This window comes from Rhea pennata, chromosome 26, assembly GCF_028389875.1.
Source record: "Rhea pennata isolate bPtePen1 chromosome 26, bPtePen1.pri, whole genome shotgun sequence".
Lineage (NCBI taxonomy): Eukaryota > Metazoa > Chordata > Aves > Rheiformes > Rheidae > Rhea > Rhea pennata.
Genome location: NC_084688.1, coordinates 949765 through 1017504, shown reverse-complemented (window position 1 = coordinate 1017504; position 67740 = coordinate 949765). Strand labels below are relative to the sequence as shown.

The 67740-nt window shown below is 50.4% G+C and overlaps 5 protein-coding genes across 9 annotated transcripts; 1 reads left to right on the top strand and 4 right to left on the bottom strand.

The window, feature by feature from the left end:
- Positions 1-2223: 2223 nt before the first annotated feature.
- Positions 2224-6942, bottom strand: LOC134151358 (keratin, type I cytoskeletal 13-like). The gene is made up of 8 exons (XM_062595827.1): positions 6448-6942; positions 5475-5557; positions 4778-4934; positions 4176-4337; positions 3612-3737; positions 3208-3434; positions 2589-2716; positions 2224-2249 (listed from the first exon to the last, which is right to left on the bottom strand). The coding sequence occupies exons 1-8, from the start codon at positions 6940-6942 to the stop codon at positions 2224-2226; spliced, it is 1404 nt and encodes a 467-aa protein (XP_062451811.1).
- A 5429-nt stretch (positions 6943-12371) lies between these two features.
- LOC134151339 (keratin, type I cytoskeletal 19-like) lies at positions 12372-17046 on the bottom strand. Its single transcript, XM_062595802.1, has 8 exons — positions 16477-17046; positions 15409-15491; positions 15111-15267; positions 14665-14826; positions 14100-14225; positions 13716-13942; positions 13243-13388; positions 12372-12417 (listed from the first exon to the last, which is right to left on the bottom strand). Exons 1-8 carry the CDS (start codon positions 17044-17046, stop codon positions 12392-12394), a joined length of 1497 nt encoding a protein of 498 aa, XP_062451786.1. The 3' UTR covers positions 12372-12391.
- Positions 17047-24938: 7892 nt separating this feature from the next.
- LOC134151056 (keratin, type I cytoskeletal 19-like) lies at positions 24939-28681 on the bottom strand. The gene is made up of 7 exons (XM_062595340.1): positions 28151-28681; positions 27682-27764; positions 27161-27317; positions 26906-27067; positions 26439-26564; positions 26012-26238; positions 24939-25026 (listed from the first exon to the last, which is right to left on the bottom strand). Exons 1-7 carry the CDS (start codon positions 28679-28681, stop codon positions 24939-24941), a joined length of 1374 nt encoding a protein of 457 aa, XP_062451324.1.
- Positions 28682-34607: 5926 nt separating this feature from the next.
- Positions 34608-49287, bottom strand: LOC134151213 (keratin, type I cytoskeletal 14). 5 transcript variants are annotated; one of them, XM_062595605.1, is made up of 9 exons: positions 48963-49287; positions 39690-39934; positions 37765-37847; positions 37292-37448; positions 36606-36767; positions 36385-36510; positions 36043-36263; positions 35410-35459; positions 34608-34899 (listed from the first exon to the last, which is right to left on the bottom strand). In XM_062595605.1, exons 1-9 carry the CDS (start codon positions 49285-49287, stop codon positions 34802-34804), a joined length of 1467 nt encoding a protein of 488 aa, XP_062451589.1. In that variant the 3' UTR covers positions 34608-34801. The 5 variants fall into 5 exon arrangements, with proteins under 5 accessions (XP_062451589.1, XP_062451586.1, XP_062451590.1 ...); XM_062595602.1 differs by lacking the exon at positions 48963-49287 and having other exon boundaries at positions 39690-40275; XM_062595603.1 differs by lacking the exon at positions 48963-49287 and having other exon boundaries at positions 34806-35331; positions 39690-40275.
- Positions 49288-65396: 16109 nt separating this feature from the next.
- EIF1 (eukaryotic translation initiation factor 1) lies at positions 65397-67368 on the top strand. The gene is made up of 4 exons (XM_062595636.1): positions 65397-65570; positions 65777-65940; positions 66106-66207; positions 66523-67368. Exons 1-4 carry the CDS (start codon positions 65540-65542, stop codon positions 66565-66567), a joined length of 342 nt encoding a protein of 113 aa, XP_062451620.1. The 5' UTR covers positions 65397-65539; the 3' UTR covers positions 66568-67368.
- The last annotated feature ends 372 nt before the right edge of the window (positions 67369-67740 follow it).

Here is a 67740-nt window from a genome sequence, read left to right as displayed (position 1 = left end):
ATTCCTCATGCCTCCCCAAATATCCGATGTGGTGAGATGTGAAATATGTCAGGATCGGACTCGGCACCTCCTGGCACCAGTAGGAGCAGGACTGGCAGCAAGAGGCGATGCTGCCTCCCTTCACCAGAACACAGGGACTACATCTTTTACATATTAAAAGTTGGTCTGGTGCAGGTGGCCCTGAAAAGCACTGAAGCAGCAGTATATAACTATGTAATGATACATAATATTACTTTAATTACACATTATTATATTTTGGGTTTATATAGCAAATTGTGTTCGGGCATAGATGATGTTAGCCAAACTTGTCTGTGTTTCTCGTAGTAAAATGTAAGTCCCACTTGAGTCGGAGTATCGCTGTCCGTCTCGCCTGCTGCAGTAATGCACCATGTACCCCCTTTGGATAGGCTAGAGCAAACAGGAGGCGGCGTGCCGAACCCAGCGCTGGGGAGCAGGAGGCTGGCGACTGCCTTCTCGTTCGGATCTCTCTGTTAAAGAGCAGCTGACACCTTATGGAGAGATCTGGAAAGTACCAAGATGTCTGGCCAGCTGGTGTTTATCAAGCACTTTCTCCATTTCCCTGCTCTTCAGCACAAGCAGTGTCTGCATGTAGTGATAATTCATTGATTCCAGTTCCTCTTAAGTTTTTATCTGAAATCAAATACTGTGGACATGGAAACCTTTGTGTGAGTCTTGGTACAAACTGGATAGAGTCCCAGATTTTCTTTTGTTCTCAAAGGCATGTACTTTTTCTTTGGAAAATTATTTCTCACAAATGCCTCATGTTAACTTTTCATGATTCCACTGCAAGAGGGAAGTACCAATGCCAGCCTGGTAGTGCCAGCCAGAAAGCGAAAACTCGGGTGTCAAATTCACAGAATTTTTGTTTCCATGAGATACTAGCTCCCACTTCAGGGTGGATTTGATTCGTGCTATTTAGCCAAAATCCTCAGCTGGAAGCTTGAGACATGCTCGCATCATGCCATATTCACTATAAAGTGGCCTTTCAAGTCGTCTCCCCTTTCCACCCTGTAGGTGCCTCTGCACAGCCGCTTTGGTCCTGCCATCCCTTTGGTGCCTCAGAGAAGAGGAAATTCACGTCCAGATCTGAATGCTGACATCTCAGGTCCTGCTCTCTGTACTCCTTGGGGTCCCTGAGAGAGCGGGCACTTGCATTGCTTAGTTCGCCCTCCCCAGGCAGCTGTCCGACAGAGAGAGATTACATTTACGTTGGGAAAAGACAGAGAGATGCCTCCATGAGAGATGTCCTAGGTGAGATCAGATGGCACCTCTCCCCCCCGCCGCGACTGCAGTGCAGATCGTTGAGTCACATAGACTGACATCCTGCTCCACAGCAGCTGACGCATCTCACGGAAGCGTCGGCACTTCCGGAGCTTGTCTGCTGCTCTGAAGAGCAGCTAGAGACGCGTGCTAGGGGAGGCTGCAAAGCCGGCAGCTGTACGTGCACCTACACCATCCTGAGCTTGCTTTTCTTGGAAATGCCTCACTGATCTCCCGGTTTTCTTTACACTGCTGACCTCCAGCTGCATTTATTCCCCGTTTTATTGTTCAACAGTGGATTTAAGCAAAACATTCTGTGGGAAACGCACCGGCGTCTGCCTGAATTGGCCGTCCAGGCACATCGTGGGGGAGGTCTAACAGGAAAGGGCAGTATGTGCTACCAGATTTGGCAGGGCGGAGCTGGAAAAGACTTGCCAGGTTAGCAAGGCCATTGCCTGGCTCCTGCTGGCACAGCAGCTTTCTTCTCGATTCACTGTGCTCTTGACCAGTCTAAGTGACCCTTGTGATGGGGTTTCTACCTTTTCCTTGTGGGGCCATTGCAGAGTCTTAACAGGCTTGGCTGAGGATGTGGTTTGCAGCTGGATCAGCCCTGGGTTTGCTAAAGGGAATCAGTTTCCAGACACAGATTTCTTGATTGCACCAGGCAGAAGCAAAGTTTTATTAGAAACATTTTTCACCACCAGGTACATTAATGATCCTGGCTAAATCAAATAATTTGTAGAGATTACAGCATTACAGAACAGAAGTAGCAGAACAGAGAGGAAGGTGGCCCAGGGCCTCTGTGGGCCCTTATAGATACACAGCAAAGCATTGCAGAGTTACGTCCACTTTCTTGCTGTAGAAGTGAGCAGTGAACATTGAGGGTTTGTTCTTGTTTTGTCTGTGGGTTCCTCTGTATGTTATCTTCTAGTCCTTTTCTCCTTAATCGCAAATTCTCCTGCAGGTCACTGGAGAGAAAACGTAGAAGCAATGTTTTGCTTAGAATAGAGATAATGTGCTCCATATAACAACAAAAATTGGGCTATTTAGTGACCTCATTTCAAGAATAGACTTTGTTAAACAGGAACAGTTGACAGACAATCCAGGAAACCCCAGAAATTCCCTAAATAATTGTGTTTTAATGGTAATTTGCAGTTGTAAATCTATAGATCTGCTCCTCTTTTCACTGCTTCCAGCCCCTTTTGCAAAGTCCTGTTTGCTGTGTCTTAGAGTATGTTGTCTCCTGGCCTTATTACAGAGAAACAGACTAAAAGAACAGGTTTCCTTTGTGTTATCCAACCTCTTACCTTGTATATCTCCGGTCTTGCAGGGTGGGACTTGGGGCTGGCAAAGGGAAGATGTGGTAGTATAGGTGTGGCTTGTCCTAATGACTCCTCCTCCTACTCCAGTTCCTACTCCGATTCCTCCTCCATGGCTAATAGGATAAATTTAATGGAAAAGTAGGTCACTAGGACAGCTCATGACAGTGCTAAAGGCACAAAGTCTCAGACTATATCATTTATAGAGCTAAGTGTCTTGGGGTATTTTGTGTTCTGTTCTCTTCCCATTTTTGGAGTGCTTTGCATTCCTGCTCCCATTTGGCATGGAAGTGGCAGAGCATTGCAATTAATTTTCTTTTTGTGCCAGTGCTCGCCCATCTTAGTATAGAAAAGAGATTTTTAAGACTGTTGACATGATCCTATTAGTTAGTGTTGGAAGATTTGATTTCTCTGCTCTGCAGAACCCAAAGGAGGGAATAACATTTATTTCAGACTTGAATATTCATCAGTCAAATAGCTCATGAGACAAAATAATAACAGGTCAGTGAAAGCAATAAGCTGGACTAAAGATTGTCAGATTCCCATGCCATTTTTAAGATCCTTGATATTTTCCATTATTCTGCAATGGGTTCACAGATATACGTACATAAGGTCCTGCTGTCCTCCTTCCAACAAGCAGCGGTAGGTCTGAATCTCCTGCTCCAAACGGCATTTGACATCCAATAGAGTCTTGTATTCCTGGTTCTGGCACTCTATTTCTGCTCTTATTTCCGCCAATTGCTGCTCTACACATGTGATCTGGTTCTGTAGCTCGCCAAGGAGGGTGTTATATTGACATTCAGTCTCAGCCAGAGAGGATTCCAGATTATTTCTCTGATAAATGAGACAGCCAAACAAAGAAACAGTATTCAGTTAAGTGTCACAATGGAGTTTCCAATGCAAAAATGAAAGAACTATTCACCACCATGATGCGGATTCAGAGGTCTGGCTCTTCATGCTAAGAAATCCAGCAATAACCATGCCGCAGCTCTACGTGAGCTCACCACCTACCTGGCTGAGCTGCGCCTGCAGGTCGATTTCCAGGGCTTGCAGTTGGCGTCTCAGCTCGGTGACCTGGTTGTTGCACGTCTCTACCTCCTGGCCGCTTGTAATGACCTCCCGGTTCACCTCCTCAATCTGAAAATCACCAATCCAGAATAAAGACTTCAGGGAATATCTGTGCAAATGTGGTTTGCTTTTACAGAAACAGAATACAAGGAGTAAGTAGCAAAAACAAAGGTGAGCAGGGCAAGTTCTCTGCTCTGTGTTATTGGCTATCTTCAGCTGGATTGTATTAAGCTTTTGGCTATTAGTCTCTTCAATCCGAAATGTTGAGTAGCTGAGTTTCAGTAACACAGCACAAGTCCTTGCAGCAAATGCTGCTGTTCCAGATGTGACATAGCAAACTGGTCAGAAAAGCCTGTGTCTCCTGCACCACACAGGGTGTAAATGAGTGCTGATCTCGGGCTATGCTGTAAAGGAGAAACAGCTTATTGTCTCCATTTCTGTTTTCTGAAATGCTCTGTACTGTCGTATGTACTAGGTAGTTTGTTTCTCAGTAGCTGTTTCACTTACCTTGCACTCATACCAGTCCTCAACTTCCTTGCGGTTGCGTGCTATCAGCGTTTCATACTGGCATCTCAGATCCTCCAAGATTTGCCTGAGATCTGGTCCAGGGCTGGCATTCACCTCCACGCTAACATCTCCAGTTGATTGTTTTCTCAGACAGTTCATTTCCTGGAAACATAACCAATATCAGACGTGTGTTGTTTTTAAGAGACAGCATAGAACAACAGAGTTGAGTTTGGTGGCTAGGAACAGTACGAGCACTGGGAGTTCCTCCAGCCATGGCCGTAAAGCACTGATAGATGGTGCAAGGGTCATCAGCTCCCAGCAAATCTGTTGGGTAGTTTCTTTTTTTTTTTCTCATCCACTGGAGCAACTCTCACCCTTTGCCTCTCCTGGTGCCAGTGTAGCCCAGAGAGGAGCAGCCACCTCCCCCCTACAGCACCTGTACCATGCACAAGGCAGAAGGTCTGAACCCCAAAAGTACTTGATGGGGGGGAAAACTGTGACATGAAAGTTGCTGATTTACTTTTAAAATTAGAGCACATTTTTGTAGGCAAGAAGTGTAATGTCAGGGCTATGGTGCTCCTAGGAGAAGGGTAGGAGCCTACCTCCTCATGGTTCTTCTTGAGGCAGCACAGCTCCTCACGCAGGGACTCCAGCTGTGCCTCCAGGTCAGACCTGCAGAGAGTCAGCTGGTCCAGGACCTGGCGCAAGCCGTTAATATCCGCCTCCACACTCTGGCGAAGGGCCAGCTCCGTCTCGTACCTGGTTTGTGCAAGAAAGCAGAAGTCAGAACAGTAACATCTCATATGCATTTAGATTATGCAAAGATCTACTTTTTCCATCTCCCTGTTCTAAACTTTATTTTGTTGTCTGGGCTGAATGCACTAGGCATTACATTTCTGCACGGCTTTTAATCTCTGCTCTGTGAATGCTTCTCTTCTTTCTTTTCCCATTCCTGACTACTTCATGTTTGTTACCTTTCACTCAGCTGCATTTCTACCCAACTGATACCAATCTGCATTGGTCTGTGATGGAAACGCATCAACTACACCCCTAAGAGCCCCTCCCTATGCTGCCGGTCTCCAGCCCTCCCCAGCAAACACTGTTGCCAGATGTTCTGCTCTGATAATACTAATTAAGAGAAGTTTGGTGACCAAGACCAAAATGCCTTTTGGCAGTCTGTGCTTCCTAATGTAGTGTCTTAGTGAGACTTGTCTGAAGCATTGCTTTGGGTCTCCACAAGCCCAATGTGAAGGAGCAGGGCACACGGGGTGGGGTTTGTCTAGGCGGGAGGACACTCACTTCACACGGAAGTCGTCAGCAGCCATCCTGCTGTTATCGATGTCCAGAATTATCTTGTTGTTATCGATGGTTGCGCAGACAATCTGGAAGAGAGCAGCGCATGAGAGATGCTGCATTTCTCCCTGTGGGTATGCTCTCTGCGTGCACCTAGGCAGCAGTCAAGTAGTAACGCTTTCTGATGTCATTTTTCCATCACCTTTTTACCTAAGTAGATTTGTTCCTTGAACAGAGCCATTCTAGGAGGTAGCTTTGCCTCCTTGGGTAACAGGCAGTAAAGAAAAGAAGTCAAGAGTGTAGTGGTTGGGAGTTAAAGAACTGCGAGATGGGACCTGGTTTCGAGGACTCAAGGCAAGTTCCAAACCTGCTTCAGAAAGAGGTGAACCTAAAAGACACTTTCTTGAGACATTAAAGCTCAGGTGGCATTCAAACTTGATTGTTCTTGACTTCAGGCTAAAGGATTTGGGGGGAAGATAGTTGAAAGGTATCCCTGAAACCCCAGATCAACCATAGCTTTCATTATAGGCATAGTAGTATCAGGCTCTTTGCACCACTGTTGCAATCAACAGACAATTTTAAATACTGGACTTTTTTTCACCTAGTATTTGTAATGTTTCATTTGATACAGCATTTAATATGTTTGGTTTGCTTGTGTTCTATACTTCTTTGCTTTGTTTTTCCTACTGGACAGACACTGCTACATTTCCTCAGAGCACACTTGGTAATTTTTAATCATATAGTCATAATGTAACAAAGTATCTTTTTTCTATTTAAGAGTATTTTCCCACCTCTATCATCTTGCAGCATGTGTCATTGATATGTACCCACACTCCAGAGTGTCACAGAAGTTGCCACAATTTATGTTTGCAAAGACATTTAGCAGCAGTAAAATTACTTCCAACAATGGCAATCGGTTCTAAATGCAAAATCAGAAATAAGCCTTAACAGGGAGGGAATAACTGAAAAATGGGATTACCTGGTTTTGAAGATCTTCGATTTCTTTATAATAGCAGCTGTAGTCCCGGGGCTCACAGGAGAGGCCCTGTGTAGCGTACCACTCTCTGATTCTGCATTCCAGTTCAGCATTTTCTTTCTCCAAGCACTTCACCTTGTCCAGGTAGGAAGCCAGGCGGTCATTGAGATTTTGCATGGTCACCTTCTCATCGCAGGATGAAAGCAAACAGTCGCCACCAAGACCACCAACCACCACACTGCCTCCAAGGCCGAAACCAAGGCCATTGCCATAGCAGCTGCCACCTCCATAGCTCCCACCAGCCAAGCTACCAACACTCAGTCCCCCTCCATAATTCACTCCACCGCAGTAACTCCTTCCAGAAAAACCTCTGGCACTGCCTATCCCATAGGAAGAAATCCGTGCACCACCACCACCACCACCACCAATGATACAGCTGCCACCACTGCTTCTGCCTTTGCTAGACACAGTAATCGTCTCCTTAATGTTGCAACTCATCGTGGCAGCAGTTGGAAATGCAAGCAGAAGCCCAAAGACAGATGCACAGCTTGATATTGAATCAGACTGCGAGTTGTCCATTGCCACAAAACTCTATTTATACCTTCCACAGTGGGTGTCACCGTTGTTTCTTCTTCCCAGAAGGCTGGCTACTCTAGCCAATGGTGCCAAGAATAATTTCTCAAAGGGAAGTTTCCTTTCAAGAATCCTGGTAGACAAGGAAGATGCTTTACATGTCTCTTGCTAATTTCAAAAATGCATTAGCAATAATGTTTTATGAATCATCAGCTTTTTGTTTATGATGCAAACTTTACAACATTAAGCCAGGAAAAACTCTCCTAAATTATATACCAGGAAGAAATCATTAAAGGTTATGGGATCAAAGAGCTCTTTATCTCTCATTAATTTGTTTTCATTTTATTTTGAGTTGATTAAGCAGTTTTCATGTAAGGTGCTGATGTTGGAATATGTAAGATGAAAAAGAAATAATAAATATGAAGTTGAGTCTGGAAAGATGTATGAGGAATGATGTAAGAACTTTGTGGAAAGATCAGAGACACTGAGATTAACCTTTAAATCTCTCCATTGGCAAAATGACAGCTCCAGAACGCTCTCCTATGAGACAGGTGAGGCTGTGGAGTGATCTCCTAATGGACACAGACCAAAGGCTCTTCATATGTGACCTGTGACTTTCCAGTAATTCACAATTTTTCTTACATAGAAAGCATAGAAACTACTTCAAGTATTTTCTTGTTGTTCAATGAAAGATATTTCTATAGTTTTTATCTTCATGGATGGTGATCAGTGCTGGAGAAAGGTGGGGTTTTGGAAAGTGTGACTGGCAGTTCAAACATCCTGTGGGCACTTTCTCTGTCAACGTGTGCTGTATTCTAAGAAGAGATCTTGGGACTACTGTGCTAGGAAATGTGAGGACAGGATTATTGGTAAAACTGGCAGAGCAATCATTGCTCAGTACAGTTCCACACTTGCTTGGAGAGGATGGGTTAAATCCGGCCTAAAGGTTCTATTCCATCACTTGTATCCAATTCTTACTTAGACAGAGAAATTTTAAAAAGTAGAAATCCTTTCATTCTTCTTGCATCAAAATTCAGACTAAACTCAATTTCATGAGATGTTTTGCTAAGATTCAAGCAGCATAATCTCAAAGATTCAAGAGCAGTGGCCTTCACTGCAAGGAGAACCTGTTTCTACTGGTTTCTGTCTCCTGGTTTTCTGTTCTACTAGTTGTTTCACTTGAGCAAGAGACAGATGTTCCACAGCTTCCTGAAACTGCTCATTTGCTGTAAGAAATTGCCAAACCCACTACACTGAAGAATAAGTGAGATCAAACTCTCCAAACATCCTCCCTCCATACCAAAATTATGGATGGGAATAGCTATTACTAGAGCAAGTAAATAATCCCATTTACTGAAGGACTGAAGTGCCTGAGTATTTGTGGATTTACCCATTAGTTTATGGGTAAATCTTACTCTCCTTATTTCTGTTGAAAAGATGCCTCCCCTTATCTCTGCATCCTTGGATGATATTTATCCAGTACAATGAAAGCCAGCAGCATTCCTGTGGTATCTCCAGCAGGCTGGAGACAGAGGTGTGGAGAGATTTACTCAAAGTGATTTACTCAGAGATGGAGAGTAAGCCTCTGCAGTTGAACCAGCGTCTCATGGATCCGACTGCAGTGCCTGAGTTTCAGCCTACCCTTCCTTCCAAGTTATACTCCACTCGGTCCCTAAAGGAACAAAGCTCAGAATAGGTAAAAACTTTAATGCAATGTTCTTGTGTATAGAAAGGAATATCTGGACTTCACTGCTAGGACTGGAGAGCATAATTGAAGTCAGGGTGTGGTATAAGAATGAACCGAAACTGATGTAATGTTTGCATTGCTTGAAGCTTTGCCTGTCCTGTGTATGATTCTCCAGAAGTTTCCCAATAGCTGTCTGCAGCAAGCATCTTTTCTGAGTGAGTGCACATTCCTTGCTCTCCTTCAGAGTTATCATTTTAGCACATCAGAAAAATGCAGGCAGAAACATAGGATGATTTACTCTTTTGTGGGAGTGGAGGATGTCCACGTTCTTATTGTAGTAATTATTGCAGAGGGCAGAGAGGATGGCTCTTACTTTTCTTACTTACTTTTTGGTCCCCTGTAGCCCTGTATCTTCATTTACTAGACCCACCTCTTTGTGCTGCTCAGGAATCTTGCATAGCACATATTTACCCAGTTTCTTGCTATTTCTCCTTTTTTTTTTTTTTTTTTTTTTTGGTCATCAGAAAAGGGTGCACTAAGATTTTAAGATTTAAAATAATAATAATAAATGTTCTGAAGGTCTAAAAAAATAGAATATACCTTCCCTCCTATTTTCACTCAGTTGTGTACACTCATAAGCTTCCTAGGCCTAGTCTGACTAGCATAAAGAACTGTGGGAATCTCGTGGAAATACAATTTCCAGCCCAAGGTTTGCAGTACCATAATTTGCAGCTGCCTAATATATGGGTTGTTTCTAGGGTGGTTTTTTTACTGGGGAACCGATTATCATAAGCTACCTGTTTATGAGCTGCTTTTCAGGCACATCCCTACTCATATGTCCACAAACAACATGACAGCATCTTAGGAGCTGGGTCTGAACATCCCTGGGGGCTTCCCAGAGGCATGTTCATAAACTCTCGATCATTAGAGTCCTTCTGGCCATGTCATTAGGTCTCTTTCACCTGTCAGGAATTTAGGGCAGCTCCTTTGTGAAAATGCATGCTTTGCACCTCTTGGGCCTGGTGGGAAGGGTGAGAAGGCCTTTGATATTAATACAGGGAATCTGGTGGAGCAGCTAGATGTCAGTAGCAGTTCACAAGAGAAGGAAACTAGCCCAGACCCAGTGAGAATCAGCAGGAGCTTCCAGAAGAAAGTGGCAAGCTTTGGTATATTGGGCATAGCCTAGAGTTTCCAGAAGAGTGGAACCTGGAAGCATGTCAGTCTTTGTATTTTTAGAAAAGAGTTTGTGAGGCTTGGGAAGCTGGAAAAGACTGAGGTTAAAAAGAGCAGCAGGGGATTATCTTACTGTCTTTCCTTGCATTGGACAAGGCAGGAGAAGACAATGAGACAGGAACAAAGAAAAGATTTGCTTTCCTATTTCTTCTCAGCCAGACACCTGAGAACAGCTAGACGTAGACAGAGGAGTCTAACCAGTGGAAGTTCACCATTATAACCGTTGTAAGTATCTCATTTGATCCTTTGTGAAGCATTGGCTATGCATTTCTACCCAGATATTCCTGCATCAAGGTCAAGACTTTCTGGAGAGCTAGGCCTGGAGAGAAGACTTTTTGGAGTTTTAGTTTAAAAACTTCTACCTATGACCACTCCAGTGCATCACTATTCTAGTTGTTCCTATGCTGTGTTTTCTTGTTTCACCTTTAGCCCCTCAAAACTATTAGTTTTATTGTCTGATAGATGAAATAAAAGAAGTATCCCTGAGAAATCTTCTCTCTATAGACTTCTACAACAGGAGAAAGCCACTTCTCCCCTGCTCTTTGATACATTAATGACTGAGCTTCTTCAGATGCTTGCCGTCTGTAGGCCTTGGAGATGTTACTTTCCTGGAAGGTTTCAGATCATGTTAAGTCTATTTCTGTCACAACAGAGAAATCTGTTTCTGTATGAAAAAGCTGATGCTAGAGAAGTATGTGCCATGTTAAACTTTATGTATGGTTCTGAAATGTTCCTATCTTTCTACCCTTTCTCGTCCTCCCCCTGAGGCTGCCTATTCTATAATCTCCAATTTGTGTCAGCCAAGGAATAACCAGGGGAGTTTTGCTTTGTCAAGTCACTTCCTAACATGACTCCTTGAGTAACAGCCACACTACAATATAGCAGGAAAGTTAAAGCAACAGTTGCCATAGCCAGTGCTGCTGTGTTGGCTGTAAATATGCAGGATGGAGACACAGAACCAGTCGCTGCTTGGCTTTCTGGTCCAACAAACAGTTCAATGCTCAACACACCTTCCAGCTCGTAGTGCTCTTCAGCTTTTAACTGAGAATACTCCAAACGCAGTATGTCTCTGCAAGTTCACCACGGACTGTTCCCGTGGCTGCACCCACCAGAGTTGCTGCAAAGGGTCCCACGTTACCAAGCTGCTGCCAGAGTGTCCCTGAGCGCGTAGGTGTCAGGACGTGTGCGTACTACCCAGCCAGTCCACGCTAACTCAGCGTCAGCTACATAGCTGCTGTTGGGGCCCAGAACCGGGAGCGCTCTTTGCCTTGCTTGAAAGGCTCTGTATATCAAAAGGCTCTAGCTAACTTTTTTCTCCATCACATTCTCAACTGAGCTGCACTCGTGTAGCTTCCATCCTGTCCTTCCCTGTTCTCCACAGAAGGTATGTTTAATAAAAAGATAATCTTTCAACAGTTCCTGATTTTCAGGTTGAACCTGCTGCTCAAAGCAGGATGACCAGCAGATGACTCAGTGACTTCGTGCGAAAAGATAGGAAATAATTTTGTTGCCTCAGGTCCCTTTCTTAACGGGAAGATAACCATAAAGTGAAAGGGGTAGGTCTGACTATAAGCCTTCTCAGCTGAAAATGCATCAGCTATAGAAACCAAGATTTCTTCTTTGGCCTATTCACAGTGCCCAGGCTGGATGACGGAGTGTGAGAGGGTGCAGTCCAGATGTGTCACAGGGCACTGGGCTGGGGCAGAGGCAGCCTGCTTCCATCACTGACTTGGGCCACACTAAGTTCTCCTTATTTTTCTATATATGTATTTTTTCTAAAATTGTGTTCTAGCAAAACATTCTGTGGGAAACGCACCGGCGTCTGCCTGAATTGGCCGTCCAGGCACATCGTGGGGGAGGTCTAACAGGAAAGGGCAGTATGTGCTACCAGATTTGGCAGGGCGGAGCTGGAAAAGACTTGCCAGGTTAGCAAGGCCATTGCCTGGCTCCTGCTGGCACAGCAGCTTTCTTCTCGATTCACTGTGCTCTTGACCAGTCTAAGTGACCCTTGTGATGGGGTTTCTACCTTTTCCTTGTGGGGCCATTGCAGAGTCTTAACAGGCTTGGCTGAGGATGTGGTTTGCACCTGGATCAGCCCTGGGTTTGCTGAAGGGAATCAGTTTCCAGACACAGATTTCTTGATTGCACCAGGCAGAAGCAAAGTTTTATTAGAAACATTTTTCACCACCAGGTACATTAATGATCATAGTACTGTTTAACTCAAGTAGTAATCATGGCGATTGGGCATAGGCAGCAATACAGACTGGAAAAAGCAAGTAGCAAAACAAAGCAGACGGTAGCCGAATGCTCTGCTTATCCCTCTGAGACATTGCTTAGCATCGCTGAGTAATAGGCATGCTCCTTGCTCTTGGCAGCGGCGTACAGAAAATATTTTCTCTCTTTATCCTTTACTCTGTTTCAGGGATCTTTTGTAGGACATTCTCATTTCTCTGCTTAGTCACAAATCCTTCTGCAAGGCACTGGAGAGATCAAAGGAAATATTAATTTTTTTAGAGCAAAAATAGATTCTTTCCTGCCCTGTCGTTCTATTCATGTGATCATTTCACAAGCCAAATCAGATAGGATTTGAATAAATCCTGGCCTTCTTGGGAAGGCCTCGCTATTCCCTGCCAGTCTGACAGATGAGGTTTGTAGCTGGTTTGAGCAAGCTCTGCCCTTCTGCATGACGCTGCCAAGTGGTGCAAGCTGCAGCATTGTACCAGGAGCAGTGCGGACAGGGGAGCGGCGTCCGGGTCCCTGCCTGAGCGGCTGAGAACGGTGCCCCTGCCCACACTCGTTCTGCTGGGCCAGCTGCCTCCGCATTTATTCATTTCTGTTTCTGTTAGACTGGAAGCTTCCCCCTGAAATAGTCCTAGCACTTTTTCTGTCAGTGCTCTCTTTATTGCTGCTTCTTTTTCTGTGATTTCAGGGCACTCTCCCTTCTGCTGCTCTTTCCTCTGCCCCACGTTTCATGGCACTCCTTTCTCCTTGCTCTCTCTCTCTGTGGCTTGCCTGCCTGCTGACTCTCTCTGTCCTTTTCCTTTCTTATCCCTCTTCCCCTTCCTCCCTTTCTTGCAGCTCTCATGCTTCATAGCAGTTACAGCTACTGCCCGCTTCCTGAAGGCACTCACGGTGGCACTCCTCTGTGTGGCCTCCCATCATGTATTTCCCAGTAACCTCAATAAAACTTTCAAATAGCACCTGCAAGCTCCTTAAAGAAGGAGCGTAGAAAAGATCCATGTTGCTGCTTGTCCTTGTTGCACTAGAAAAGAGAAGATTCTGGAAATCAGGGTTGCAGTTCTTACCTTGTATCTCTGCAGCTGCGCAAGATGGCATCTGGGAAGATGAAGTGTAAGTGTGGCTTGTTCTAATGATACTTCCTCCTCCTATTCCACCTGTTCTTGTAACACCTCCTCCTAGACCTGAAGACTGACCAATTCCTCCTTGCTGACTAAGGAGACAAAATAATAACATTTTAGTGAAGGAGATCACAGATAAGTTAGAACTATGTTTGTTCTTTGTCACTGCTGCTCTCAGTCTGTTTTCTTCTTGGGCATAAAATGGACAGAATCTTGCAGTGAGCTCTCTGCCTGGAGCAAGGCGTAGCACAGGGTGGGGAAGGAGGCTGTCACCGTCGGTTACCAGGCAGCCCAAATAGTTCAGTAAGGGCGAAAAAGCAATGCAGTGCCTACACGTGCTACTCGCTTTACTGATATGTTAAAATACCTAGAACACAAGTATTTTATTGTATCTGTTGGTGTGTCTAAAGTCTACTTACATCAGGTCTTGCTGTCCGCCCTCCAGCAGGCAGCGGTATGTATGGATCTCCTGCTCCAGGCGGCATTTGACATCCAGGAGGATCTTGTACTCTTGATTCTGGCACTCCATTTCTGCACGCAGATCAGCCAGTTGCTGCTCCACACATGTAATCTGGTTCTGGAGCTCAGCAAGGTGGTTGTTGTAGCGACATTCTGTCTCAGCCAGAGATGCTTCCAGGTTGTCCCTCTGAGAAAAGAATGCAGCACAATTACAGACACAGGCATGATAAGCATTGCATTTAACAACAAATCCTTATGTCAGCTCTCTAAAATGGACAGTGAGATTGGATTTACCCAAAGCAAAGCTGTAAGGCATCTGGGCTCTACGTGAGCTCACCACCTACCTGGCTGAGCTGCGCCTGCAGGTCGATTTCCAGGGCTTGCAGTTGGCGTCTCAGCTCGGTGACCTGGTTGTTGCACGTCTCTACCTCCTGGCCGCTTGTAATGACCTCCCGGTTCACCTCCTCAATCTGAAAATCACCAATCCAGAATAAAGACTTGAGGGAATGCTCTAATGTACGCCAGATCGAGTATAAAGGAAATAGCAGAGTAGCTAGCAAAAAACATGAAATGAGAAGAGTTTGGGTGAACTCAGCTTAATGGAACATAAATCCTGCTTGCAATTCCTCCTGCTCTTCTAGTAGTGCTGCAGTCAAATTCTTCTCACTCCTAATCTGCTATTCAAAGAGGTCCAGCCTCAAGTCTCACTAGTGTGCAGCAGTCCCTGTTCCTCCACGAAAGCGATGCAGCACTTTGAGAGTAGCAGTGTCTCCTCTGTTGTTTGGTCAATCTAAATCAAGGCTAAACATGACTACAGTATTTTGTGTGGTTTTAACTTAAAATAAAGCCATGCAGAGCAATTGCCTTTCTGTTACCTGGGAAAGTCAAAGTTGAGTAAATTCCACTCACCTTGCACTCGTACCAATCCTCAACTTCTTTGCGGTTGCGTTCAATTAGTGTTTCATACTGGCACCTCATCTCCTCCAGGATCTTTCTGAGGTCTGGGCCTGGACAGGCGTTGACCTCCACACTCACATCGCCAGTTGCTTGTTTCCTTAGACAGCTCATTTCCTGGAAACACAACACAAATCATGTCTTTTTTTTAAAAAAGGAAAAAAAAAAAAAAAAAGGAAAACAACGGAGGGATCCTAGTTCCCTGTGAGGGAGAGCATAGCCCCCAGCAGAGGCCCTCTTATTGAGAGCTCCTATTCCACATGTACCATCTCCATCAACCACTTGGGGCTGGAAAACCCTGCAGAGCCAGCAGTCCAGGGTGAGGGTCCACAAAGAGGGAGAATCCTGGATACTGAGTGACTTTATAACAACACTTTTTACATGACGGGGTGGGAGCCTACCTCCTCATGGTTCTTCTTGAGGCAGCACAGCTCCTCACGCAGGGACTCCAGCTGTGCCTCCAGGTCAGACCTGCAGAGAGTCAGCTGGTCCAGGACCTGGCGCAAGCCGTTAATATCCGCCTCCACACTCTGGCGAAGGGCCAGCTCCGTCTCGTACCTAAGGCAGGGGCAAGAAAGAGTGGTCAGTGTTTGACCCCACTAGTTTACTCTTTTTTGATGTGACCATCAACCTGATTCAGTCTTGCTTACTCTATTTTCCTAACCAGCCTCACAAGATGCTCAGGAAAGCAGTACTCACTTCACTCGGAAGTCGTCGGCTGTCATCCTGCTGTTATCAATGTTCAGGATGATCTTGTTGTTGTCTATGGTTGCGCAGACAATCTGGAAAAGAATGGGCTTAAGGAATAAGTCTCTTCCCCGTATCCTCAGGCTCCCAGGGTACGGGTTGGCCAGTGTTACAGATCCTAGCCTCCCCCCTTCTTTCTCTCTCTCTTTTTTTGTTTTTTGGATATTGGTTCGTAGGCTCTGGGGAGTTCAGGGACATGGCAGTCACGGGGCAAGTGTTCAGTGAAGTACCGTGGAGCACATTAAAATGCTAGAATACATGGTTCAAATGCAGACAGCTAGAGAAGTGTAATCAGTATTGTCAGTGCCTGCCATGAGCTACCTAATACTTTAAATGTAAATCTTACATTCCTAGATAGAGATTTAAAAGCTTTGTGTTTCAAGACTTCATTACATATCTGTCTTATTCCATCCCTTTGTTTATTGGATTCTTTTCACTTCATTCTTTTCCAATGCATTAACATCCTAGAATATTTCCCTAACACAGTTTGGAAAAAAATGTTTTAAAAATGTTTTGGTTTTAAATTCCATATGCAATGTGCATTAGGACAATGCTCTCTTTTCTTTTATTTTTATTTAGATGACCAATAGTTTCTAGTTCTGTATAAAAGAGCAAAGTTGTAAAAAAGAAAAAAAAAAGGAAATAACAGAATTCTGCAAGACTAATGGCAGAATACTATAAATATAGGCAAATGATTGTGATTCATTATTGATATCTCTTTTAGTTGCTTTCTTGGCATGTATCTATCTAAACATATTGGCACAAGCCTAATTCAGAAAGACTACTGAGCCAGTCCAGATGTACTCTGTGCACATAACATTTTCCCCTTCAGATAAATCTGATGAATGAAAGCCATGGAAACAGTCCAAACACTCACAGTGAGCTCTAGGGCTTTCCTTAGGCAATTGTCTTAATGTGTGTATACAAAAAGCATTTTACAACAATGAAATGGCACTTGTGATAACTGCACTAAGGTGTGAAACAACACTGTGGAAGAAAACAGCAGAGAAATGACATTACCTGGTTTTGAAGATCTTCTATTTCTTTATAATAGCAGCTGTAGTCCCGGGGCTCACAAAAAGGGCCCTGCTTGGCATACCACTCCCTGATTCTGCACTCCAGGTCAGCATTTTCTTGTTCCAGGCACCTTACCTTGTCCAGGTAAGAAGCCAGGCGATCGTTAAGGTTCTGCATGGTCACTTTTTCATCACCAGAAAGAAGAATGCCATCAGCAGAAAAACCACCTCCAGCTACCCCGCCACCGAGACCAATGCCAATGCCACCGCCAAAGCGGACGCTGCCACCGCTGAATCCAATGCCAGAACATCCTCCAAGGACGCCAGCTCCTAAGCCACCTCCATAGTTTCCACCAACCAAGCTACCAGTGCTCAATCCTCCTCCATAATTTACACCACCACAGTAGCTCCTACCAGAAAACCCTCTGCTACCACCTATCCCACAGGTTGTGTATCTTCCAGAAGAGACTGAGGAGATCCGTGCTCCTCCACCACCCCCACTACTGATAACGCAGCTGCCACCACTGGTTCTGCCCCTGAGAGAGCCAGTTGTCTGCTTAATACTACAACTCATTTTGAGGATAGCTGCAGCTCCAACCCAAAGCCCAAAGCAAGATGCACAGCTTGATACTGAATCAGACTGCAGGTTGTTTGTTGCCACAGATCTCTATTTATACCTTCCAGAGGGGGTGGTGTGTATAGGGTGTTTCTTCTTCCCATGGGGCTGGCTAGTCTTGTTGTTTATGCCAAGAATAAATAACCCATAGGCAGTTTTCCTCTAGAAATCCCAGTTCACAAGGAAGATACTTTACATGTCAGCAGCTTATTCCAAAAAATAAAATAATGTTTTATGAGTCACCAGCTTTTTGTATGATGCAAACTTTACAACAAGTCAAGAAAGAAAGTTGCCCTAGATTATGCACAAAGAAGAAACATTGGTATTTATAACATCAAAGTGCCTTTTATCTTTTATTAATTTGTATTTATTTAATTCTTAGTCCAATAAACATTTTTCTATCACACGCTGTGATAAAGTATATAGAAAAAATGGGAAATTAATATAAAGTCTTACTTCTGAAAAGCATGAATAATAGTGACCGTAGTAGTGAGAAGACCAGGGATACTGTGGTATGGACATTGTCTGTCACTTGGCACAGTTACAGATGGTAGGTCTAATGCACGCTTTACTATGAGATGTCTTAAATCACTGAGGTAATTCCCCAGTGGGTCTAGTTCCCCATTTGTGGCTTGTAGTTCTCTGGTCATGCATCTACAAAAAGTCGCTTTGCTCACAGTCTGCGAAGAGCAAGCCTGCTAAACACCGAAAGTCTTGGTTATCCCTGTGTCTAGATGTCACATGAACTTGATGGAAGCTGAAGTTTGTTAAGTAGGTCTCTAAAATTATTTTTCAGTTAATGTAATTGCTTTCCTTCCTGCTTCAATTTGTGGTGATCATAGATAAGAAAGAGGTGATGGGAAAGGGACTGTCCTTGGGCAATTTAGACAGTTCCCTGGATGGACTGTGATATGATCCAGCTGGTCTCTGCCATTAGTAATGTCTAAGATTTTGGAGAGCACAAGATAAAAAGGAGAAAGGCTTTCCACATTTCTTAACTGAGACTGTCAGAGTAATACCAGGTATTAGTACAGTCTGGCTAGTCATAGGAGCACAATCTCCAGAGCCAGGCAAGCAATACCCAGAAGAGAATTCAGGGAAGTGGCTTAGCCAGTGGAAGTATCTTTCTCCAGAAGACAACCATAATGAAAGGATGTTGTGCTTTCCAGGGACCAAAGGCTTGTGTTCCCTCCAGGATGGAATTTCCAAGCAACTCTTGCTCACAAGTAACCTTTAACTCCAATATGTCCAAATATAAAGTTGCAGGAGAAGTTTTTTGTGGTGAGTGCAACAGCTGTCCGGGAGCCCTGAGGGCAGCTATCAGCTCAGGGGAGAAGGGCAGAGAAGATGTATGCAGTTAGGTGGCATCTGTCACCTTTATAGTAGAGTGTCCCCAAGCATACATAAATTTGATCACCTTCTCACCAGCATAAGATAGGACTCTCTTGTTTCCAGTGAGCTAATTTTTTTTTATATCAGAAATGATAAAAAGATGCATACACAAGACTGGCAGCATCCTAGAATATTCGTTATTCATATGGTGCAGTGAAATAACTTGCTGAAGGACACAGCTGGAGCCTGTGTCAGAGCTCAGACTGCTGACTAAGATGGCAGCACCTGAAAAACAAGTCTATCATCCCCCTAGAGACACATCCCCCTTGCTCCCCCCCACCCAGCGTGGACTCACCATAGTTAAAATCATGAGCAAAAAGGAGAACAGAGAGTAAATCTGGCTTTCATCATTCATTTTGAGGAATATAATTGGAGACGGGGTGTGGCTGTGAGAGCCAACAGAAATTAATATAACGTCTGGCTTGCTTGGAGCTTTGCTTCTGCTGTGTAGGTTTTCAGAAGAAATTAGCTAACAGCAATCTACAGAAAGCAGTGCTTTGTGTTGAGGCTGCCTCTCCTTCGCTTTCCGAGTCTTAGGCTTAGGGAAAGACACTGAAGAAACCCATTTCTCTATGGGTAGTCAAGAAGTAGGTACAAAAGAAGTACCTACTACTTTTAGCAGTTACCTAGTGGGAGGAGGGGATCGGCCTTGCTCCACAAAACCTTGATCAAAAACGTTGATTAACCTGTTAAGTATGTTCTAGCTCAAAGGTCTACAGGCTACAAATCCCATGTTACCAGTGAAGGGTAGAAACAGTCCTAAGGCTCTTCCAAAGTACGCAGATTTGGGATGTTGTATTGATATTGGACATTCTTTGGAGTTTTGCTGTGCTCCTGCCTATTTCACTGGGATGTGGAGCATGGGACTGGTACAGGCAAACTCATCCGAACACCTATCCCTGACCAACCGAGCTATATTTTAAAACCAGTTTGGTTATTTGCCATGGAGGCTGGCTGTTGTACTTGCTGGCAGGCAGGCGGCCGGCGCAGCCGTGCGGTGCTTTCCCTCCACGCAGCGCAGGATCGTGCTGCCCCTTACAGCGGCGTCAGGGCTGCATGCCGAGATCTTGCCACGGAGCAGGCGGAAACGTGCCTTGCTGCTTGCCGGCTCCACGGCACCGCTTCCTCTAGTTGTGAGCCACCGTCGTCTTCTGAAACACCCATCAGTACCAGCTATTTTTCCCCACTGACCTGAAAACCTTACCACCACTTTTGTTATTGCCTGTATTGCTGTAGCCTAGGGGGTAGTCTTGGGGCAGAACATTGCACAGATAAGGACTGAACAAGCCCAAGACATAAAAATGTTCCTAAAGGTTTTATAATCTAAATGTAAGACAGGAGGCCACAAATGGTTTTGGAGAGATGGAAGTAAAGGAAACAGTGAGATGCTATTAGCCAGCGTGATTAGCAGTGGTCTCAGTGCAGCGCTGGTGCAAACATCGTTGAGTTTTGTGGGCGTTGTGGCAGAGAGGCGGGAGCTCTGAAAGTGGATGAAGAGGTGATACGGGTAAATACTGCCAGGCAGTGAAGGGCAGCTCAGGAGGAAGCAAGAAGATGTTACATTTTCAGGTGCTGGCGTGGGCAGTGGTGCATGCTCCTGTGGGAGCTGTGACTGCCGCAACGTACAGCCCTTTTGCAGGGTGTCAGCCTGTCCCTTCGGTGTTCCGCTTGTTCTGCTTATCAAAGTTGACAAGATAATGTTTTCTTGTGTCAACTACAAGAAGGGTGTGTCTAATTTGACGGAACTTTGCTTTCATAAGCATTGCTTCAGTGATGTTTGTGCAACCACACACTGGAATATGATATTATCTTGTCACTTGTAATTACCAGTAATAATTTGCATAATAGCCATTAGGCATCACTTACGCTACTTTGATGTGATACTGAGCTGGCTCTAGGCCTCATGCTCCCATTTTTCAAATGCAGACCGTGACTTTTTTCTGGCTAATGACTCATTGGTTTATACTACCACATTTAGCAAAATTTCTGTAAGGCAAGTGAAACAATTATCACAGTGAATTTGGAAACAGCATGATCCTAGCTCTTAAATACGCCTCTGAGACGAAGGTGATATTGTTCTATTTCAGTTTCTTTTTTGCTGATGTTCTCATCTTCAGCCTACCTCTGAACATTTGCTAGTGATGTGGCAGAAGTTCAGCAGAACATGGAGATGGACAGAAGCAGATTTCTTCCTGCTGCAGCTCACATCTTCCTTGATTCATTTTGTGAAGGGCTTTAGTTTCCTCCAGCACCTGCCAGATGATGACAGTGCAGCCAGACTCCCCAGCATTGCGTCTCTGGAAGCACTACTGATTACCATGGCAAAGAAGAGTACAGGAGAGTTTGTACAAGAGGGCAGATGGGAATACTGATGGGAGAACGAAACTGCAGCAATTTCACTCTAACTTGGAGAGCTGTGTGCAGCTCAGGCTGGAGGACAGACAAGGTTCTAGCTGTGGTCCTTGCTGGCAGAGCCATGGGGTCGACACACAACCTGACAAGCAGAACTGGAGTATTTTAGGTGCTTCCTGAGCTCAGATACTACCCCATGGTCCAATAGGGACAAGTAGCCAAAGGTATATCCCAGCCAGAGCCTCTCCAGAGTTCTCTCTTCTTTGTATTTAATACCTGTATTAAAACTTCCACATCTTCCATACACTCTCAATATGTGGTTGATAAAGACAGTTTATATAATATTTTACAGCATACTGGGCTGAGAAATATACTGCTTGATTATAGTAGTAATTTATTCGTACACAATTCTTTATAAATATTACACAAGCCAATAAACAAAAACAGTCCTCACAGATAGTTACTCTGGGTGTGAGTGAGACTGTACCTGTGAGCTTTATAAAATAGACTTTAATATAAAAATTATAGTTTATACAGTACAGCAAAATATATCCTAGTATTAAAAATGCATAGTGCTTGTAATCGTGTATAATTGCTTGTTCAGTGCAGTTCTTAATTCCTGGCTGATTTCCAGCGTTAGCAGTTTGCAAGATTAGTTGGTTTCTGTTTCTTCACTGATGTCTTAAACCTCTGATACATCCACTCCTCGGGGATTTTTTTCTGAGGATATAGTGTTTCGCGTCATCTTCTCCCTGTAAGACAGAGACGGTATCTGCCGGAGCAGGCACAGTACAGTTCATCTCCAGCTGCTGCTCCTGATGCTGACAGCTTCTGCTCACTGATCTGAGTGTTAATATAATGTTCCTGCTCAACTTTCGATGCTTTTTCTCATGCTTCCACGTACACTTGAAGCCACCTCTGCTCTCCGGGGCACCCACTTCCTCTCTTTTTGTCCTTAAAATCCTCTCCTAATCTTACAATTTAAGCCTAAGTTTCTGTCTCTCTTTGAGAGAGACTCATTCGCTCTTGCTTTACAAGATTTGCACATTAAATAAAGAGAAAATACAAGCTGTACTGCCAGTGTGCTAACATGAGTGACTGCATGTTTGGAAGATGGTCGAAGTTTGCCTGCAGGAGCATGCACTCGGTGTCCCGGGTCACTTCTTGCCCTGTCATCCCCTGCGCTGCATCTTCTGCATTTCATTCAACTTCTCTTCACCTCCTCTTCCTATACTGGTCCACAGCCATCATTTCCCATCATTGTCCAGATTTTAAACTCATTGCGCAGTGAAGGTATCTTTTTATTTCCACCTGTTATTTAATACAGTGACCTCAGAGGTGCTGTGTAAAACTGAAACAGCTTAAATTATGTTAAAATGTTCTGTATAATTGGTGTTGCAGAAGCAGGAAATACAGAACTCAGTAGAGCGAGTATTAAGCGTAAAGCCTTGTCCAAAAGCTCATTGCAGCAGTTACCCCGCAGGGTTAGGAACGTTCTCTTACGGGGACACAGACCTGGGGAGAGGCCATCTCCCAAAGGGCAGCCTGAGCCCTCGGGTTGCTTAGCCCTCGGCTCTGTGTGCCGGTGCAGTGAGCTGCATAGACACAACGTCCAACTGGGGACTGAAAGCTTAGGGCACGAGAGACAACATGTGTGAGCAGACTGGGTACAGAGCGAAGATGCAGAGCAAGAAAAAGGGCTGGTTACAAACAGTCCTATCTTGACTAATTTTTGCCAACGGAATAACTCTGTGCAGACTTGTGCCTTGTGCCACGATGCCTTGCACCAAGAAGATGCAGAGGGGATAGGAGTCCTTCTTGTATCACTTTGTATCTGCATAACGTGCGCATCCTTATTTCAAGGAGCTTAAAGCGGGAAGACCGTGTATTTCTGCTATTCCCAATAATCCTGCTGTAGGGTTCCAGAGTTTGATAACTTGCAGGGCGGGTGGTCGGGCGCATGAAAATGGAAAGTTCTTTCACGTCAGTGCGTAGCAGCTGTTTCTGCTGGAAATCCTGTTAGGCCTTAAATGCTTGTAAACTGCAAGGCACGTGTGACCACACACGCGCCCTTCCTCGCGTCTGCACGCGCTCTCCGTGTGCCGCTGTTCGCACGCGCTCCGGGCACTGGCACCAGTACAGAGGTAGGAAAGAAAGGGAGCTTGTCCGGGAGGCTCTTTTTGGAGAATGGTGGTGACTTGAGCAGACTCTAGACATTCAACAGATTGAAATAATGTTACCAGGAATTAACTTCTTCCAGAAATAGCTGCTTGTCTTTCCAGAAGTTTCTGAGCTGCTTCTTTCTTTAGAAATGGGCACTAAATAAGACTCGTTTTCCCCTGAAGCCTTCGTGTGCTGGAAGCACCTGTAAACCTGTGTAAAAGGTCAGTCATCAAACCCCATCAAATATTTTCTAATAGAAAAAGGCTAATTGAACCCCATAATGAGGAGCAAAGATCATCAGCATCGTTCACAGCCTGTCTGGTGCATTTGGAAGAGGAAGGATACTGCTGCTGGTGCGGGGAGAGGAGCTGGTTCTTGATGCTTTGCTTGAACAGGCAGCAAAATGCAGTTGTGCTCCTGAACGTGTTTGCGATTCCTTTCTCCACAGTGCTAAAATACCACTACCTTTCCTTTGGCTGTGTATTATATCTTACTTTTTAAAAATTCTCTCACACATACTAATTTGTCTCAGCCTTTTATCTTCCCACATATTGCCAGCTGGTTATTCCAGCTTACCTTTTTTTTTTTTTTTAATCCATTTAGATGTTCTTTATTTAGCATTTTCTCTGGGAATTGTTTTTCTCCACCAGAAGGGTGTGTCAAGGCCAGCGGGGCCTGGCTTTCAAAATTGTGCTTCAGTATTATTTGGGAAAACTTGTTATTCTTGATTTTATTGTGTTGTGTTCTATTGTATTACATTATATTATATTATGCACACACCTACTTTAATGAAAACTCAATTTTCCCTCAGAAGTCTCTTCCAGTGAAAGTCAGACTGCCTTGAAGCTCCCTCCCTGAGCTCTCTCCAAGCTCCTTGAATATCTCTTTCCTCATGACCTTCTACTTCATGTCTTAGCTTATGCTTCCTTCTCTGGTAGCAAATGTACCTTTCCACGGTATCAGCTTTTCCCATTCTTCGCCTTCCTGCAGCCACTGATGTCAGTGGGAACGGTGTGGTGGATGGGAACATGGCACAATGTATTTTTTTTTCTTTGTAAGAATTACTTTTTGGAAGCTCTGACCTAAAGTGAATTTCTAGCCAAAATTGTATGATAAATGTAACTGTGTGACAATTTTTTAATACTTGTATAACAATTTACTTGTAGAAATCATTTCTCAGGCACAAGATTTATTAGAGATGAGCTTTGGTAGTTATTAGATGACTGACCACAGTGCAGATTAGCCCAAGTAAGGCTGAGTGGCTGGATGAAAACAGCATGGCAGGATGCAGGCAGCAGGCGAGTGGCAGGCAGGACGGCAGCCTTGCTGCAAAAGTCCCTTCCAACTGGTGCCATATCAGAACTGAGGACTGCCAGGTTATTTTTGCCTTGCTTTTTCCAAAGGGTTTGTTCTTCAGGCCACCTCCTTAGAGGCACGACAGTGGGACTGGCAGGGAAGCTCTTGTCTGCAGTATCCTGCAGCGGGAGAGTAGGAAGCGTTGCCTTCTCAGGGCTTTGCTCCAGATACTCCTTTATCTTTCTCCTGAGTTCCCCCAGCAGTCCTTCATTTTTGTGTTGTGCTGAAGGGCTAATTTAAACATATTTGTTACTGGTAATCCCCCAGTATCAAAAATCTTTTCTGTGTGTAAGTTTGTAGATGTCCCACAGGTGCATCCCTCCCCACTGCTATCTACTGTAGCCCAGTTAATCCCTGTGTTCTACCACCAGCAACCACAGCTGCCATCCTGCATGTCTGACTCCCTGCACTGATTCTGTCCAGGAAAAAGAAACCGTTTCCAACCCCTCTTTACCATGCCAGAAGAACTTGGACGACTCTCATGCTCCTCTTCCCCGAGTAAATAGCAGGACCAAAGAAGCAACTCATGGTCATGCTTACTCTAGAGGACACCTCACCTTGTACGTCCTCACCCAGAGCAGACAGGCTCAGGACAAGCACGGCTGACACAGGCTGGCTTTAAGCCCACCACTTCTCGCAGCTGGTGTTGCAGGAGCTCCTCTCCCCCCTGGCCCTCTGTGGAAGGGAGACAGCTCTGCTGACCAAATTGCCCATCAATCACACCCCAGGGAACTGCCCCATGGCCTGGAGATCTTCAGCTACTACTGGCCGTGTAGGGGGGTAAGGCACAGTCAAGGTTCCCTTTCCCCCTTTGAACTAGGAGGGTCCTTAAAAGCAACAGTTAGGGCATCCTCCCTCCTGCTTGTCTACCTGACAGCTACTGCCCTTCCGTCTTAACACCCTCTGGACTGCTGAGGCTCTGAGAGCAGCTCTGACACTGTCATCTCACCCATTGCAACCAGCATTTTAGAACAGGAACTGATTTTGCACATTGCTAATTTAGGACTGGCGAGCCCATGAGAGCCCACCCTTGGGTACTGCCGTTAAAATACCTTTTTTTTTTCCAGACTGTTGGAGCAGGTGGGTGCTCAGGCTGGTTTTATGTGTACAGAGCCATTTATGAGATGAACAGCCGGCCTCACTGTTTCAAAATCTCAGTTAGTAGGAAGAGCCAACTGCTTTGCATACAAATTAAATTTCCCAAAACTTTAATTAAAATTGTTGTGTAAGACTGAAAATGTTTAGATAATTTATTGTTTCAGTTAATTTAACTGCCAGTCCCTAATCCTGCCTAGCAGTGGCAAAAGCAATAAATCTTACTTAAATGCCACTTTTCATAAAAGACCTTGCCCAGCTCATAGTGAAAAGCACCCTTTAATGATCTGAGATGCTGCACAGCGCAGAAGACAGGCTTTGAGGGACACTTCTGTCTGTCTTTGCTGCCCAAAGAAGGAATGATCATTGGCTTGCATCCTGGATGCTTGTCGAAGCCAAATTTCCAAATACCTCATGATCTACTAATGAGCCCCGTCTAGTAACAGGTCAGTGCTGGTTCCTTAGCACAGTGCTATTTCTACCACTTACATGACAGATTTTCATATCTCTATAAGTCCAAGTAGGGAGATTTTACTGTGCCCGGGTTTGTCTGTAGCCTTCATACACAATATCCTGCCGTCCGCCCTCCAGCAGGCAGCGGTAGGTCTGAATCTCCTGCTCCAAATGGCACTTGGCATCCAGCAGGGTCTTGTATTCTTGGTTCTGGCACTCCATTTCTGCTCGTATTTCAGCCAGCCGCTGCTCCACGCAGGAGATCTGGCTCTGTAGCTCAGCAAGGTATTTGTTGTAGTGACATTCGGTTTCTGCCAAAGAGGATTCCAGATTTTCTTTCTGAGAATGGAAACAAGAAAAAGGCACCTTGGTATACTTGTCAGCTTAGCCCATCTGGTCACAGGAAGCTGGGACTTTTTAGCAGAGAAATCATACTAAAATATGCTCGTTCAATGTGTCTCAGCTGTATGACCCCGATCATGCAGCTTTCTGAACGGGGTTGGGGAGTTTGACATATGAATGTCCATGGCATCGCCTACCACGCTGAGCTGGGCTTGTACATTGATTTCCAAGGCTTGCAGCTGACGTCTCAGTTCAGTGATCTGTTTGTTGCTTGCCTCTATCTCCTGGCTGCTTGTGATGTCCTCCAGGTTCACCTCCTCTACCTGAGAAGTTATAGAAGAACACTCCTCACCTCACCTCGCCGCAACATCTGGCTGCTCTCTCCTCCAGAGCTCTTCACTATGCCACTTCTGCATGCACTGCAGTGCGCGGAGTATCCCCAAATCCGAAGCCCCACCATTTATTCTGTTATGACTCCGTAACACCATGCTGTGGCCATTCTGCCATGAGCAGAAGAGCACAGTACTTGGGCAGTATGGTTAGATGCTGAGCACATCCTCAGCTGCTGATATTAAAACATCTACAGTATGTGTTCTTAACCTCTCTCATTTTTCCCTTTCCCCCAGCAGGCAGACCAGGGTACAGCTATGCCCGTCTCTACTACCTTGCAGGTGTACCACCTCTCGCTCTCTTTGCGGTTCCGCTCCATCAGGGTTTCATACTGGCACCTCATCTCCTCCAGGATCTTCCTGAGGTCTGGGCTGGGACAGGCGTTGACCTCCACACTCACATTGCCAGTTGCTTGTTTCCTTAGACAGCTCATTTCCTGCAGAAATACAGCTGCCATGTCAATGCTAGACACACTTGGGGGCACTTTCCTTCTTTTTTCTTACTTCTTTAAGAGTAAGGGGAGTCTCACCTCCTCATGGTTTGTCTTGAGACAACACATCTCTTCGGTCAAAGCCTCAAACTGTAACTGCAGATCAGTCTTGCAGCTGGCCAGCTGATCCCGGACGAGGCGTAAGTTACAGATATCTGCACCCACATTTTGCTGGAGACTGCATTCAGTCTCATACCTTAAGCCACAGACAAGAAAGCAAAGTCAGCATGTCGGCACACTGTGTCCCTTGCTGCTGCCCAGCTGCATTTCTGAACAGGTATTTCAGATTGGATGAATGCTTGCCCAACACAGACCAGCTTTGCCCACTTTACCTGTGAGTTAAGCTTGTGGAAAAACATTAGGCCCAAGTACTTTCACTTCAGGCATGCTATGTGATGAACACTGTTAATGACATCCATGCCTTGACATAGTAACGCATTTTAATAGGGCATCTCAGGTAGCTTCTTTATTGCCCCCAACACTGTTAGGATTTCTCCACCAACATCTCTGCCCTTCTTGGGCAGTGTGAACAGCTCAGGCCAGCACAGGGCTCTACTCACTTCACTCTGAAGTCATCCGCAGTCATCCTGTTGTTATAGATATTCAGAATAATTTTGTTGGTTTCCATAACTGCGCACAGGATCTGGAAAAGAAAATGCAGAACTGACATTTGGGCATGCAGCTTCCTCCAACTGCAGAAAGGCCTTGGAGAAAACATCTGCCTCGGATAAAGCAGCCCAGTTATTTTACAATGATTGCATGAATTGGGATTATTAATCTGTTAAAACCAGTGGCATTTCACTGGGGAGATCTACATGCTAGCTTGTTTAAGCAGGCTGTGCTGCAGCTTCAGTTCCCTGGAAGTGCACAGTGCTCCTCTTGCAAATTGTCGGAGTTTCATATAAACCATTGCTTCATGTGCACCTCCACAGACCTAGGTATTGTCTCTGCCGTTTGAATTTGGTCTATCCACACATCAAAGGGACACCCAAAGAAATAGTAGCATTTACTTGAAAAATAACTATTTACCTTGGTTTGAAGATCATCAATTTCTTTATGAAAACAGCTGTAGTCCTGTGGTTCACAGCTGGGGCCTGCTTTAGCGTACCACTCCCTGATTTTGCGCTCAAGATCAGCGTTTTCTCCCTCCAGGAGTCGCACCTTGTCCAGGTAGGAGGCCAAGCGATCGTTAAGGTTCTGCATAGTCGCCTTTTCATTGTTCGCAAATAAGATCCCCTCCGCACAACCAGCACTAGCTCTGGTGAATCCACCACCAAGGCCTCGAGCGTAAATGTTTCCACTGCTGAATCCAGTGGTAGAACAAGCCTGTTGGATAGCTCCAAAGCTTCCACCTGTACCACTGCCAACATTCAGTTTCCCCATTAATCCCTCACTTAAACTGCCACCAGAAGAATTGCCAGCTGCGCTACCTAAGTCATAGGCAGTCTGTCTTGCAGAGGAAGCAGAGGAGCCCCTTCTTCCGCTACTGGCAGCAGAGCTACCAGCACTGCTTCTGCCTTGGGAACAGGTAGTAATGACCTGCCTGATGCCACAGCTCATAGTGAGAGCAACGGAGGAGCCCGCACAGAGCCCAGAGCAAGCTGCACAGATTGGTGTGGGATCAGACTGTGATCACTCCGTCCTCACAGTTCTCTATTTATACCCTTCGTAGTGGATGCCACCACTGGAACGGGGCTGCTTGTTCTTCCTCCTTGTGACTTGACTAGTTCTGTTTTTTTCCAAGCCTGAAATATTTCCCCAAAGGTATTTGTCTCCAGAAATCCCACAACAGATGCTTTAGTTAACAGAAGCGTGTTTCAAAACTACATCAAAAATGTTACTTCCTGAATCATCGGGTTTGACTTGTGATGACAACCAAACAACAGTGACACAAAAAAGATGGTACCTGAGAGTGCCTGGAGAATGAAACATCATAGTAATTATCCAACCCTGGTGTGGGCAAGTCTACCCAGAAAGTGAAAGCTGTAGGAAAGCTGTCTGCAGCCCTGTCTGACAAAGCTTGTTTGGTCCAGTTGTGACCAGGTGGTAGGATGCCCAGTCGTTCAGCTGCGCTGCGGATCCCGGGGACAGAGCCGTTGTGCTGCTGAGGCGAGCGGACTCTGGACTGTGCTGTGAAACTGTGTGTAGTAGTGAGGATCAGCTCTTTTTTGGGTGGTGGTCAGTTGAGTGAGCACCAGTCAGGGTCTGGGTTGTTAGTCCTTGACATACTCTTCCCTTGGAGAACATATGAAAGTAACTTGCACTGAGTTTACAAGAGATCTTTTTGTTACTCCTCTTTCTCTTGCACGCATCCAAATGCCCCCTTTGGGGAGAAATATTCCATTACATTTCTTCTGCTGCTTTCAAGAATAGACAAAACATTCAAATTTTTATCCAAAATAAAAGAGAAAAGGGTGTTTCCTGAGTATCAGGTGTTGCAGTTAGTTATGAAAATTCACTGCCAAGAGAGGCCAGATGCATAAGATGTCTCATAAAATTTCTAAAAGTGTAACACGGAAAATTTCAGAAGCAGCTTGATTCTTTACAGATTTGACCCAGATCCAGTTTGTATTATGAAAGTTCTCCAAATATAAGCTAGGAGAAATGTGTTATAATTAGAAAAAAGACTAGAAAATGTCATTAAAAATATATTAAACCTACCTTTTAGACTTAGAATGCTGAATTGAGGAAGAAGGGAAATAATTAAAATGTTTTGTCATATGAATCTTTCATTTTATTATTAATACAGCCATGCTAATTTTGGCTGACTTTTACCCATTTATTGTTTAGCGTTGTCTTTGGCATTCAGGTCACCTGGACACATCACATAAGGGATGTATCAAGTGCAACCTGTTTCAGAAATATTACTTATGCCATTTGAATAAGTTCATTAGTTTTGATTTTGTCTTGACACTGCAAGTCCATAACACCTTAAATGTGGTGTGGATTGTGTCTGTGTCCATCCTTCGTTACATCCATAATTAGCAGGTGCCGCCTATGCCGTGGCGCCGTGGCGTGCGTCATTGGCGGTGAGATCCTGAGTGGAGGCTGTGGCGTGGTCAGACTCAGGCACTCCTGCCGTGGTGCTCACTGATGGAGCAGCAGTGAAATCAGGAGCAGAACTGGTCGGAATTTTTCTTTTTTTTCATCAGAGTTGTAAAAATAATGATGAGTTTGCATTTAACAGAGATTTATACAATCTTTCACTTTCCAATACGTAAAATTAAAATGTTAATGAAACGATTCTTTTCAATTTAAGGTTTGCGCCTTCCTTTTTGAACTTGAGATCTTGCTATAAGTCTCTGTAGTCATTGTGGAATTAGATTGTGTAAAGCTTTTATAAGGAGAATAGTGATTTCTGTCATCATTTTACTGGGTATGTTCTTCATGAGGTTCTTTTATTTCCAAAATTTGAAATATTTATGAAAACTAGCTCTTACTTTTATACCAGATGCTGGTTCAGAGCATGTGTAGGGACATACCAGCAATTACAGTGTTTATTTTATTAAAAGCAATTTTCTTTTTTTTATGAGGATGTCTGTTAATGATGTTATCTTCATGCATAATGGAAGGCGCTTTCCAGAATGACCTTTTATTGGCTTCCAGACCAGAGTCTACAGCAGGAAAGCTGCTAACCGCAGCCTTGTAGCCAGCCATGGGCAAGGCCTTTGCTCAGCTGTCCTCAGCTGACTTCAGAGCCCCTTGCAGGCAGCGTGGCCCCAGGGGGTACGTGAAGGAAAGAAATGACGGCTTAGAAAGATTTCCCAGCAGGTATTTCAGAAATAGTAGTGCGGGCCTGACAAGCAAAAATTATTACTTCAAGTAACAAACGAACAGAAAAGCCTTCCCCAGGCAAAGGTGCTGTTCCCATTTAATGAGCTTCATAAAAAATAGAAAGAAGAGTTATGCTTCAGCCTCGTATTTGTTTCTTGTTTTCCACTCTATGAAGAACAGCAGGAGGGTAGTAGAGGACGGACACTGTAGCATCGGATGTTCCAGGTTCAAAAGGGCAATGAAAATTGAAAGGAACGATTGCATTTGGCCAGAGGATGTCCTTTTGTAGTCTCAGATATTTTAAGGCTTAGGACTGTCTGTGAAGCTGAGACATACATAGTGCGTAAAGGATAGTGTGCCCCCAAGAGGGAGGTCCAACATTTCACATTACAAATATTCCCTGCGTCAGTAGTTGTTTTCGCATCAAAGGAGCTTCGCCCAGACGCATAGTGACTCGCACACAACACTGGGTCTTGAGTCCTTCTTGCTGCAGCCCAAGCTGCTGTCCATCCACCCATAGACTGCAAGCCCACGCCTGAGTCTCGGCTTGCAGCAACCACCAGGGAGTGCCAAGGCAGAAAACAAGAAGGCAGGCAACGTCTGCATGCGAGGCATCCGGCTGGGGCTTGCGTATGTCCCTTCGGCCTGTGCAGTGGTGGCCTAAGGCAAGGAGGTCTTTTTTAGAAGGCCCCTGATACAGCAATGAGAACTACAAGCAGCCCTAGCTTCTGTCTGCTTGTTCTCAGCTAAATTTTTGTGTTTCACCTGTGGAAAATTCTTGTATCTATCATCTGCAAAAGTGTTTTCATATCTCACTATGGACTAAAATATCATTCCAGATTTTCTGCATGTTATTTACTGTACCAAAACTGATCTCCACCTCTCTGATGAAACCAGAATCTCCAGAGTTCGGATCCCAGCACTGCACATCACTCTAGGCAAATCGCTCACTCTGCATCTCAGTTTCGTGCTTTGTAGGCTATAAATAATAATAATGGTAATACTCCTTCTCAAAGCATTGTACAAACAAATGCCTGATGCTAACACAGAGCTTTAAGGATGGGAAACACGATATTTATTTTAAACATTATTCACTGTAAGTATTCTTGTTATTATGTGTTAAGTTTGATGCTAATACGTCTTACATATTTCTGTGTCTCAGCTGATGTACCTTTCAAAGACATTCTTGATTTTCCTTTTTTTTTGTGTGTGGTTTTTTTTGTTTTTTTTTTTCTTTGTAATTGTCCATTTAAGATTCTCCATTTATCCACTGAGGAATTACTTCTTTAATTCCTTGCTGAATTCTGTGTAGACTTGTCTTGTGCATGCACTGAGCAAAAAGTTTGAAAAACACTGTCCAAAAGTAATGTTTGTCTATCTCTTGGATATGATAATTTGTCCATGTTTCACAGATAAAAAACTGTAATAGTATAGCACGAGAGTAATGATAGAAAATAAACACCTAACACTTGTGTGGTGCTTTCCATCTCCAAAGCACTGTAACGGTACAGTGATTATGCATGCTGAGCATGGACTTTAGCTTGTGGTATTAGTGCTATACAGAATTAGGCAGAATTGAAGCCTTTTTCATTAACGCAAATGCACATGATGAATAGGGAAAGTGCCTGATAAGATCCTCCCAGTAAAACTGCAATCAATTGATTACAGACCTAGGCTTTCCATCAGCTCTCCTAGCTGTGCTCTGGTGTATTTTACACTTTCTCCATGCTAATGCTTAGGACTCTAGCATCTGAAAACTTAAGACCTCTTATTTATGCTTGAAAAGTAGTGAGTAGGAGCCTTCCTTTGAGTCATGTTGAAGGCCAGTCTGGCAGATAGATGTAGATGGATATCTCAGCCCTGGATGAGAGACATCAAAGTGAACTAAGTATGCTGCTTGCTGCATATCTCCCCTGTGTCCTGGTTGCAGAAGTGGCCGTGCTTAACCATGTTGGCAGCAGAGCCACTTACTCGTGAACTGGCATCTTCTTTTAGCTTGCTACTTATTTTTAATCCATAATATTTAGTTATTTCAGAAAGCCTTTTGGTGTTCAGTGCATTTGGGGCATTTTTCCAATGGCTCAGGAAGTAAATAACTGCCTGCGTACACAACTGAAATATGATGTTTCTTCTGGCAAAAAAAAAAAAAAAAACAATATTTTCAATTCAATCAGAATTTCCACCCTCCCCAGAATTCCCTTGTCCATTGCCATAAAGTCTAAGATAGCTCAGTTCTGAAGTACATTTTTGCTTGACCTAGATTTTATCTTTGAGGTGGCTGTAGGCTGTGTGGACTGGAAGGCTTCCTGTTTCTGCAGGGAATGTCTGTAGTTCCAGCAAGGAGAGAAGTCTAATACAATCAATGAATTCTGCGGTTTGGTCTGTGTTTCTTTTCCTGAGCTTTTCTGTAGTTGTTGCACAATAACGCAGAAGGGTAACAGCACTTCAGAACATGCTTCTTTTCTGGAAAGACTTGGCAGGTTCCCTCGCTTCTTCGATCACCTTTCCTCTCCTTTGCTTGTCCCGTCATGCCTGGCATGAGATCATCAGCCCTTGTCAAGGGTTTATTCAGGCCAGGGAGGATGCCCTCATACTTGTTCAATAAAGACTTCAGTGCTCTTGTGGAGGCTGAAGGAGCATGAATCATTGGTAATAGTCCAAGAGATGAGCATGCTTGAATTCAGGTGCAAAATCCACTTCTACATCATTATAATTAAAAGGAAGCTGATTTACTGTAAACTACTGTATCTTCCTTTTGTCTAAGGCCCAGATTTGTCTTCATGAGGTGGGTGATGAACTTGAGGGCATGGTCCAAGACCAGACAAAGCCCCAAAGTAACCACTGACAAGAAAGCATCAGGCTTTTGCATCTAAAATGACTTCCTTTCTTATCTAATGCATGAAACAAATGTTTAGTGGATGTGGAATAAGCACAGGGTCTTTGCTTCCTGGTGCACTTGACGGGAAGTGAGTGGTCAGAGCCAAAGGCAAAATCTGCGACCTGTCTCCCATTGCACAGGTTTCGTCATCTAATCCGGAATGGCAGCTCGCCTACAGATATTGTTGATGTACAATAACCAGCTTATGACTTTTCAGGAAGGATTTTAACAATTGTCTTCTACATGCCGTAGTGATAAGTAGTCATTGCTGTTCAACGCTCTGCAGATTAAGCAATGATTACTTTGGAACACACTAAATGCAGCCTTAGGGCAACATGAAAAGACCTATATAAAGTTTTTGCAGAATGTGCCTAACAACATGGTTAAAACACAATCAAATGAGACAGTAAGAATGTGCATATAAGATTTGCCATCCCGTTTGATGTTGTGCTCCTATCTCACTTTAAATAGTAGTAATCTTGCTGAAGTCTAACGTACAGAATAAAGTGATTCTTATGAGACTGAGAGTAAGAGAACTGAGCCTGAGATTGTTGGCTTTAATTACCACTCGTGTGGCACTTTGTCCTCAGGCATCCTCCCTCTGTCATTGCCTTCATTTCATATCAAACTTCTCTGGTTTATGCCTTAGCCAGTCCCAGGTATTTATGAGCAAAAAAAAAAGCCATCTCAAATTATTTTTGCTCCAAATGGAACCTGTGTCCCTCTGTTTCCCATGTGGGCTCCTTCCTGTGGTTACTGAGGACTTTGCCTGGCATGAGCACCCAACCCTGCGGGTGTGCGAGACCGTGCATCAGGGAGAGATGAGGCTGCAGCTGCGTGAATGAGAAGAAAGGCTTTATTAAGTGTTTACAGAGTGCGGTGTGACACCCGAGTGAAATCAGGGTGAAGCAGGAAGGAGGAGCAGAAGAACGAAGCTGGCTGTTTTCTGTGATGTGACTCCATCAAACACAGCCTCAGACAGGGCTTGTTTCAGCCTTCACTCTCTCGAGTCTGGGGTCAAGGAGCGCCTAGCGGGTGGTGAGCGCAACCTGCTCCCGGGACGAGACCACCTTCCCATCCTGGACCTCCTCAACGATTGTGCGGACTTGGCGGGACGTTGTCATTACTGCGAAAGGAAAGCGAGAGACAATTATTCTGAGAGCAGGAAGGAAAAAATTCCTAATGCAGTATTGAATGTTGCACGGGCTTAAGAAAGACATGGGAAATTCTACGAGGTATTTGGCACATGTTGTTGTTAGCAATCCTACTTGAGTCAAGAAGAGTGAAGAGCTAGGCTGAGGAGAATGCCCAGGAAGGGGAAAAGCCCACTGCTTAAATCTGTAGGTGTTGCTTGATTTTTCAGGTCTGTGTAAAGCTAGAACATTGGCTGCTCAGTCACAAGGCACGTTTAGGCCAAGTCATTCGTGTTGTAAACGCAATTCAAATTGTGAGGAATTTCCCTTCCTTACGGCTTCTTTCTGTGGTTAATAGTTGTAAGATGCTCACACGCTGTCTTGACCGCTGTCACCGTTATTCAGCTTGAGGAATGGTGTTCGCTCTGTCAGTTTGACAGCTGCTCTAAAAGCATGTCTCAAAGCTGTTCATTGTAGATGGATGAAATAAAAGATGTTCTTACCATCTCTACCGGAGTGTGAGGACATAGCGGAGGAGTACTGGGAAGAGATGCTGTAAGAGAAGAAGAAAAAGAAAGAGAAGTTAAGAACAAATTCTTTTTGTTGTTGTTTCACAGGCTTTGTTTTCCGGAGGGAGAGGATAACGAGTCAAAAAAGAGGTTAAAAGTCTTGCACACTAAAGAAACAGCAAGCACTTATTGAGAAATAGTCTGATAATGTTCATTTTCATTAAGACATATTTTTAACCTCTGCAGCAATTTAATTGATTCTCCTTAAAATTATCCACCGTAATAGCTCAGTAGCAAGCTTTTCTGAGCATCAAAGGGCCTTTTTTGATACTGCATGTCCCAAACTTGTCTTGATGTTATTTCAGCTACAGCCTTGAACCAAGGGAATTTAGTTGAAGAGTTAGTCTGAAGATCCCATAAGACACTAATTCTCCAGACTCTCAGGCAATTCCTCTAAGAACTGCACCACTCAGTGTCTCCTAGGGTGGGAAAGGTTTTCTGAACAAAAATATGTAAATCTGGTGCAATCCAGCGTTCCAGATGAGTCCCAGAACAGCACATCTTCTGTCTGTGCTATTACGCATCTGCTCCCCACCCCGGTGCCTCGAGCTAAGCCCTCGTACGTACTGGGCGTCCTCGCCCTCCAGGAGGCGGCGGTACGTGGCGATCTCCTGCTCCAGGCGGCTCTTGACGTCCAGCAGGATCCTGTACTCGTGGTTCTGGCGCTCCATGTCGCACCGCAGCTCGGCCAACTGCTCCTCCACGCTGCTGATGAGGACCTGGATCTGGGCCAGCTGGGCGCCGTAGCGGGCTTCTGTGTCAGCCAGGGTGCCTTCCAGCGCAGCTTTCTGTGTGCCGAGGAGAGGGACCGTGTCAGAGAGGGGTGGAGGGGGCCACCCGTGTCTTGCCTTGCCCACACTCCCCCGGGAGTGTCCCCCCCCCCCCCCGCAGGAAGTGGGGCACTCGTACCGTGCTGAGCTGAGACTGCAGGTCTATCTCCAGGCTCTGGATGGTGCGTCGCAGTTCGGTGATCTCCGTCTTGCCGCTCTGAAGCTGCTCCGTGTTGATGGCCACCTCCCGGTTGAGCTCTTCCGTCTGCAGCGAGGCAAAACCGTGCCGTTAGAGGAGAGTCAAGCAGGCAGAGCCTTGGGCCCAGCACTCCCTGCTCTGCGGCCGGTGAGCGAGCTCACCTTGCTGAAGAACCACTGCTCGGCGTCCCTGCGGTTCTTCTCGGCCAAGGTCTCGTACTGCTCCCTCATCTCCGCCAGGATCTTGGTGAGGTCGATTCCAGGAGCAGCATCCATCTCCACGCTGATCTCTCCACCCACCTGCCCACGCAGGGCATTCATTTCCTGGTGCAAAAGAGACACGTTACCTCCCCGTGCAATCCAACAATCAACATGAAGATGTTCTTCTCAAGACAGAAGTTCTTTGGGCAATAAAACATCTTTCTGCATCTGTTTCTGAGGCAGCTAGCAACAGGAACCATGGTTGGAGCCTGTTATTTGGAATAACCCAAATTCTGCATTAAGAAATCTCCACTGGAGTTAAATTTGGCTTTCTCCAGAGAATAAATCAGAGCTTACAGGGGGCTACATTTCCCAGGATGGAGGTCCTGTGGGCCTGAAGCAGCTAGAATTGTTGGTGTGTCCAACAGCTACAGTGGCCATTCTGAAATAACAAGTGGTGAATAGTATTTCCACAGAATCCCGAGAGGATGCACTGTTATCCAGACCGTTTTCTACTTCCTTAATAGCAATTCTCACCTTTTCTCTCAGCAACACAAGACTCAGAGTAGCCTTAAAGATTAGACTCAACCTTATTATTCTGAGCCAGGCTGCAGTTCCTACAGCCTCTTGTGCCTGGTGCTGCTCACCTCCTCGTGGTTCTTCTTGAGGTAGGCCAGCTCCTCTTTCAGGTTCTCGATCTGCATCTCCAAGTCAGCTCTGGCCAGAGTCAGCTCATCCAGGACTCTGCGCAGGCCGTTGATATCAGCCTCCACGCTCAGGCGCAGAGCCTGCTCTGTCTCAAACCTGGGAGCAGAAAGAACAATCATACCTTGGGGCTGAGCTAATACAGATTTTTTCTGTTTTAGTTCCTTCCCCAGCTTGGCATATTTTAATTTTGTTACTTTGCCAGACATATTTTATCAATTGTGCATGTGCAGCTTTGTAAAGTGCAGGGAAGTCAAGAGAATGCTCTGTCCAGGAAGAGGTGTACACTTCCTTATGTCACACTTTAAGTGCTTGATGTACAGGTGGAATGACTTCAGGTGCGGAAAGCCATAAACAGACTAGCTTTTCCCTTGTGTTCCTTTCTTATAAGAGATCTTGAAGGCATTAGACTTACTTGGTTCTGAAGTCATCAGCTGCCAGCCTGGCATTGTCAATCTGCAAGACAATGTTGGCGTTTTCAACAGTTGCAGAAAGAATCTGGGGAAGAAAGAGGATGAGAAGTAGTGAAAAACTATTTCATGAAGACTGCATGCTGCTCCCTGAGCTCCTGGTTAGGGGAAGGACAGAAGCAGCATTGAACCTCCTGCCCACTGGATTGGACTTCTGCAAGGACTCTGCAAAGAGATGAGACAAGATATTCCAGCTTAGGCTCTCATTGGCACTAATTTGGTCTTGTGAAGATGCTGGAGTGTGTACACAGGCCACAGCCAAAATGACATCTCCAGGCACTCACACTGCTCCCTGAGCCGTTTCGCTGCAGCCTGGCCATGCCCTAGGTTTTGTCTGGAAATTCAGAACAGCTCAGTTGAGAATGAAAATAGATGGGGAAGGAGGACCTTGTCCCTGAAGCATTTCACTTTCGTAATTATACCTGAGGTGCAAATATTTGACTTGGAGTTTTGAAAATGATTGGCCATTTTAAAAGTAATAATGTCTGTAGCTGTGAGCTATTGAAAAACTCTCACTGAGTTCTGATGCTTCAGGGAATATCATAGCAATAATCTAGGAAAGGAGCGTTAATATGACGGAACAAGTATTAATGTGGTAATATCCCAGCTGCAGTGCTGGAGGGGAAAGGGGCTGCCTCCCTATAGATCAGCAGCACGGGATTACTGTGAGACCCGGCAGTTCATTGCTTGGGTCTGGAGGAAGCTTCTGCCTCCACATGTGCTGGATCAGAGCACGTTTGACAAGCTGGAATTCAGAGAAACTTTGTATGTCATGGCAAAAGCAGCTGTGAAGCCCAAGAGAAGGGAAGAGAGATGAAGATAATATTAGAGATACTTGGTTTGCTCACAGGGGTTGATCCCTGAGCCTCTCAGTGGCTGCAGCCCCATTTCCCTGGCGTTTTCCATCCTGGACCAAGAGTTATTGTTACCACCCTGCACAGCTCCCGTGGTGACACCCCTCCTCTTCCTGGAGCCTGGCCTGGCCTGGGCAACATGTTGAAGGACCAGTGAACCAGCTCATGATGAGTAATGTGGGCTGATCGTGCAGTGGACAAGAGAAGCAGGGCAGGAGGGGAAGGACAGATACTGGTGTTTGCTGTGAATAAATAACAAGCCCAGCTCTGATTTCCTTTGCTGCATTTTAGCACATGGTGCACACATGACTTCAGCTGCTCTGAAGCCACTTTCTACAACCCGGTATTTTCTGGCTCCTCTTGGTTTTTTGCTCATGTCTCTGTTTGCAGTTTCCAAAGAACAAGCATCCCAGGGGCAGTTTCATTTCTTAGCTTCTATCTTCAGCCTCCTATCGGGCTGTAAATGATTAGACTGAATTGTAGCTTCTTTATGAAAACAACTTGACAACCCTGTTTGCATGTCATTTTAAAGGCGACAGAGATAACAAATACCAATGATATCAAAGATACCAAAGAGATAACATGTCCCTTCCTACAGAGTGCTTAGTCGGGAGCCTGGCAAAGGCAGCGCATACTTGGGTTACAAGTAGCATCCTCTGAAGGCAGGAAACGCCTGGCGAGGCAGCCCGCTCCCGCTGCGTAGCACCAGCACACGCCGTGCAGCATCTAGTAACCTGAACCAAGGGCTGACCGGCTCTGGCTCCAGTTTCCCACCCGTCTTTCTTCCCACACTGAAATATTCAAAGAATATTCAAAGAAAAGACATTTTGATGCCTTACAAAGGACATCATCAAAAACTTGCTGTTCAGATTATGACATTTATTTTCAAGCGTGCTGTTTCTGTTTTCCCATCTTAGACCAATTGTCATCAGTTAATACACTGCCTTCAGCTTTTAAGCACAGGATAATCTTTCAAGAAGTGACTTTAATGATAAATCTTGGTTACCATATCCTACCTTATTCCTCAGCTCCTCGATGGTCCTATAGTAGGGGCTGTAGTCACGGTCCGGGCCGGGCGCCTGCTTCTTGTACCATTCCCTGATCTTAACCTCCAGGTCGGTGTTGGCCTCCTCCAGGGCACGCACTTTGTCCAGGTAGGCAGCCAGGCGGTCGTTGAGGTTCTGCATCGTCTCCTTTTCTCCAGCTTGCAGAATGCCTTCGCCGCCTCCAAAGCCGCCGCCAAAGCCGCCCCCATAGCCACCTCCAAAGCCACTGCCAAAGCTGCCCCCGTAGCCGCCCCCAAAGCCAGTGCCGAGGCCCCCTCCCACGCTGCTGCAGTAGGTGCCCCCAAAGCCGCCACCCAGGCCGCTTCCAAGCCCCGAAACCGTGCGAGAAGAGACCGAGTAGCTGCTGGCCCCTCCGCTGATGCTGGGCGCCCTGTACCCTCCTCCGCCAACGCGCACGGAGGACAGCCTGCTGGAGCCTGCCCCCGAGCCCCCGAAGCCCTTGAGGGACGTGGAGGAGGAGTACTGCCTGACGGTGGTGGCCATGGCGGAGGACGGCGGAGGCTCTGGAGCTTCAGAGACGCCCGATGCAGCGGGGAAGACCGCAACTGCTAACCTCCCCCTGGCTCGGAGCCCTTTATAGCCCGGACAGGAGGCGTTGCCGGCGCTTTTTTTTTTTTTTTTTTCTTTTGCATTCCTGATGATTTTCATCACTTCTTAAATCTGAGCCAACTTCCAGAATTGTCTTTTTTGCCTTTGTTCTAGTCATACTTTTTGTCGTATTCCACTAGAACCTTTTTATCTCACAGAGAGTGTCTTTGTATTTCTTCCGTTTCCAAGTAAATAGTCAGGTGTGATTCAAAGTAGGAGGCTCGTTGCTCAGGGCTATGTTTTAATAATGCTTTGTGCTGTTAACTCTGAAACCGAGCTCTTCAGACTCTTAGAGCAGCGTTTCAGTGGAGTAAGTCAAAGCTTCTTTGCTGTGTCTCTGTCCTAGCTCCTGCCGTTTCCTGTGTCCGCTTACGCTGTACACCCAGCGCACCCACGGACCGGGTACCCTCCTTTCGTGGACACCCTGAACGCCCATCTGCAGCCCTGGGAGCACAGCGGTGCTAGAGGGAACTTGGCCAGCAAGCCTGGAAACGCCAGTCCTCTCTCTTATCCGCCGAGGAAGAGACGCTCCGTAGCGATGATGAGGGAGTTCATCCCTGGGGCTCGTTCAGTTCTCCCCTTCCGTTCAGAGACCACCCAAGAGGGGGAGGACCTGCACAGGTGACGAGCAGTGGTTGCTGGTCTTGCTGCCCGTGAATGAGAGCCTCGCGAGCCATCCCTAAAGGGCAGGGTATGGCTGTTAGCTGAAGTTACTTAATCGTGGGATTCTCCAGGCAAAAATGCAGACTAGCACAAAGTAAATCAAGGATGTCTGAGAGCTATTGGGCTCTAGGGACTGGAAACAAGAGTGTAGCATGGACAGCAACACAGCTTAGCAGCACTGGTGTGATGGATGTATCAATTGGTGGTGAGCAGGGAGGACAGCTTTGGAGTAAGGTCAGAGCTTACGGATGCCATGTAAACTAAGCTTCAAGAGAGACTGCTGACTTCGGGCCTGAAGAGCTAAAAGGCTCAGGAAATCACCATGTCAAGTGTGGTCAAGCTCCATACTGAGCTGCGTCATGGGCAGAAACCACAAATTTGAGTGTCATTAGTTAATGATGCAGGGTGTGGAGGAGAAGATATTTTTCATGTATGTGCTTGGTGAATTGTTTTACCATCTTCGTAGACAGGCCCCAACAACCTTTCCCTCATTCCTGATCCTTAGAAATGATGTTCCTTAGATCATTTGCCAAAAGCGGGGGGTGGGGGTGGGGGATGAAAACAAGCAACAGGGGTATGTTTCTAAGCAGCTTCAGGTTGCACCACCACCCCCTTCTTCCCCCTGCCATGTCTGGAAGAAGAATGGGAAGGACACACACCGTGGTGGGATGTGTCCTTCACTACCTGGCTGCTGTTGAGAAACACAGCGACAGGCGCTTCTGTTCGCCTCCGGGAATGGAGATGCATCTGTGCAACAGCCCACGGACATAGGAGAGGAGATGGGGCAATCGCAGTTGGTTCCCTCTGGCTGGAGGGTGGATTCAGTCACTGGGTGGTGTCGTGTCTTCGTGTCGCGTGAGTGCCAAGAGCCAGGGCTCGAAGCCAGCTGGCGCCCGCCGGCTGCACCAGAGCAGTGCCGGCGAGCCCAAGCTCCCGGGAATGTGCCATCTCCCTGCCGGCGTCTCCCTAGCCTCTCCCAGGAGAAAAAAGGGACGGAGTAGCGGGTCCTCCCTGCAGAGGATAATGCTGGGAGCGGGGGACCATCGGTGACACTTCCAGGTCCCCGCGGAGGTGCAACCTCTCCGTGCTGGGGCCAGCTGGCCACAGGACCCTCACTGCCTTGTTCTTTCTTTACATGAAACCACCTTTTCTGCCTTCTTTTGTGTTTTATTTAACCACTGTAAGCACATCTGAAAAATATACATTGCTCAAAATATCTGTGATATTTTGATAATACGATGAGGTGTCAATTAAAGTTATAAGGTGTTAATTAAGATTTAAAGCAACATTTGAAAAAACCTGAGACATTCTTTAACACAGCCACCTGCTCAGCACAAGCCCAAATGGCTCCATGCTGTTTGTATCACACTCTTTCTTAAAAACATCTATTAATAAATCAAATTCTGCCTCTGCTTTGCAGGCACGTGCACAGTAAGAGCCTGTTTTCACACATTTCCAAATCAGAATGCAAATTCTGTGGCATAACAATAATTTTATGGAAACACATTGGTGTTTAAAAGTACAGTTCTGTTTTCAGGAGGAAAAGGGAGATGAAATTCTGGCTCCAGACATACGTAGCAGCAGAGCTGGTAGATGAAACTTCCTGGACAAAAGCACATTTCCGTTTCTTTGAGTGCGCTTGCAAAGTCTGCCCAAATATCCAATTATCATAAGAAGGTTAAACGGAGTGGAAAAGCCACACTCCGTGGCTGTTTTCAAAGGGGTCTTTTCTGTCACAGTGACTCAGTGGAGCCCGAGAGGCCAAACCGCCTCTCTGAAGTAGAAGATGGCTTTCGGAAGCGTGCCTGCCCCGCAGCCGGGGGGCTGCGGAGAGGGACGTGCCCACCGCGTGTCTCCAGCTGCTCGCTCCTCCTAGCCGTTCATCCGCCTTGGCGAGTTCTTGCTGCAGAACGGCTCTCGCGCGCTCTCCTGGCAATCGCCCCGCGGCCCGTTCCTCCCGTCCTGCACTCGGAGCGCTCGCCCCGGCAGGGAGCCCCCAGGCTTCGCCCCCCCACCGCCCCCCACCTCCGCCTGCCCCGGAGGGACCCAAACGCCCTGATCTGCCGCCTGACCCGGCGGAGCCTGTGCGAACCTGCCTGCGGTCGTGGGGTGGGATTTTGCAGTCCAGAACCGGGGGGACAGGCTGGTAGAGCTGCTTATTGCTGTTTGTAGCCACCGCTGCAGCGAGCCGCCAGGTCTTGGGCACAGCCACCGCCCTGGAGCTCCGGGGTGCCAGGATGCGGGGCTGCGGCCGCGCGAGCAGCCGCGGGTCAGGGATCGCCCGGCTTTTGCTCCACGGCGCAGCGGGAGTGCGGGCAGGAGCAGGGCGATGGTGTCCCCCTCCTGACCGCAGCCCTCCTTTAGTGAGTCGTGCTTGCGCGTCCTTCGGTGAACCTGAGTGGAAGCGAGATCCCTGCCCATCAGCTGTACGCTTTGCCTCCCGGCAGCTGGAGGGAGACTACACCTTGCCCGCAGTTTGCGGAGTCTGCGAGTTGTGGATCCTTCCAGCATTCTGTTAGATTCTCCCTTATCTCCCTGTGAAACCCAGGAGCATTTCCTGGAAAGGGACCGTAAAATTGTGTAGACAGCTCTGTTTTTACCCACATTCAGTAATACACTTATCTGAATCATCCCATTGATTTAAAATTTTGATTTATGAAGTAGTGAACATGGCAGAATCCAACCAAGAATGTGTCTGAACTGGCTTTCCAGGAACAGCTGGGCCAGCTGACAGCGATGGGAACTGCTGCGTCAGGAGCAGCCACTGACAGCCAAAGAGTGCAGGAAATCAGCTCCCAAAGAGCTTGTAATCCATCTGCTTGCACAGAGCGTAGCCACCACTGCAAACTGCTTGTGTTTCCTCACCCTTTAGCAATGCTTCAGAAGCAACAACCAAGTGAAGCTGATGTTGTGTTTCTGGAAGGAGTGTCAGCCAGTGCATCCCTACCACATCTGCACCTTAATTTCATTTTACCACAAAGCACGTTGTCTGGACTGCGTGATGAGGAGGCAGAGCTAAGGGAGGAATACTTGGCAGGATCCTGAATCTGTGACCTAGCCTTTATTTCACTTATCTGCTTGGACTCTCGGAGTTGAAAGATTCAGATCTACTGCTGCTGTACATTGCAGCCTGGGAAGAACCACTTTGCCCCAACCTGAAATCCCCAGTCCCCGAATGTGAGCTGAAACATGGAGACTCACTCGCACATTTCACCTCCTGAGACTTTCTTTGCAGCCTCCATCCACACTGGACGTCTTCACCAAATCAGCTGGTTCTAGGTGTTAGAGGAAGTGTAGGTGTGCTGGCCCCTGCGTGCCAAAGATCTAGAATATAACCCCTTTGGGGGAATGGAGCTACTTTGTCCAGTAGCTCCAGAACTGGGCCAGCTCAGCTCTTCAGAGACAGAAGACAAGACTCTGGTTTGCAAGAATGTGAAGAAAAGCTTTATTCAATTTCTGAGCACAGCCCAATGCTCAGAGAAGGTTGAGGGAAGCAGTGGCGTGATGAAAAGAGAAGGAAGATGCTTTTCATGGTCTACATATCCAGAGCACATAAGCTGGAATCTTCTTTTGCTTTGCTGTGAGAGGTTTGGCCTGTGTCCAAACCATGCAGCAGTCTTAGCGGGGGGACTGGTGGATCTGCTCACGAGAAGAAATCACCTTCCCATCCTGGACTTCCTCAACGATTGTGCGGATTTGACGCGTAGTTACAGGTGCTACAGTGGGGAAAGAAGGAACCATTCTTTAGAGAAAAGGAAGGAGAAAGTGCCTTCATGGCATTTCACTGCTGTTAACAGCAACCGCCTTAGAAAATTAGTATAACTACAGAATTTCTACACCTACACACTTTAATATCATTTCAGTCTGCACAGATAATCTTCTGAAACATGCTTTGGTATATCAGAAAAATAATTTCTTTTGATTCACAGTAATTTTAGTAAATTAGTAAATTAGAATCTATAATAAGAAGGTGACTAAGGATGTGACAAATCTATGTGTGATTAGTGTTTCAGTGAAGACACGTTCTTACCTTCTTTCACGTGGGAAGACATGCTGCAAGAGGAGAAAAGTGAAAGAATAGTCAAAAGGGCAAAAAAGTGAGTGGTTTCTAAGAAATCATTAATTAAAATCTCCTTTTTTTCTTACAGTACCAGTATATAACTAAAATGCTTTCCTGAAACTACTTAGTGCCAAGATTTAAAGGAAGAAAAACGTTAAGATATTTGTGTACAAAGGGGATTCAGGCACGTTCACGACAAAGGCGGCAGAGGTCCCAGCTGCCTTGGCACCTGCTCCCATCCCAGGATTACACAGACACTGGCCGGGTGGGAAGAGGATCCCCAGCGTGCTGCAAGCCGCAGTGCCGTGCTACCCACTGGGCTGAACTAGGCTAGCAGGAGCAGAAGGGGCCCCCGGAGCGGGCCGTGGGTCAGGAGGAGCAGTCTCTGAGAGACTAATCAATCATTCGTCCAAGAAAATGGCTCAAGGGTGCTCCAAGGAACAGGTTGTTCGTCATTTCTTTCCTACACTATTACGCATCTGCTCCCCACCCCGGTGCCTCGAGCTAAGCCCTCGTACGTACTGGGCGTCCTCGCCCTCCAGGAGGCGGCGGTACGTGGCGATCTCCTGCTCCAGGCGGCTCTTGACGTCCAGCAGGATCCTGTACTCGTGGTTCTGGCGCTCCATGTCGCACCGCAGCTCGGCCAACTGCTCCTCCACGCTGCTGATGAGGACCTGGATCTGGGCCAGCTGGGCGCCGTAGCGGGCTTCTGTGTCAGCCAGGGTGCCTTCCAGCGCAGCTTTCTGTGTGCCGAGGAGAGGGACCGTGTCAGAGAGGGGTGGAGGGGGCCACCCGTGTCTTGCCTTGCCCACACTCCCCCGGGAGTGTCCCCCCCCCCCCCCGCAGGAAGTGGGGCACTCGTACCGTGCTGAGCTGAGACTGCAGGTCTATCTCCAGGCTCTGGATGGTGCGTCGCAGTTCGGTGATCTCCGTCTTGCCGCTCTGAAGCTGCTCCGTGTTGATGGCCACCTCCCGGTTGAGCTCTTCCGTCTGCAGCGAGGCAAAACCGTGCCGTTAGAGGAGAGTCAAGCAGGCAGAGCCTTGGGCCCAGCACTCCCTGCTCTGCGGCCGGTGAGCGAGCTCACCTTGCTGAAGAACCACTGCTCGGCGTCCCTGCGGTTCTTCTCGGCCAAGGTCTCGTACTGCTCCCTCATCTCCGCCAGGATCTTGGTGAGGTCGATTCCAGGAGCAGCATCCATCTCCACGCTGATCTCTCCACCCACCTGCCCACGCAGGGCATTCATTTCCTGGTGCAAAAGAGACACGTTACCTCCCCGTGCAATCCAACAATCAACATGAAGATGTTCTTCTCAAGACAGAAGTTCTTTGGGCAATAAAACATCTTTCTGCATCTGTTTCTGAGGCAGCTAGCAACAGGAACCATGGTTGGAGCCTGTTATTTGGAATAACCCAAATTCTACATTAAGAAATCTCCACTGGAGTTAAATTTGGCTTTCTCCAGAGAATAAATCAGAGCTTACAGGGGGCTACATTTCCCAGGATGGAGGTCCTGTGGGCCTGAAGCAGCTAGAATTGTTGGTGTGTCCAACAGCTACAGTGGCCATTCTGAAATAACAAGTGGTGAATAGTATTTCCACAGAATCCCGAGAGGATGCACTGTTATCCAGACCGTTTTCTACTTCCTTAATAGCAATTCTCACCTTTTCTCTCAGCAACACAAGACTCAGAGTAGCCTTAAAGATTAGACTCAACCTTATTATTCTGAGCCAGGCTGCAGTTCCTACAGCCTCTTGTGCCTGGTGCTGCTCACCTCCTCGTGGTTCTTCTTGAGGTAGGCCAGCTCCTCTTTCAGGTTCTCGATCTGCATCTCCAAGTCAGCTCTGGCCAGAGTCAGCTCATCCAGGACTCTGCGCAGGCCGTTGATATCAGCCTCCACGCTCAGGCGCAGAGCCTGCTCTGTCTCAAACCTGGAAACACAACAACAGTCATGAAAGTCACCAAGATCTCGCCCAGTCACGATCGGACTGGCTCAGTTCGTTGGTCACTTGCTCCCTGCTGCTGATGATGTTGTGTCAATACTGCATAACCCTTATGTTGTACCCACATCCCACTGATGATAAGAGCTACTGAATGCAGTGGAACAACTGATGAAAAGAGTGTTCATCTGAGGCAGTAGCATCACCTTGCCTCTGATGTCACCGAGCCTTATTCCTGAGTCTGGGTGTTGTCAACTACATACACACACACACTCTTGGGAAATTACGTATCATCTGAAAGCCTTATTTTTTCCAGTGGCTTTCTTGGATTTAGGATGGATTTTTTCCCCATTTCATTAAAAGTCTTTGTAGACTTTGTTCCTTTTCCAGAAAAGGTGGCTTACTTGGTCCTGAAGTCATCAGCTGTCAGCCTGGCATTGTCAATCTGCAGGAGGAGGTTGGCATTGTCAACTGTGGCCACCAGGATCTGGAGGGTGGAAAATAAAATGCAGGCAACAGATAAGTGTCAGAAAATGCTTCTGGCTGACCAAGGGATCTCAGTAGAAGTGAGACTGCAGGGCAGGAATAGTTTTGGTGAAACTTGGGGCTTCCTTAACAGAAGCGTGTATTGAATCATGACAGCGAGGAACAAGACACAACTGAGACAGATTGCAAGAAGTATCTGATTGGTATCTGTGACCTCCCTTTCTAAAAATCCATCAGTGAGTGTTTCAGAGGCAGCTCAAAGTCAGGTAAGATATGTGAGATCTGATGATAGCATTTGTTCTTCTGCTTCAGGGCATGTGCTGATTATGCAAGGGTCAAGAAAGAATTACCCACTCCATCCACAGCACAATGCAAGTCTTCTGGCAGGACAGATGGACCAGCAGGGTGCCTTGCTTGGCAGTCCTTGTACCCATTTGTCCTTGGATGGATTTGACTTGCTGACTGCAGGAATGGAGCAAACTGGAATGAGTAGGTGCCTAAGACTTCTGATTTTTTTTATTGCAGTAAAGGAGTAAATAATCCAAACCAAGAAAAGATCCAGGTCAGAGTTTGGAGGGACATAAGTTATGGTACTATGAGAAGGAAAGTAGTTTCCCCTCATCACTTGCCAGCAGCCTTGCAACTCAGGCTATACAAAGGCTTCCTTCATGTTTACTAGTGGCAATTTATAAGTGAGAAGTAACAGAGAAGAACAAAGTTAACTCTTGTGTATTTCCTCCAAAATGGGACAGTAAGACAAAGAGAAATCTCTCCAGAGCTGCCTAGGTTTGTGCTAAAAGGAGGCTGAGATGTCACTCCTGGTCACTACCATCTTCTTCTCTTTAACCATTTCAGTCAGAGTAATACTGACGAGCTAAAATAAGTGACAACAGACTGCAAATGCTTTGATCAAATATATACAAATATCCCATCAATACTTCACAGTTCTCACACACTGAAAATTTTCCTGTGTTTTCTTTTTAGATAAAATCTCAGAAAAATATGCATTATCAATGCAGACAGCTCTAATTTTTAATTCCTTTATTGTCCTTTTACATCTGCTTCATCCAATGAAAACTGTCGTTTGTCCCATCTAGAAGAATGTAATCAAAAACTGACGTTGACAAATCCCTGAATTTCCAGCCTAGCCCTTTGCATGTGGATCTCAGACATTCTTTTGCCACGTACCTAGTGCCTGCTAATTATAGAGGTAGCAGTCAGTGGTTTTGCTTCCTCTCTAGATAAGAGACATCCCTCTGTGGCAGTCGTAGCATCCTACCTTATTCCTCAGCTCCTCGATGGTCCTATAGTAGGGGCTGTAGTCACGGTCCGGGCCGGGCGCCTGCTTCTTGTACCATTCCCTGATCTTAACCTCCAGGTCGGTGTTGGCCTCCTCCAGGGCACGCACTTTGTCCAGGTAGGCAGCCAGGCGGTCGTTGAGGTTCTGCATCGTCTCCTTTTCTCCAGCTTGCAGAATGCCTTCGCCGCCTCCAAAGCCGCCGCCAAAGCCGCCCCCATAGCCACCTCCAAAGCCACTGCCAAAGCTGCCCCCGTAGCCGCCCCCAAAGCCACTGCCGAGGCCCCCTCCCACGCTGCTGCAGTAGGTGCCCCCAAAGCCGCCACCCAGGCCGCTTCCAAGCCCCGAAACCGTGCGAGAAGAGACCGAGTAGCTGCTGGCCCCTCCGCTGATGCTGGGCGCCCTGTACCCTCCTCCGCCAACGCGCACGGAGGACAGCCTGCTGGAGCCTGCCCCCGAGCCCCCGAAGCCCTTGAGGGACGTGGAGGAGGAGTACTGCCTGACGGTGGTGGCCATGGCGGAGGGCGGCGGAGGCTCTGGAGCTTCAGAGACGCCCGATGCAGCGGGGAAGACCGCAACTGCTAACCTCCCCCTGGCTCGGAGCCCTTTATAGCCCGGACAGGAGGCGTTGCCGGCGCTTTTCGTCACCCCAACAGTCTGAGCCAAATTCCGGAGTCATCATTTTTCTCTTTCTGTTTTCATGTCTTTTGTCACATCCCACTAAAAACACTTCAGCTCACTGGGTCCTCGTCTTGCCTTTAGTTCCCAGCATCCAGGTGTGATTCAGACTGAAGGCTCGTTGCTCAGGGCTACGTTTTAGCGCTGCACTGTTACCTGCGACGTGGCGGTGCTGGCTGCACCTCTGTCCAGCCGCTTCTCGTAGCACAGGTGAACCCACTGTGGTACGCTGAGTCGCCTACAAGTGTCTTATATCAGGAAAATCCTACAGATCTATTTATCTGCTTTTTAAATTAGTTTAAAGCCAATGAAAGCCCTGTGCATCCATAATCTTTATATAGGGCTGATCCAAAGCCAGCTGGAAGTTTTCCAGTCAGGACCTCTATCCCAGGACAAGCACAGACCTGGCAGTATTTGTGTAGCATAATGTGTTTGGCAGAAATCCTGTAGTTCAAAAGAGAAGGAACTCAGGTAATTTCTGCTTATGTATTGATCTTGGGTGAATCTCTGTAGGGATCAGGAAATCCCTACAACAACATTTTTCAACCCAGTTATGCTGCAGAAGCCTAGTGTTTTGTAATAGCACCTATATAATGAATTTAAACTTATTGACAATCCTTGCTTTGCTACGTAACGTTCCACAAACTCCACGGAAGCAAGCTGTGACTTCCAAACGGATTGTAGAAGCTAAAAACCTCTGTGCCACAATTCCTGCTATCTCATTGCTGAGGTGCTCTTTCATACTTAGATAGGCTAAATAAAGTATAAGGAATTGAAACTGAAATCTGATGGGAAGAATATGATGAGCACGTATTTATGCCTGTAGGTAGCAGATATGCTCTTTCCTACAAATCTGCGGCTGCGAAACAGTAATGGTTGTGTAACCTCGCAGGGCCAACATCGGCTGTACCCAAAGTACCAATGGGCAAAGCGCAGTGCTCGCTGCAGTGAGAAGCGGGAGCACCAGGAGCATGTGGGAAATGGAGGGTTTGAACAGGACAACCCAGAAGAGATGTGCGGGGATGAGGCAATGCAATCATCCAGATAGCCACACCTGTATCGCATTATTAAGGGATTGAGTGTAGTGATTACAGTGATAGATCCGGACAGGTATTGGCGTGAAAAAGCATCAAAGAACCAGGAAGGGGGATGCTACACTGTTTCATTTTTTCCTGGGGAAAAAAATAAAAGCCTTTCACTGACACGGCACCAGTCTTGCAGTTCACAAAGGAAAATGGCACACCCAACCTGCTGCCAGGCCTGGGGGGGTCGCTCAGGGATGACTGAAATTGCTTTTTCTTTTAGCAGAGGTGCCTGTGAGGTAGCGAAAGAATAGTAAGGATTAGGAACCCTTTAGTAATTTCTCTCCTATGGTGATCTCCTTCCTTGCCGTGGGCCCTGTGGCTGTTTCCACATTCTAATGTACTTAAGTGATTTTCTAGTTACTAAGATGTTCTCAGAACCTCACCCTTGGTTATTCATGTGCCTCCTTTCTTTCAACTGTTCCCTGAAGGACATAATAATAACACTTTATCTACAACACTGTTAGATCTCAAGGACTTAATGGAGAGTCATGTTCTCTGTGTTTAGCAGCGTGCCGGAGAGGTGGTACGACTTTTCCACGTGACCATCTGGGAGCTAGCTTAGTCAGAAATGGCACCCCGATCGCCTTAGTCAAGGGCTCTAGCGTCTGGGCAGCACAGCAGCAGAATTGATTTGCTTCGGATTTTGATTTTTGGCTCTCTGAGCTGCATCCCAAAATCTACCTATGGCCAAGATGTACATGTACCATGTCCCTTAGGGAGCTGGGAGAAAGGAGGGGACCTGGGAGCAACCCACTGATGGCAAATGGCGGTGTCTCTGCAGAGCATGCAGGCAACCGTGCTCGCTGGCAGCTTGGTCCTGGGGCAATCTGGCACTGCTAACATCAGCTTTCCCTGCTGGCCCACTTCCCTCCAGAGCTGGGGAGCCGGGATTACCCAACAGCCCCGCAGCAGAGCCTCGTGTGGGAGCTATGCTCAGGAGCTCTTCCTTGGCCACCCCTGCTCTGAGCCCTTCCAGATGTGCTCCCTTTTTCATGTTGTGACTTCTAGCAAGAACCCTCTGGCTCAAGGCGTTTCCCACGCTGGCCCTGAGCCCCTCACGTGTGCCAAAGACAGTGCTGTGAATTCTCTCCCCATGCTCAGGTCACTCCCACAATTTAGCTCAAGATACTAGTCAGCCTGAAGGTGACAACTGCCGTAAAACCAGGCAAAGCCCTGCCACAGCCCCACAGGCAGGAAATACTTGAATTTATGGCTCTTCTTTCTGTGTGATCATGATCTCAGCCCGTGCTTAGGCTCTTTTATTACAGCTGACACAGAAGAGCCTAAGAAGAGATCTGGACTGGGAGACTGTCCTGCAAGATCAGGGTTTTCTGATCTTTGCAGCTCAGTGTTCTTGCCAGCCAGCTGCTGCCCTGACCTCTGGCTAAGCTCCTAAAGCAGCACCCCCGGAGCTGGTCCCGCTCTTAGGCGAGAAGCCCGTAGCACAGCATTCCCCTCGCGCTTGTGCCGGCTCTTGGCGACAGGACATACTCATGTAGGTGAGAGGAGCCTGCACCACTTGAGCTGCTGTATAAGTTACCAGAAGAATTCAGTCTCCCAGGCTCTCTTTAAACACTTGCAATAAATTCCCTTGAGATAAAAAAGCATCGTAATGTTCAGGAGATGGTATCCATCTTGCTTGTTCCAGCAAGAAGCTGCTGTAGATGCTATCTCTCCTCAGGTATGCTGCAGGGGGAAAATGCTGAACCACACTCCCCCGGTCTGCATACGAAAGGAAGCTAAATTATACGGTAGAAGTGGACTAGCAGTGCACGCAGTAACCCAGCGCGGCGAGGGCTGGTATGAAAAGGCCAGGGGCAGTGTGTTACGCTCACCTCATCAATGAATAAAAGCTAATTAGGAGTCGTTGGGTTTCCCCTGTGGGCCAGCTTCTGTTGAGTGCCTTTCAGAGCAGCTCACAGCTCAGCAGAAACCAGCCAAAGGACACAGCCATGGGAAAGATGTTTCCTGCACGTCAAGGAATGGCAGGCACAGGCTCTACCCTTGCTGACAGCTTTGCGGTGTGAGTGTGACCACCAGCAGGATGGGTGATAAACACACCAAGGTGTGGAGAGAAATATGCTGCCTCTGTTTGTCTCTCCGCTGCTGTTTGTTTACCGTCTGCTGGGACATGTCCTGGCAGCCCCCACGCATCACCTGGAAAAATGTGCTCCCAGATTTGTTACCATGAAAGGAAGCTTCGCGGCCTGCGCGCAAGGGAAACTCGCCCCGGGGCAGGCGCGGGGCAGCAGCCGGGGCGACGCGTTGAGGCCGCCCCGTTCGCTGCCCTCCTGCCAGCTGTGCTGACGGCGGGATGGAGGGGAGCGAGGCCGCCCCCGCCTCGTCCCCTCCGGCTGTAGGACGGCCCCAGGCAGTAAGGGAGCCCGCGGGCTGGAGGGCTTTGCTCTGCCTTCTGGACCTGCAGGCAGACAGCCTCCACGAGGCAGTCCTGGGCTAATGCCGCCTTGCCTTGGGGGCTCCCCAGAGGCCGTTTTCTTCTCCAGGAAGAGGGCAACGCTCCTTCAGCTTGGCCGGTGCCCCCAGCTGTTTGCAGAGCACCAGCCCACAGCAAGGTGCTGGCACTGCTCGCCTGCCGGGCGATGCCGGCGCCCCGAGCCCCCCTCGGCCCGCGGAGCTGCCCCGTGCCGCCCGACGCACCAGCGCGTGTTGCACTCAAGGCGAAAGGGTGAGGAGCAAGCTCCCGAGCCCTCAGGAGTTTGTGTACCTCTACAGCAAACTCCAGCCTTTGGAGTTCCCCGTGGGGCTTTTTTCAGTGTATTTTCCAAATTACAAGCAGCTCTTGGATTTCCTAACCTCTCATTTTGTTAGCATGGAAAGATGATTGCGCCCCATCTGCTGACTGCTCCCAGCTCCTCCGAGCGCGGCGGGGCAGCCGGGCAGCTGCACGCGCGGTTTCCCGTGCCGACTGGCGCTAACAAGCAGTGGCTCCAGCTCTCGGTCCGCAGCCCTGCGGCTGCACTTTGCTAGAGCCCTCCCCAGGGTACAGCCCGGAGCTCGGCCGCCTCTGCGGAGGGGCGGCACGGCCCGGTCTGGGCAGCAGCGGGGTTTCCCTGGCCGGGCCCAGAGAAACCTCCAACAGGAAGCAAAACGATCTGCCCGGAGCATCTTTCTGGCCCCTCGGGTCGGGTGTGATGTGTCCTGCATTGCCCCTGCCAACTCCCCGGCTGCTGCTCCTCGCTGGGGGCTCCGGCGGCTCCCATGGGTTTGGGGCGAGGGCAGATGCCCCCTGGGGCCACGCAGCCCCTGGGAACTAGCAAGAGAGGGAGCAGTGCAGCTGCTCCACGGTTGTAATTACTTAGCCGCTTGTTAATCCACACTTGGCACACGGTTTTATGGAGCCATTAGCAAGGCTGAAGCAGTTCGTGCCTCCCGGGGGGTTCCCGGGGGTTCACAACCCTGCAGTGCGGCCGCGGGACTGGCACCGGCAGCCCCCGCGCCTGCTCCCCGTGCGCAGGCGGGCGCCAGCGGCCCCCGCGCCGTGCCCTGCAGCGCTCCCGGCTGCTCCGCCTTGGAGCACTAATGATTTTCTGTGCACGAATTGCAAAAGGCCTCGCAGCCGGGCGCCTGGCAGGAGGCGGGTACCCGGCCGGGCGGGCGGGCGCTCAGCTCCGCTCTGCTCCTGCCTGCAGCACCGCTGATCCCCTGATCAGCAACAGTAATTACGAGATTCATCTCTGGAACAAGCTCTCTTTTGTGTCTCTCTCTCTCTCTCTTTTTTTTTTTTTTTTTTTTTTTTAACCCAGTTAGCTGTGTTCAAGGCAGTCCATGCCGGGGAGAGCACGTGCTGGTGCCAGGACTTCATCCCCATGGCATTGCACCCTGCTGTGGAGACAGGGTCCAGCGAGGCGGGGTCCGCGTGGGGGTGGCCGGCCGCACGGGCGGTCCCCGCTGCCCCCATGCCCGGGCAGCAGCAGTCTGCGAGCCAGGCTGCTCCCCCTGCTCGCTGCACGGCGCTGCGGTGGCAGAAGCGTGCGGGACCCGGCGAGCTCCAGCGCTGCAGCCGGGGCGGCGAGGTGCGGGGCGTGGGAAAGCGGTCCGTGCTCCTCCGCCCCGGTCTCCTCCAGCTGCTCTTCTTGGGACCCGCTGCTTCAGTGCGCCCCACGCGTCAGGAGGGCTGAGGGTTGTGTCCCAGTTCTGCGATGATGGGATGCTCTGGAGTGCCCTGCTGCCCTGGCTGGCCCAGCCTGCCCCTCTCTGCCCACGAGCGAGGTGCTCGGCGGCACTGCGTCCCGCAGCCTCTGCCCGCCCAGCGCCCCGTGGTCGCCCTTGGGGCGTGCGGGGGCGTTTTGGGGGCACTGGAACGCAAACGGGCATTCGGGGCACTGGAGTGTGCAGGGGCATTTGGGGCAGGTGGGGGCGTTTTGGGGGTGCAGGAAGGTGCAGGGGCGTTCGGGGCAGAGTGTGCGGGGGGCATTTGGGGGGCGTGGGGGCATTTTAGGGGCTTTGGAATTCACGGGGCATTTGGGGCAGGTGGGGACGTTTTGGGGGTGCAGGAAGGTGCAGGGGCGTTTGGGGCAGAGTGTGCAGGGGCATTTGGGGCAGGTGGGGGCGTTTTGGGGGTGCAGGAAGGTGCAGGGGCGTTCGGGGCAGAGTGTGCGGGGGGCATTTGGGGGGCGTGGGGGCATTTTAGGGGCTTTGGAATTCACGGGGGCATTTGGGGCAGATGGGGGCGCTTTGGGGGTGCAGGAAAGTGCAGGGGCGTTTTGGGGGCGCTGGAGCGCGCGGGGCCGTTCGGGGCCGTTCGGGGCCGTTCGGGGCCGTTCGGGGCGCCGCCGCGGCGGACGGTGCAAACGCTGCGCAAGGGCGCCCTCGGCTGGCGGATCGGGGCGCGGCCGCGCAGAGCGCGCGGGGCGCGGCCGGGGGGGCCGCGGCGTCCCGGGACGCGGCCCGCGTCGCGCTCGCGCCCTTTCCTGCGAGGGGCTCCCACGGGCTCGCGGACACGCGCGCTGCCAGCACCCCGCGGGAGGCAGGGCAGGGACCGCCGCCGCCCGGGAGGCTCCGTGCCTCACGTCGGGGCTCCCCGGCCGGGGCGAGGGCGGCGGGGGGCTCCCGCCCCTCGCTCCACGGCCGCTGCCAGCGCCGGTGGCACCTCGCTGGGTGCCGCGCAGGGAGGCCAGGCCGCCGATTGGAGCAGGACATCGCCGCCCCACGGACAGAGCTGGCCCCCTGCGGAGGAGAGTGAGCACGCACACGCGTGTGAGCACGTGCACACATGTGCACAAGCGTGTGCACGCATGTCTGCACATAGCACTGGCTCACGGCCCGCTCGCTGCTTGCTGTGCCGCAAGGCTTGCAGGGAACGTTCCCTGGGACGCCCGGGCTGCTGCAGCCCCCCGTCCCCCCCGCAGCCAGGAGCTGCGGGGCTTCTGCGGCTGCTGCCCCTGCTCTGCCCCACGTGACAGCCCCTTGGCCACGCGCGCAGGCTGCAGGTCACCAACCACCGCGTTGCACGGCGGGAGCATGCAGAGGCCCAGAGCCAGGCTCCTTCCCTAGCAATTCCTGTCCAGTGACGCCCTCGGCGCGCTCACGCCAAGCTCCGGCCCCGTGCACCGCTGCAGCTCCCGCTGAGCAGCTGCACAAGGTGCAGCCGGGGTGGGTCAGGTGCTGAGCCCGGCGTGCAGCCCCTGCGCCCTGCTCCCCACCGGCCGAGGCACTGCGGCCTCTGCATACGTCCACGGGCCCGGGCGGCGACGTCCCGGGGAGGCAAACGCTGGGGCTTGCAGGGCTGTTCGGGGCCAGGACGTCCAAGGGAAGGGGCCAGGCCAGACCCTGCTGGCGTCGTGCATGGCCGAGCCAGCATGAGATGCCCCCCCCCGACCCCCAGCCCAGGGGCCCTGGGGGCCAGGATGCCGCCTGCTCCGGCACGGAGGAGGCTCGGTGCCCCGGATGAGGGCAGCGGGTAGCTGCTCTGCCGGCCCAAGGGATGCCAAGGCTCAAGGACCCCAGCGCTGCCTGGGCTGGCTGCGTGCAGCAGTGCCCTGGCCAAGGGGTGCTGCCGCCTGTGCCGAGCTAAGCTGAGCTGAGCCGTGCCGCCCCACGCCCCGATGAGTCAGCCCCGGCGCCTTCCCGGGCAGGAGCGGACACGCACGCTCCGGCTGCCGCTCCTCTCCGTCATCCCCTCGCTGGCTCTCACGCCCGGGGCTGGGGTGGCCCCCGCGCTCCAAGCTGAAACCTGCCCGCGGTAATTACAGGGACTTCAGAGGACTGGCGTTCCTCCCGCACCGCGCCTGCCAAACAGCTTTCCCATCACACGGTTGCTGAGCAGTAACTTTCCACCTGCGAGGGCCGGGGAGGCTGAGGGCACGCGGGGTCCGTCAGCCCCGGCCCCGTGCTCCCGGGAGCTGCAGAGGCCCCGCTGGCTCCGGGGGGCTCGCGCCCTCCCCATGCTGCACGGCCAGGCGCTGGCCGGGCCTCCCGGGCTCGCGCAGCGCTGCGGCCGGACCCCAGGGACGGGGAGCTGCTGGGCTTTGCGCCGCCGTCCCTCCTGCTGCTGCGAGGAGCCCGGAGCCCCCTCGGCAGCTGGGGGCCGGCACCCGGGCCCGTTCCCCGGGGTCTGCGGGACAGGACAGCTCCTTAGACCCTTCCCTCTGGGGCCAAGGGGCCGTTTCAGCCCAGGGCACTTCTGTCTGCCCATGAACAGCGGGGAGCCGACGGTCCCTGCGACACCAACAGCCTGTTACTACCATTAACGCGCACCAAGCCCCAGTGGAGCCACTCTGGCCCTGCTGGCTGCTGTGCTGCTGGGTAAGGGCTCGAATTCCTGATGTCTCCGAGCTGGCCTTGCCGCACAGCTGGAGCTGCTGGCACGACGGACCGGCCGCAGCGTTTCCGGCCCCGCTGCCCCAGGCTCACTGGGACGTCGGGACCGGCCGTGCTGCTGCAGGGCCCCGCCGCTCCGCCGGCCCCGCTGCTGCCGCCGCCACTCCGGCTCTTGCAGCGCGGGGCCTGCGGTGGAGCCGGGCACGGGGCTCCCGGGCCAGGCGCGCACCGTGGGCCCCGCACGGAGCCGGTGCCACAGCCCGGCCGCTCCGCGTGCACCCCTGCAGCGCCGGCTCCGAGCGCGGGGCCGTCAGGCCGGGGGAGACAGGCCGAGGGGTCGCTCCGGCCTCGCACGCTTCCGCGAGCTCCTGGGAACAGGCCGCGTCAGCAGGGCTCCCAGGCTGGGGCGTTTCGCAAGCAGGAGGGAGCAATCGCTTTCCTAATCAGGCAGCGAAGCGGCGGCAGCCGCCCGGGGCGCGGGAGAGCCGGGCACGGCGGCGCCGGGGCGTGGGAACGCGCTGGCGGGCTCCTCCCTGCCCGCGGTTTCGGGGGGACGGGCGCTCTGCTCGCTGCCTGGTAGCCGGAAAAAGGGACCGTGGCCGAGCCGGTCTCCGGCTGAATCCTCAAGGTGAAGCCTGCAGCTTCCCGGGGCAGCGCCAGCAGCCCGAGCACTCAGCCCTGGAGCGGGCCCGGCCGTGCTGGCCTGCACCCCGACCCGGGACCCCAGAGCGGCTCCCGCGGCGGCTGGGCAGGGAGGCGCGGGTGGGAGCCGCGCACGGGTGTTTTGCAAGAGGCACTGTGGGCACGGTGCCGGGGCAGGGCCGGGCCCAGCAGCCGCGTGGGAAGGAGCGCTGGCCCGTGGCCACTGTTTGGCCCTCGGGGCGCTGCTGTGCGTGGGCAGGGATGAGTGCGCCTGGGCGCGGGCAGGGAGGCGGCCGGGCGCGCGGGGCGGCGGTGCTCACGCCCTTGGGTTCTGCCTCGTCAGCGAGATGCAAGCCGGAGCGAGACGCTGACCAAGGTGTTCAGCCCGACCTGCCCCTTCTCCCTGCTGCAGTCGGTGGCCGGGTGACAGCCCGGCTTTCCCTCGCACTCCTCGTTTCTGCAGCGGTTGCCCCCAAAATGCCCTGTCCCTTCCCCCCCGTGGCAGTGAGAGGTGCGTCCAGCCCAGCTCCCCTCTCCCCGTAGCAGACGCCCTGGCTGTTTGCAAGCCGGGCTGGCAGCGGCAGGGCTGTGTTCGTGCCCAGGCAGGGGCAGGGGGGACGCGGAGGCCCTGCCGGGTCAGCTGCACGGGGCTGCGTGTGGGGCCGCCCCACCTGGGAGGAGGGAGCCGCTGCCCTCCGCAGCCCGGCACGGCACCGTTGTGCAGGCAGGAGAGGGCCCCAACCGGGCCCTCCCGGGTCCGGAAACCTTCCCGGTGCTTGTGCAAACCGTGAGCCCGCTGCAGGCAGGCCCTGCCGTGAACATCCCACGAGGCGGCCCAGCCCGGGCTGCAAGGCCCCGCCGGACCCGCCAGCCCTCCAGCAAAGGTCCTTCCTTCCCCGGGTCGCTCCTCGGCCGGAGCTCCCTCCGGCTCGGGGCCAGGGGCTGCGGCTCGGCCGGGCGGGCAGTGACGCCGAGGGGGAGGCAGCACCCGAGCCAGGGTTGGCACCAGGCAGCGCTTGGAGCTCGCCGCCCCGAGCCCCGGGCTGCCGGCGCCCGGCACCCCCTGCCCGAGCATTTCTCCGGGGCCCGGCTCCCCGTGCAGCCGGGAACCTGCGCCCAAGCATTCAGCCCAGGACGCCCCCGGAGCATCCGCAGGGGCAGAAGCCAGCAGGATTCGGAGCCCCTTGCAGAGGCCCCTCCGCACGCCGCTGCGCCCGGCGAGGGAAGCGGAGCCCCGGCCCCCTCGGCCCCTCTCCACGGCACCTGGAGCAGCTCTCGGGCCTGGCGGTGTGACCGAGTTGTGGAAAAATGCAGCCGAGGGGCCGTGCCCTGCAACGGCACGTTGCCGGCGTGCAGGAACAGGCCATGGCGGGCCGGCGAGCGCGGCTGCTGGCGGGGCCGGCGCTGCAGGTGCGCTCCCACGCCGAGGCTCTGAGCCAGCCCTCGGCTCGCGGCGCCCCATGCCAGCAAGGCCTCGCTCCCGTCCTCCCCCGGGGAAAACCGAACGCAAAAACCCATCATGCTTCTCCCTGTCCCCGCTCTTCCGAGTCCCTAAGCTGCCCTTGCCACCCTATCTGGGCACCTCTGAAAATCCCCCCGGCTTTGCTCCCCGACGCTAAGCAGGGAGGGAGAGGGGCCTGGAGACATCTCCGTCCTCGCATGCCAGGGGACTTGGCTGTCCCCAGACCCAGCAGGGCTGTAACCCAGGCATGTGCGGGGTGACCACCGCCACCACCTGCTGCATCCCGGTGTCCTGGGGCCTGTGTGGGGACGGGCGTCACAGCCCGAGGGTGGCACAGCCCTGCCGGTCTCGGCCATTGCTCTCAGCTGACGCTGGCCCAGGCGAGGGCTGGGGCTGTCCTGGCTCCGCTGAGCCCAGACGTTTGGGGGTTTGTTTAATGCCTTTGCTGCAATGCAAGTGCTGAACGTGTGCACAGGGCTGGACCCTCCCCAGGGGTTCCCAGCGGTGCAGGAGAGGCCGTGTCCGTCCCGTGGGAATGGCAGCAGCGGGATTCACACCCCTTCTGTGCAGGAAGCCCCGGCACCCCCAGGCCTTGCCCCAGGTGCAAGAGAGCCCATAGGGCGACCCTCCCTGGGACACCCCCCGGCACCGCCGCACTGACGCACCGGATGGACACGCTGGGGCCAGCCCCGAACACGGACGGACGGACAACACCCGCCCCCAAGCAGCTGCGGGGAGCTGGGTCCCGCCACGGGCTGGGAAGAGGAGCGGGCGGCAGCAGGGCCGCGGGCCCGGCCGGTGCCTCCCCTGGAGCCCGGCAGCTTCGCGGCGCCGGGCCAAGCCCTGAGCTTAGATCTCTCCTGGCACCTCGCGGAGAGGAGAGGTTTCGCAGCCGGGCGAGGCGAGGCAGAGGAAAGGGGCAGGGAGGCTGCCAGGGGAGGGCAGAGCCCAGCACCGGGGCGCGCCGGGGTTTCCCGCGAGCCCCCGGGGTGGTCGCAGCCCCTTGCCGCCGTCGCCCAGGCCCCGACCCAGCTGGAGACGTCCTCCTGCCCCTGGCTGCGGGGAGAAGCACCCATCTGCCCTGACACCCCGACAGGGCCGAGATGCCCCGAGTTCCCACTGTGGGACCCCCTGCAGTGGGGTCTCCAGGGCCCCCCACACCCGGGAGCCTTGCAGCGCCCGCCGGCTTCAGATGCACCGAGGGCTCGTGCAGCGTGCACGGCCACGGCGCTCGGGCTGAGCTGACGCCCCGCGGCTGTGCCGGGCCCTTGCTGGGACGGCGCCGCAGCACCGGCATCCCCAGCTGGACCCCGAGTGGGTCCCGGCCACGCATGGTGCTGCTGGCGGTGCGATGGGCTGCAGCCGTGCGGCGCAGCAAGGCGCAGGAGCGGGCAGCACGGCGCCCGTGCCCAGAGGCAGCCTCTTGCTGCAACGCATCCGGCCAAGCTGCAGCCCCTGCGGTCCCTTGATGGAGGCACCAGCACAGAGAGGAGAAGACATCTGGGAGGGCTGAATAAACACTTTCAGAAAGCAGTGTTGGTAATAAACCAGCACTAGTTGTATTTCCTTAACCGCAGCCCTGCAGCTGAAAGCTTTTACCTATTTTGCAGGTGTATGAGATATGGCTGTGGTGCACTGCTGGAAAAGAAGCTGAATTCATGCGCTAAGGAGAAGCTGGAGACCTAGGGGCTGGGTCTTGGTGAGCCCCAGGAGGCAGCTGAGCATGTGTAATTCCAGGATTTCTGAGCTTTGGAACATGGATTGCCAGGAATACATACTGAAAGGGAAGGTGGCCCTTGAGCAAGCAGTCGGGGATTCCCTGCTCTGCCTTTGGCCCCATGACAGCTGAGCTCGCCCCAGTGATGCCTCAGCATTTCCCAGGAGCAGGTCAATCATCAGGGCTAACGTCTGCCAGTGCTGTCGTCACTGCTTAATGGGATCAAAGGCTGTGAGCGCATCAAGCATCCAGCTCATCCTGAACCCAATCTGTGCAGTTGCATAGGGGATGTTAGAGGAGAAAAGCTGGTTTCTAGGAATGTCCCAGCCTGGAGGGCGTTTCTGAGTTGCGGGAGAACCAGAAAAGCAAAATGCTGGGGTAATTCTTTTCTCCCTGCTACATGTCCTGGGTGTATTGGAGGGGCAGCATGACCTCCTGCCCAAGAGCACTGATGTGCTCTTGGCTTTGCCAGGCTTGGATGGGGGAGACCCGCAGCAAACCGAGCAGGACTGCTCGCCCCACGAGGAGCACCTTGAGCATCCTGCCATAGGTGGACCTATGTAACTGCTGCCACAGGCTGGGTCATGCTGCCAGTGTCCTCTCGAGGGCCATGCTGGCCTGCATCAATGCTGGGCAGTCCCTGCCCTCTCCATCAGCATGTTTCCCCATCACAACAGTCTGTGTGCATCGCTCTCTGCTGATGGACAAGCCTGTTCCTGGAAGCCAGCCCCTGCCTAAGCCATGGCTGCAGAGCTGTGCCTTTGATTTGGGGCACAACAGAGCAGCCGTCACGGGAGAGAAGCTGCTCGGGGCCCTGTGTGCTCCCAGCGGTAACCCTGAAGCAAATCTTGCCGTGCCCCCAAGCGCAGAGACTTCCCTGTGTGCAGAGCTAGTCTTCAGCCCAGATAGGATGTATAAGATTTGCCATGTCCCGAGCATCAAAGATCCTGCAGCAACTGGAGTGCTGCGTGAGGAGGGAACTGCTCTCGCTCGGGAGATCAGCATTGCCACCTCGCGGGGAGCCCGGGACAAGCATCTCCCTCGGAGGAGGCACCTCACCCAGGCGGCGAGGCCCGCCGAGCTGGGTGCTGAGGAGGTGCAGGGGCTCAGCCCCGTGCCAGGCCTGCTCTGGGACAGCAGGGGCCACTCAGCCGGGGCAGGGTGGAAAACCGGTGGGAAAAACAGGAAAGTGTTTTGTCTGTTGTTGTCTGATGGTTTTGCACCAGTGGTGATGCCTGACACGTACGTGGTGGCTGGGTGCTGTGACCCTGCAGCGCCGCTGACAAATTGCCTCTCTGGGGACGTCTGGAGCAGCCTGGCTTGGACATGAGACCGGTCGGCAGACACCGGACAGGAGGCCCCAATGACTCACTCAGAATTTTTGGCACTGAATACCATGAACAGCCCCTTTGCTGCAGTGGGGTCTTTGAAATGCCTCCAGTAGGAAGACACACTGGAAATGTCTAATTGTTTCTCTGATGTCTGGACCACCATGATGCTGCTTGAGATGGTTCCTTTTCTGGTATGGAAAATCTGATCAGATAGCAGGGACAGAAGAGACATCTGGTCGTGATGGTTGTGGAGCGAATTCACACTTTAATGAAAATTTAAGCCACTTCTCCAACTGACTTATCACATAAGGACATAGAAAAGTGGCAGATGCTTTAGATACACCAGAGAGACACTGAAATACACCAAAGCAAATAATTCCTTCTACTTAGTGCAAGAAAAATAATTTGCTTAATAGCTTAAACAAAAGCCCCCAAGAGTGATGCAACATCTAAATCATGCAATAGCTCCCGGGACCCACAGAGGGCAGCACACCCAGACACCAGTAATTTGTGCAAAATGCACGGTACTTCAGAGATGGCTTCAAATGCACAGCAGGAACATCTCCACACCGAAAGCCGAGGACACGGGGGATATAGAGGGAAGTGATGAGCTCCAGGATAAGCAACCCACAGCACGACAGAGGCAACGCAACTGATCCACGTCTCACTGGGGGCAATACCCCAGCTCTTTGTTCATTTTTAACTAGCTCCCAGAGGAGAGTTTATGCTCTGTCTGGATCTGTATGGCTTTTGACCCCATGAATTGTGTAGGAGATTTACTGTTCTTCATATCTGAGGTTTTAGTGTATTTTTAGAACATGTAATACATCTCTGAGCTGGATGTGACATTCATCTGCAAGCAACCTCCGCTCTGTGTCGTGCTGAACCAGTGCTGGGAGACGCTTGTCAATTTGTGAGGGGGTTTTAGCTGCATGTTAGGCACCAGAAAAGCTACGAATCTGCTTTCAGCTAGTACTGAACGCTGAGGTCCAGGATCCAAGCACCCAAATTAGAAGGACCTGGAAGCAGGATTAAAAGCATCTGGTTGTGAAGTATTTTCAGTTACATTTCTCCCCACGAGGCTTCAAGGACAGGATCGATCCGAGGTGGCCAATTCCTGCTGACCAGCGATCAGGGCACATGGGTTGGAGGAGCCAAAAGGCGGCTTTGCCCAGCAAGCTGTTTGCAGAAATGCTGGTCCGCATTTTGGAAAACGAGGGACCCTATTTACAGTGAGTGTCCTGGAGCAGGTACTTTTGGCTCCAGTGTGGTGAGGTGGGGGAGGAAGCTGGGGACGAGCTGTCTGGGGGCTCCCCAGTTACTGCTCCAGTACTCAAGGTTATGGTGCTGCATGAGGCCACAGTGATCTCCTCGGCTGTCCAGCACAACCAGGAACCAGGGAGGTGATAGGCTGATACTGGCCAAGCTGCACAAGTGAGTTTGCACTGCAAGGAGGACTTAAGTAAGACCTGACTACCTGATCTGCAAAGTAGTAAGCTCAGCGGGAGCTGCATCATGTGTTTGAGGAAAACCCCCTTGCTTTTCAGGTGGATTTAGATGATACCTTGGAAGTTTCCTCAGCATCTTGCAGCCCTCGAGCTCCTTGGGGAACATCCCATCCTGCAGCACCCTGGTGTCCTCTGAGCATCTCCCTGCTAAGCACTCTTGCAGAAGAGAGCACAGACACCCGATCTCTATCTGTGTGTGGTTATCTACTTGCTTAAAGTACGGCTGTCACCATGGTGATAGCTGAGTGATAAACATGCATTTACACAAGTGCATTCCCACCAGAGCCGGCGTGCTGCAGGCTGGAGCCCGCAGAGAAAGCATCCTGCAGGTCCCACCTCTCCGTGACCCCGCCGCATCCTTGCTGTCCCCACGCAGCGGCCGGGGAGGACGCTGGGCAGCCGGGGCAGCCTGGCGCGAACGCCTGCAGCCGCGGAGCACCGGGCTGACACACTGGCCTGCGCCGAGCTTGGCAAGGCTGGATCTGGGCTGCTCCGAGCATCCGGCGAGCTGGGAACGAGACGGGGTGACCTTCCTGCAGCGAGTGGGGTTACTGGGTGTTTCGATCACCTGGAGATGCCCTGCGGGGCAAAAATCTGGGGATCCCATCCAGCCCTGGAGATCCTGCAAAGCCCCAGGTAGCCTGTCCCACCTCAGAGATCTTGTCAAGGCCCCAGGGATCCTGTTTCTACCTTAGGAATCCTGTAATACTAGGGATCCAGTCCCACCATGTAATGTCCTGAGGGATCCTGTCCAGCCCTGCTGATCCTGTCCCACCCCAGGGATCCTGTATCTCTCTAGGGATCCAGTCTCGCCCTGGGGATCCTGTAATGTCCCGAGGGTCCTGTAATGCCCTGGGGATCATCTCACCTCAGGGATCTTGTAATGCCCCAAGGAGCCCATCTCACGCCTGGGATCCTGTAACGCTCTAGGGATCCTGCAGCGTCCTGGCGATCCTGTCCCGCCCCAGGGATCCTGCCCAGCCCCGGGGTCTGCCGCCCCCGGCCCCCCCCCCCGAGATCCAGCCCCATCCCGCAGCCCCACACGAGGTCGCCGCGGAGCCCGGGGACATGCCGGGGAGGCCGCTGCGCCCGCCCCAGGCGGCGCGGAGGTGCCCGGCGGCGCGGCGCGGCGGGCGGCGGCAGCCCGGGCCCCAGCGCCTCCGGCCCGGCCTAGGCCCCGCGCGCCGCCCGCCGCACTGCGCATGCGCCGCCGCCGCGGGCGGCGCGCAAAGGCCGGCCCCGCTGCCCGGGCCGCCGCCGCGCATGCGCCCGGCCCCTCCCGCGCCGGGCGGGGCGCGGCGGCGCTCGGCCGTGCGTCGTGACGTTTACGCGCCGCGGCCAATCGCTTCCCTCGTTTCCCGTGCGTGCTGGCGTCACAGGGAGGTGCTATATAAGCGGGCGGCGCCAGTCCCGCCCCCCCGACAGAGTCTCGAGCCGCCGCCGCGAGAGCATCCTCCGCCGAGAGCCGCCCGCCTCGCCGCCGCCGCCTCCCTCCGCGCCCGGCCGCCGCCTCCGCCGCCCGCCTCGTCGCCGCCGCCTCCGCCGAGGGAAGGGAAGCGTATCGTATGTCCGCTATCCAGAACCTCCAACCCTTCGGTGAGGCCCTTTGTGCGGCGGGTGGGGGCGGGCGGCGGCCGCGGCCCCGCCCCGCGCGGCCCCGCCCCGTGGCGCAGCTGCAATTCCCGGCCGGTTGCGTCAGCCGCGGCGGGGGGGCGGGCCCGGCGCTGACGGGCGGGCCGGCCGGCCAATGGGGGAGCGGCGGCGGGGCGGGGCGACGCGGTGACGCGAGCGCTCTCCTGCAGACCCCTTTGCTGATGCAAGTAAGGGTGATGACCTGCTTCCTGCCGGCACTGAGGACTACATCCATATAAGGATCCAGCAGAGGAACGGCAGGAAGACCCTCACCACTGTCCAGGGCATTGCGGATGACTACGATAAAAAGAAACTGGTGAAGGCCTTTAAAAAGGTGGGTGCCACCATCCCGGGACCGCTGGAGGGAGGCAAAGCCTTTGAACGCTGGGGCACGAGGCTCCCGGTCGGGCGGGCTGTGACATTGTGGGCTGGGCTAGCGCTAGTGTTGTATTTTGTCATCCTAAGGAGTCTTCTCTGCTTTTCTTACTGTTCTCTTTAGAAATTTGCCTGCAATGGTACTGTAATTGAACACCCTGAATATGGAGAAGTGATTCAACTGCAGGGCGATCAGCGCAAGAACATATGCCAGTTCCTTGTAGAGGTAGGATGTTGTCAGATGGTGGTGCAGCTAGTTAATTTCTAAGCAGGAGATAAGTCTCTCTCTTAATGAATAGCTCTGCAGGTTCTAATTTTCTTAGACTTAAAAGAATAGACTGTTGAAGGAAGAGCTCCTCTTGTGTTTTTCTTGATGTTCTTGCTTGAATAAATATGTGTCCAGCAGGGTTTTTTTGTTGTAGTGTGGTGGTTTGGCTGTATGTTGGATGGGGCAGAAATTTGACAGTTCTGCAATGTGAACTCTATGGATGATCAAAGGCTTATCTAGTTTATCCTATAAAGCACATCTCCTTTTTTACAGATTGGACTGGCTAAAGACGACCAGCTGAAAGTCCATGGGTTTTAAGTGCCTGTGGGTCACTGAAGCTTTATGCGAGAAGACTTCCTTACCATGAAAATCCCATCTGTCCCTTGTCATAAGTTTAAAACCAGCCGGTTTGTGTAATGTAACAACCTTGGGTCCACTGTTCAGTCTGGACTAGTGTAATTCAGTGATGTAATAAACTGACAAGAGCCCATGCTATCTCGTCTTGCTGTCCCTCATTTAACAGAGGTAAATCAGGCATTTAGCATTATCCAGCCTGAAGTTAAAAATAACCAGATGTTTCAAGTTAAGTCAAGGGCCTCAACATGTCAGTCCAGAAACTGCCTGAATCTCTCCTCAGTCCAGCTTCCTTTCCCTTTCAATGGGCAGTAATACTTAAGGTGCCTGCTGCAGTCCTACATGGAATAAGGCACCAGATGTGAGCTGTGACATGGAATGGGGAGATAGTACCTTCCCTCTAGGCAGTATTTGCTCCTGGTGGCAGAAGGATTTGGGGAAACTCGGATCTTGAACAAGAAGAGTAACTGAAGAGTGACTTCCAAGGCCGGATGTCTGGAACTCAGGCCTGGCCAGGCACTGGTATCATAAGCCCAAAGATCCTGGGGTAGCATACTTGAACCATTTACCTTGGGTTAAACTTTTGACAAGGGATCAATTTTGGACTAATGTAACAAGTATCATTGTAGATAGAGCTGCAGAGCTTACATGTTACTACCAACTGCTGCCTAATGCCCTGTGAAGTAACAGATTTTTGGTTTCATTTTTAATGTTTTATGTAATGTATTTAAAGTCTTATTTAAATAAAAATGATTTTCAAAAGCATTTGCTTGGTGGATTCAGTTGCATTTTGGAGCCAAGGTGCTTTCTTTTCTGTGAAAGAAAGAGCCTGCAGGGGCTTCCTTGATGGTAAAGTAAGTGCGTGCCCCTCCGCAGCCTAGGAATGAGTGGAGTGGTGTGTGCAGCGGAGGGGGAAGCGCTGTACTTCTTGAGGAGTATTCCCAGGGAGACAATGTGCAGGAAGGGGAAGGCAAAGAGCAACACTGGTGTTGTGCTTCCCCTTTCCTGATGGCAGTTGGAGTAAACAGCTTGTGGGTGGGAGTGTTTGGGTTGAGTCATTCCCTTTCTGGAGAGGGAGTTCACTAGCCCTCCTGCGGGAGCTGTGGCTTTCCTGGAAGTCTTGCTGGGATGGTCAGC

Excerpts from the sequence above, each read along its gene's own strand:
- LOC134151358 (XM_062595827.1), bottom strand. The coding sequence starts at position 6,942 with ATGAGTTGCAACATTAAGGAGACGATTACTGTGTCTAGCAAAGGCAGA. Across the intron at positions 5,558-6,447 it reads TCGAAGATCTTCAAAACCAG|ATTGTCTGCGCAACCATCGA; the intron begins GTAATCCCATTT and ends GCTCTCTTCCAG. Across the intron at positions 2,717-3,207 it reads GGAGGACAGCAGGACCTTAT|CCATGGAGGAGGAATCGGAG; the intron begins GTACGTATATCT and ends TTATCCTATTAG.
- LOC134151339 (XM_062595802.1), bottom strand. The coding sequence starts at position 17,046 with ATGAGTTGTAGTATTAAGCAGACAACTGGCTCTCTCAGGGGCAGAACC. Across the intron at positions 15,268-15,408 it reads GCCGACGACTTCCGAGTGAA|GTACGAGACGGAGCTGGCCC; the intron begins GTGAGTACTGCT and ends CCCCTGCCTTAG. Across the intron at positions 14,226-14,664 it reads AGGATTGGTACGAGTGCAAG|ATTGAGGAGGTGAACCGGGA; the intron begins GTGAGTGGAATT and ends GGTGATTTTCAG.
- LOC134151056 (XM_062595340.1), bottom strand. The coding sequence starts at position 28,681 with ATGAGCTGTGGCATCAGGCAGGTCATTACTACCTGTTCCCAAGGCAGA. Across the intron at positions 26,239-26,438 it reads TACAAGCCCAGCTCAGCGTG|AAAGAAAATCTGGAATCCTC; the intron begins GTAGGCGATGCC and ends TTCCATTCTCAG. Across the intron at positions 25,027-26,011 it reads GGCGGACGGCAGGATATTGT|AGGGCCAGGGGGGAGAGGAG; the intron begins GTATGAAGGCTA and ends TCCCTTCCACAG.
- LOC134151213 (XM_062595605.1), bottom strand. The coding sequence starts at position 49,287 with ATGGCCACCACCGTCAGGCAGTACTCCTCCTCCACGTCCCTCAAGGGC. Across the intron at positions 37,449-37,764 it reads GCTGATGACTTCAGAACCAA|GTTTGAGACAGAGCAGGCTC; the intron begins GTAAGTCTAATG and ends TTCTGCTCCCAG. Across the intron at positions 34,900-35,409 it reads CTCACACTCCGGTAGAGATG|TAATGACAACGTCCCGCCAA; the intron begins GTAAGAACATCT and ends TTCCTTTCGCAG.
- EIF1 (XM_062595636.1), top strand. The coding sequence starts at position 65,540 with ATGTCCGCTATCCAGAACCTCCAACCCTTCG. Across the intron at positions 65,571-65,776 it reads CCAGAACCTCCAACCCTTCG|ACCCCTTTGCTGATGCAAGT; the intron begins GTGAGGCCCTTT and ends GCTCTCCTGCAG. Across the intron at positions 65,941-66,105 it reads TGGTGAAGGCCTTTAAAAAG|AAATTTGCCTGCAATGGTAC; the intron begins GTGGGTGCCACC and ends TGTTCTCTTTAG.